The following is a 72,089-nucleotide window of genomic DNA, read 5'->3' on the forward strand; positions in this document are numbered from 1 at the left end:
CATGCCAATGACCGCGTGGATACGTCTAGAGGCTGCACACTTGAGCAGCTCGACTCGTCTTGCTCGGGGATTGAAGAAATCACGAATGAGATTCGTGCAAAGGTACTTCGTTTTAATGGTTTTTGTCGATGCGGTTCCATTCCCAAAAGTCTTCCGTTGCGCATCGTTTTGTTCTGTTCATCCAGATCTAGGCCTTTAGAACCCAACACTCTTTAGCTTTTGGACTGCGATTTTCAAAGGGCAAGGAGAAGGAGGTTTGAAATTAGGGCTCAAAACTGCATATATGGACTTGGGAATCCGAAAGGATATAATGGTAATCTGTTAAAATTACAACAGTCATATTCATTGATTATGATTAAGCAATATAAAATAATAATCATTTTAGTTTTTTTTATATTTACAATTTTGCCATCAATTCAAAATAGCTTTCAAGAGTTAAGAGCAAAAACTAGGCGCCATGCCAAGGACTTGAGATTTATAATAATATTAAACTTTTAGATATGTTTACCACAATATTTATATACGGATATCACCATTGGATAATAGTATCTTGATGTAATTAATTTTCATTAAATCATCAATAAATTCAGCTTTGAATACTCGAAGGTAGTAATTAAGATTTTGAACAAGTTATTCAACAAATCAAATGAAGGCAAATTTACACAAATACCTGAACAGTGGTAAAGAGTATGTTTATCTTCATGTCATAAAATTACAAGTCCTAAATACATGGTTTGACTTGTTCAGTGTGTGGTCAAACTAAGTTTTTAATATATCTAAGGCTCTTATTTTATCTTCACATACAATCAGTCAACTACTTAACTGACGGCCTATTTTGCTTTGATCAAAACCCATATTGAGGCATGCATCACTTTGAACATTCATCAAAACACACATCAAAACATTGTGCTAAAAATACCCTAAAAGCTTAATCTTCAATATCTAAAACATAAGGTCTTTCTCCTATACTAAAACCACTAGCATTAACTGTAGTTCTGATACTAGAAGTATTACATTCACTAAAACATATACTTTCTTTAGAAATAAAATTATAAACATAATTATATATGTAGTTATGGGTCTCAGATGAAATGTGACTCTCAATATTGCTTTATATGACATATAACTATTAATTTAAATATTTAAATGATTATTCCAACTAGATTGAGTATCATGCATATAACCGGATAAGAGTATCGACTAGTATTTATAGATCCATTATTCACAGAACTCGAATTCAGGGAACTAGAAGAATAGTGTTCTAGTTTAGTCAATCTCAAAAATCTGATTTTAACATCTAGATAAATAGGAATTCTCCCCCTTACTATCCCAAAATAAAAAATTGATGTCAGAAATGAAACTTCAAATGTTTACGCTATCCAAAAAATGGTCAACATCACTAAAATAACAACTCTATCTATCATCACTACAGGAAATGTTCTTATCCATAGTATTTTAAACCAGGTCTTCACCAAGCAAGACATTCACTAAAACAATAACTAATTTAAAACACGCTGAGTAGTCCAGACATCATCCCATGGTTGACCTTCAGTTGACAACTAAAATATATTGGTCAAGTACAAACAACGGGTCATCCAATACATTTTTGACTATATGCATTTAGAATATCTATTAAAACAATAAACTACACATTGTGAATAAAATCTATGAGACTCAATCTACACAAATTATTCTCAGAAAAAACTTATTAATCCCATTTAGTCCTGGGTTGACTTTTCAATCCAGGATTTATATTTGAGAGCGTTCTCTTTCTATTCGCCTACATATTGTATCTTCGAGTATTATATTTTCTCTCCTAACGTTTTAGTGGATATAATTTTTTATATTTTTATTGAGATGACCTTCATGCATAGAGTTTAGGTTAAGAAAAAAGTTATTCATTAATTATTTTTATTATCAATATTAATCATCTCTAATTGAGGTCAGTATTATGATAATGAAGTTGAACAATACTACTATATCTCAAATTGAGGTCGGCACTTAGAATACTACTATAATGTAATTGAATAGTTCTGCAACAATATTTTTGAGAATGTCGGAAAATAACTATTTCTGCACTCATAGAATCATGTATTTTAGCCACATTGAGTATTTAATATCATCATCAAGTTTGAATTGCACAGTAGAAAATACAAAAATGTTTTGGAAATGCATATTAAATACTGTATAAATAATTTGACATAACTGTACAACAAAGATAACTAACTTAACTTTAATCGATTAAATAGCTAAGTTGTCGTTTGACATTTTACTCTATGTAAAAGACATGAAGAAAGATGATACTGAATGTTGTGTAAGCTTTATCACTTTGCATTCATGGTAGTTATTGTGCACAGAGACATAATGCCAAGAACTAGATGTTGCTCATCTATATTTACAGTCCTATCCTAAGAAAAAGTATTCACCCATGGAACTAATTAGGTACCAACTGGGAATCAATTTAGATTTGTCAAAGCCAAATCTAAATCTACAACACTCCACACAATTTAACTATTTTTTTAGAGATAATGGATTGATGTTTTAGTTAAATTATGACAGCAGAGTGTGTTTCATGGGTTGGTTCTTTAATTGAATGGTATTTTATCTGTATTCTCTTATGCAGCTTATTAATTATGTATCTTGAGCAGTCGAAGTCATTTTTTACTTATATGGGATTATGCCACTTTCTGTTTTCAATTTTGTTTTCCACATTACAGTATCAGCCCAAATGAGCAGGTAGAATAGCAAGCTTTGCAACTGTTGCCCAATTAAGATATCAGGAAGGACTTGTCCCTTATCATTGTCCAACTGAGGTAGTCAACTAATAAGAAATGGACTAATAACTTTACATCTAAATAATTTCAACAGAAATTCGCCCTCATGGTTCCTTTCATTATCTGACTTTCTTTTGGCAATCTTTTCTCCTCTTCTAAAATTTGATAGGTTTTAAATACAAACTGGATCTTAGTAGCATATTTCTTACATGGCAATAGCATGAATTTCACCTTTATCCACTACATGAATTAATTTACATTGAATATATTTTTGCAAGTATATAAAATATTTTTAAGCAGTCTGAATATTTGAGATACTTTTAGGCAGCTAAAGCCATGTATGAAGCAGTCTAAAAGCTAAACACAGACCAGAATATTTGTGAAATATAAAGCCTCACAATATGGGCGAGATGTTTCAAAATTTTTGCAAGATTTAAAATCATAGAAGAAATATTGGAGGTTGGTCACTTTCTTGAGGTTGACCCCCTACAAGATGAAAAAATAAGTTAAAACAAAGAGGAAAACATGGTATATTAGAGTCAAAAGTTATAGTCATACCCAGCTTTCGAAGATTTAGATTTTAGTTGGTGCATATTTCTGAAGTAGAGAGAGAATGGAGCGCTGCTGTTGCTTTTTTCAAACTGGAAAATAGATAATTACATGAGTCGATGTATAATTTTGTAGAACAAAGAAATGAAGAAAATATATAATTGTAAAATACAAGAGGTCTGTTCATTTCATCCATGAAGGGATAACTTACAATGGGAACCAAAGATTCCAAATATAACAACTGAAAATATCTAACTACATGACGGAATATATAACTGCATAATAGAAGAGCATAAAAGTTCATTTAATCTATCAACAGGTCATAATACATAGCAAACGTGTAATGTCAAGTATAACAAACTGGAAAATAGATAATTACAAAAAAACAATGACATAATATAGCAATAAAAATATTCATTTCATCCATGAAATGACAACTATATATAGGAAACCAATCATTTCAAGTATAAGAAACTGAAAAGCAAATAACCATATAAGGTTCATGATACAATTCCAATATAGAATAACAGGACCTCATTTCATCCAAGAAAGCTCAAGATACATATGAAACCATTTATTCGAAGTTCAAATTTCCCCTCGCCAGAATTCACTCGTTTATTATTTAGTCAAAACATGGAGAGAGAGAGAGAGAGATATGTATAGAGCAGCTGACCTGAAGGAATGACTCAGTAGAAACTTGATCACCTGGAGAAAAGGAGACTTCATTCCTTTTTCTCTCCACAAAGTCCCGATTATTTTCAATCTGCATCCCAGGGTAATTACAAAGCATATTAAATACATAAAATTTTCCAAATGAGGAAACCCAGTCTGCACAAAAATTCAAATGTTTAACATTTATTCCCAGTTCTAAGATATGAAACTTAGCTCCGTCTCTCCTCTCTTCTCCAAGAATATGAAGGGAGATTTTAGTAAACAAGGAGTTGGCCGAATTTTTAGTAAACTGTAATTGCAGATTTTATTCGTCCTCCTAAACAAGAAATTCAAGAAAATAAAAAAGCATACCAAAGACTTTTTTTTTAGTAAAAGAGGAAACCCAGTCAACCCAACGATTGATTTTTTTTCTAGTCTATTCCGATTCCAAGATATAAAGAGTTACGCCAGACAAACACAAAGGAAGATTTTTAGGAAGAATAAAGGATTGTCTGAAGGATTTCAAGCAAGATAGATGCAGGTTTTATTCGTTCTCTGGACAAGAAACAAAAATAATTGCTCGTAATGCAAAAAAAGTGAGAATACCACAATTCATGAAATATGTGAGCACAACTGGGAAATCATTAGCATCCGAACATAAGGTCAAACATGAATTAAAAAGATTAAGGAGGAAATTGTGTATTATTTTGAGAATAACATTTTATTCTGCATCATAATATGCCAGAATAGGGTTTGGCATCATAATATGATGACGATGATGAAAAATCTTCGCCATCATCGTCCAAATGTTAATGACGAATTAGACCAAGTCAAACATGGTTGGCAAAGAAGATGATAAATTCCTGATCTTTTTCTTTAAAAAAGGTGAATTCCTTAACAAACATGAGAAGATAGGAGGTTTCTCAGTGTAGTGTTAGTACGCCACAGATGGCAATGACGAGGATGATGACAAAGTTATCAATGGTATCTTTGTCATTCCACTGGAGTGGAGAATTTATCATTGTCTACCCATAATACATGGACGAGGACAACGATGATGATGATGAATTCATCATTGCCCACCAACCTTATGCCAGAACAGACTAGCAAGAGAGAATCACACAAAAGATGATGCTTCTGGTATACAGAATTTGATGAGGGCAAGTTATATAGTAAACAGGAGAAATTGTGCACCTGGTCAATTAATCGCTTAACTATCCGTCGATGGCTATCAACCGTAGACTCTTGGATGAACTTCTTCATGACAATAAGGGGGATGGCCACCAATTCGGGAAAAGAGATACAGCAGCTCCACTGCGCGAAGTGAATTGAAAGCTGCTCCACAGCAGATAGGATACACTGCTCTTGAAACTGGGAAGACTTCAGTAGTTGCTTCGGTACCTTGGAAGATGATAAAATAATGAACGTAAGTATAAAATTGAAGGACAATCAATTGATTAGAAATGAGATTCAAGAAATAAAACTTTATCCTATGGCACTAACAAAAGATGATGCCTATGCAAATCCTATTGCAGGAGTCAGGCCCAAAAATCACCATAATACAGGGTTGAACGATGATGACGGTTTTGTCACCTTTATTGCATCCATGTTAGGGCTAGGATAAACGATGGTCATGATGATGATTCATAATCAACCGGTGAATGACAATGACAATGATGTTTCTTGGAAACCGGATGACAATGAAAATGAAGATTCGCCATTGTCATCATTGTTGCCATAATTATTGATGGTGCCAAACTAGGGTTGGAGTTTGATAATGAATTCCTCGTCATCATTCTCATCCCCAAATCTGGTCATTATCATCCGTGTTTGGATGAATGACGATCAAGATGACAATTCATCGTCAACTAATGAATGATGATCATGATGATGAAGAATTCCTCATCATGATAGTCATCCCTAAACCTATTTATTGTCATTATCATCTATGTTTGGATGAGTGAAAATCATGATGACAGTTATCATAAACCGATGAATGATGATGATAAGACAACGATGGCTGTTGGGAACAGATCTCTATAGTAGCCAAATCTTCAAGACCATCTAGCTTCTTGTGTGTACTTTATTCCCGATTTATCACAATAAATATAGAATGTTTCTTTCCATTCATTGTGAGCCACTCATTTCTCTGAAACAAGAGATCAAAGTTATTTTCCTCCTTTTTCCCAAGAAGTGAACGGCAATGATGATGACTACTTATCATCATCACCCACAAGCCATCATTATCGTGGGCACCTGACAAGGGTTGGAGGACAAAGACGAATTCTTCAGAGCCATCGTAGCCTCAAAATCATCATCGTCATCCATTTTTGGGCTTAAACGAATGACAATGACTGTGAAGCTTCCCATCAACCCATGGATAGTAATGAAAACGGTGATGATGATTAGTCATTATCTTTATTCACCTCCAACATTACAATAATACAAGGAAAAATGCAGGCTTTATTAAGACATTAGATGGATTTGGTCAGCAAGAAAAAGATGAAATAACGGAATCTAGGTGCTCCAGCATATGACGAGTTCATCATCTATGAGGGATGATGGTGAGTCATCCTCATCATTGTACTCGATCCTGGCCAGACTAATGAGGACGATATCATCATCTTCATGTTCGATGTCATCCAAGACGCAGACGAATGACATGGACGATGACGACTTGCCATTATCCTCATCGTCCTTGTAGTCTTTTTTCCATGAACTATTGATGGATGAGGATGATGACTCATCATGTCCTCTCATCCTCATCCCACAGTGAAGGCAAACCCAAATGGCCTATTTCAGTTCATACTTTAATATCTCTCACAGATTATTTTAATACACCTTTAAGACAGATGAGAAGTCACAAATTTGTTTCAGTCCAGGCTCTGTATTATCATTTCCCCTGCATTCCACCATTTCGAGCAGCAAATAGACAATCGGAATGAAGACACTGCTGGCACTTGACAGCTGGTTTAGCATTTGGACGCATTTAATTCTCAGAGGAAAATAACGCCGGCCAGGAAAAAGATGAGCTATTCCCATGACAATCTGGATGACTGAATGAAGCAACGAATGAAGATCGTGGTTCCTGATGTTCCTTGATATGAAGTTGATCCATAGGTCTAAAGAGCAGATGTACTGCCAGCTGTGTATTAGATGGAGTTCATCCTGCAACCCACGAAGGAAAGATATTGAGATTACCATCCAAAAATTAGTTTTTTTCAACGCACATTCAAGTGGAGTAGCTACACTCACCAAAAAAACACGAACGCATACAACAGCCAACAGAAAACGGGGAAAGTTGTTGCAACTTTTATATTGTGACTGACATGCAAGAAGCAACAGAAGAAAGGGGAGGCAGTTATCTACAACAGGGCCAAAAAAGGATAATTCGGAACTGTCAGCACAGAGCAAAGGCGTGTGCTGAATCAAGAACATAGCTACCTTTCACAGCCATTTTTCTAAGGGGGGAAGTACGGGGGAGATGTGGGTCAGGTTGACTAGAATTTGTGAGATAGGAGTTGTTTCATGAAGCAGTCCAATAAGATCTTGATAGGGATATTGTTGAAACGTACCTTGAGCTGTTGGAACGAGGAACACGACCCTTGATTTGGGATCGATCAAGAGGCAAGTCCCATGTTAAGATTGCCACTGAGACGAGATGGGGAGGATGCCAGAATGATTGTCGGCGGAGGTAGGGGATGCTGAGATGGACTTTGGGTAGACAAAGGGTACATGAAGGATGGACATCGGGCAAGAGAGGAGATGGAGAACCAACACAATTTAACTGGAAGATGCAGAAATGAAATGATGGAAATGCAACCCCCTACGAAATCACAGAAGAAACCCTCATAAGAGGATGCGGATTGTATCACGGTCATAGTATACCGTGATCGCGCTTTGGAGGGCAGCATCTACGGCAGGGAATTGTATCCCTCCCTCCAACCCCACCCCTCTATATCTCTCTCTATTTTTCTCTCCCTCTCTCTTGCGTCAGCAGTCTAACTATTTCCCAATGGAGTTCAAAATAAAGAATTAGCAACAAAGTTCAGATTATTTAGTCCACATTTTGATATGGACCTCTTGAGAACTTACCAAAAGAAGAAAAGAAGACTCGTGGACTCAGCACGTGCAAGATGATCAGCACGTGTGAGGAGCTTTGAAATAAGGCGGGAACGAGACGATTCAAATGAAGGCCGTCATTCTATAAATAAGAGGAGGAGGAGGCGGGGAGAGGAAGGAAAAAGAAGTTATTCGACTAGCGACGACGGAGATTCTCCTCGCAAGGCTGCCTCGACCGATCCGGCGGGCGGAGCTTCCTCTCCAATCTAGGAGGGTTTTCTAACTTCACTCTTCACTCGGATTTTTGTTCAAGTCTGAACGATTCTCTCTTTCTCTTAAACACGATATCAGTATTCTCTAAGTGTGAACGGTTGAATCAAGAAGATATCTGGTATTCGTTGTTGGAATTTCTAGAGTATTCGTTGTTCGAGATTCGGAGTCTTAAAACATTTTTGGAACTGTACACGTAAATAACAAAAGACAGTAAAGAAGCATACACATTTGCCAGAAAAAAATTAAGAAAATCTAGTGGATGAACGAACCTTGTTCTTTGTTTTTAAACTAGACCGCAAAGCTGCCGCCATTTTTTGCAAAGAAGAAACCACTTTAGGGTACGAGGAATGAAGGTCAGTAGAGAAGAGTTCCACCAAGCAGTCATTAAGATATTTTATCTTATCAAAGCTCGCTGGCTCAACAAACTTGCAACGTGCAACAAATGATTGATGGGTCTCAATCAAGCAGATATCCAGCCACTCAGAGCTTAGATTAGTGCAAATGTCGTGCAGAATGCCATAAGAAGATGCAGATAATTGTTTGTCACCAGTAGCCCAAAAGCGCACAGAGACCTGTATTCACATGAAGATCGTAAGTTCAAAGGAACTAGTACCTTATATTTAACCACGATTAACAAACTGTTCGATGACAACCCTTTAAACAAAAAGGAAACTTAAAATTCATAAGAGGTCCAAAAGAAGACCTTGGTGAGAGAGAGAGAGAGAGGGAGGGGAAAGGGACAATGAAAAAATCAAACACCTTGAAATTCACTCGTCTATGTCAATCGTTTCTCACAAGCAGAGTCATATTACTAATGACATTACTGATAGTAACCAAGAATTTTAGCAAAAATTATGCAGGCAAGACCTTCGTAAGGGAAGAGAGAGGGAAGAGATGAAGAGGCTGGGGTAGAGAGAGAGAGAGGAGGAAGAGACGCAGGGAGAGAAGGAGAGAGAGAGGGAGAGAGATGGGGAGAACGGGAGAAGTGGGAGAGAGAGAGAGAGAGAGAAAAAAAATAGCACCTTGAAATTCACCCATCAGTAGTTTCTGACGAGTAGAGCCAAGAAATTACCAATACCAAACAAGAATTTGGCGAACTTTATTTTTCTTTAACGAAATTTTGGCGAAATTTATGGATCCAAGAAACATAAGTACCTTGATGAATCTCTTGAATAGCACAGGAAACGCAGAGAAAAACAGGATTGAGGGTCTGAGTTTTGATAAAGTATACGCCAGCGTCTGGTTCTCTGTAAGTTGCTTCAAAAGGAAAAGAGAGCTCCTAAGATAAGACTTAATGAGAGGCCTCATCGTCAACCAATTTCGGCAACTACTTAAATTTGACACGCTAACTTTGCTGCTGGATAATCCCAAGAACCCCCGGAAAATACCATCCGCTTCACCAAGGACAGAAGTTAATATCTTTGCATAAACTTCCTTCTTTGCCACTCCCACTGTAGTTAAATCACCACTCTCAGAGTGGCATGCTGCACGAAATGCATTCAGAAGATTAGGAAGAGAAAGCATACTTCCTTCCAAGGTAATCCAACACCAGACATCTATTGTATGCATTGTTAAGCTTTTTCTCTTTGCAGAATTCAGTTCTTCTGCTTCTCCAGTATCATCCTTTCCCCCTACTTCCCCTTCGTCAGATGACTACAGCGATGAAAATAGAGAAACTAGTCAGAATGAGCAATGCAACGCTGCAATAGAGATATATCTAAAAGTTTCCTTCACTCTGATGTCCAATAAATCAACAAAAATAAGGTCCTTATATTCCCGTGAGACAAATGCAATAACTCACTTACAGAATCAAAGTGGGGAATCAAAAAGAAGAAAGCAATGAGGAAGGATGCAACTAGGGATTCTCCCATCACCTCATGAGGAGTGGTGTGGTGCGGGTTTCTTGGGGTGTATGAACGTTTGAATAAAAATATAAAAAGAAAATCAGTACTTTCAATATCTTTACATGACCAAGAGGCCGAAACTGAAAAATGTTTCATCGATAGAGCACAAGAAATAATTACAGTAGAAAGTGTTGGAAATCGCCAGAGAAAAATATGGAGATGGGACGATGGGAGGAGCCCACCACCCTGGGAGCCAAGTCAGATAGATACACCTCAAAAAGCCATTTTTATCACACGTTTTATCTTCCCTATTTATAGAGAGAGGAGAACCTCACGCCCAAAAAATAAAGGCCACAAAGGGTAACATAACTACTTGCTACCCACAAAATCCATCACTCTCCCCTCACTTCCAAAAGGCTCAGCCAGATAGAAAGGGAGGGGCGATCACACATGCGGGCATTCTGCACATGTTACCGGCTTAACAGGTTCTTCTTTATGGGCTATGCAACCAGCACCTTTAAAGAACCGATGATTCACGGATTCTAAGTTGAGGCAAACTGACGGACTTGAATGGGATAAATATTTCTATCTTTCCAAAGAAAGAAAGATGACTCCCTTTTCCCACCTCAAGACCAAGCTGTTTGCAAGAAGATATGTATCAAATTATGTCAGGGAATCAGCTAGCAGTCTCACAATTCGACTAGTAGCTAAGAGTATTCGTTAACAGAGAGCTACAAACAGTCTATGGAAGAGACAAAAACGAATAATGCCATCTTAGACTCTGATTTTATCCAATTTCCACAAGAGGGCAAACATAGAAGGGTTGAAGGGATCAGCGATCAACCTTCATGTGAGATTATTTTTTATGATATTTTTCCAAACAAATCTGGATCTATATTTCGAATTGTATTATCTAAATAAATGCGCTCCACATTGTAGACAGGATCTAACGGAGGGCAGTGTGATATGTGAAACATTTCTATTCTCCATAATAACTGATGAATAACCAACTTCTCCAGATCAAACAATTTTTCAGTTAAAACAGACTCTTTGAAATATCTTGAATATGTTTCTCATTATATCCAACGAAAACTGTGAGTTCTGCTCCCCTCCCAGCACTGCTAAAATCTCTCATATTAGGGTTTCTTTTTCAAAAAAAACGTCTACTATTCAGAAAGCCTATTTTAATAACGTAAAGAAATATTAAGCCCAGAAGCAAAAAATTGAAGTATAACAAAGTTTTGGTTTCATTTAATAGATATCACAACTTACTGTATCTTCAAACTGAAGCTCCTTGAGATTACTTGTATGGCGATCCAAAAATTTTGAGAACTCTGGATCCTGAAAAAGAGAAAAAAAGATGACTCGAAAACTGGAGTCAAGAAACTCTTCCACTAAGAGAAGATTAACAGAAAAGTAACAGTGCATCACTTGATGAAATAAGACGCTGAGGTTCACACTAGCAAAAACAGTAAAACTTGTTTAGCATAAGAAAAAAAACATTGAAATGATCCATTGAATTTGCATGCTGCCAATCCAACAAACGACAGTACTGGGTCTTGAACAAAGACGCACCTTTTTCCTCAATCTATCAATCTTTTCCCTTTTCTTGACAATCTCCTGGAACATTTCATTATTATTTCCAACTCCAACGGGTTGCCCTCCATCATCTGCCACGTCATTAAGACATTTCGAATTACCAACAAAGAAAATAAAAGTTTCCCGAGGAGAAAAAAAAAATTTACCTCCAAACTCTAGATCATCATCACTATCTGAAATATATGGGCATTCCGGATCCTGGGTATTGGGAACATTACCATTTCAGCTCATCTTCTGGTGGAAAAAAAATAAATTTTAACATATGATATATGCCAACCTCAACAAGATAGTCATCACTCTCAGACTCATCTTCTATCGAACTGCCCTCATCCTCGCTTGAGAATGCATCAAAAAAATTTCTGACAATCACTCCACTAGCATCAGAGCCTTCCAGTCTGAGGGTAAAATAAGAAAAGAAGATAAAATGCGAAATTAGTTCAAAACCATATCATTATCCCAATTTTTTTGACCAACTATTCTAAAATAGAACTAGTTATTGCTTCATTAGCATAAATTTATCGTAATTTTTTTTTCAAAAAGAAGAACTTTTTTCTGGACATGATTTACGAAATAAGGCATCTTCTCAATTGAAATAAGAATGTCTTCTTGTAGTGCCGAGTTCTACCTATGACAAAAGTAAAGCACCATTAAAACTGCTGCCATTGATGGTCGGTCAGATCACAAGTACCATTCATCAGATAAAGGCTGACCCCACCAATGATGAATGGCTGGACATTCCTTGTGATGAGCAGGGTTTGAATATTCATTCTGATCAATCCGGCCCATAAAACTGATTGAATCATCTCAACTGACTCACATTTGGATTGAATCAGTCCATCTGATAAGGTCCCTCCACAGACTTATTATGGGAAGAAGAGAAAGAAGCGCCATCACAAACGCAATCTGAGCATAAGGCTGGGCACGAAAAAAATATTTTTTTTTATTCCCAGTAGGATTATATAGATTAATTTGACTTAAACATTATACCAGGAAAACTTTGATTGGACATGACATTTATTCTATTTTTCTTCCATACTGCTTGAATAAAAAACCATCCCTAGTAAAAAATCATGCAAAATGTATTGAAAAACTCCAGCCCTCATGGATTATCTCAAAAGGTGTACTTACGCGTTTTTAGGGACATCAACCTTCAAGTTTTCACCACCTTCAGGGTTGGCCGCGCCGTCTGAATGTAGCACAAACAAGATTTACTGACGAGATACAAGAAATACAAGGCAAAAAATGTATTATTTTAAAGAAAATTAGAAACAACATCATATGCCTCACATGAATGTCACAGATTATAATTACGCAGCTGCCAGAGGGATCAGTTGGACAATCCTTTTTTTATCTACCGTAAACCAAACCAATGAGATTATTTACGGAAGAGCAAATTGATATCGTGAGACGCCAAGGATTCCAATTTTGTGATTTCAGATAATATTCGGCAGATGAAGTTTTCAATCGAACATTACCAAGTCGTCGGCGATATTCATATTGTAAACTCTCGGGGCAAAACTTATACCTTGACTGATGAATTCCGGGACTATAAATGAGAGAAAGCCAATACAATCAATGAAGCAACTGAAAATGAACTTGGTTTCCCAAAATATACCCACCAGAGTTTCTTCCCCTTCTCCTCCGCGAATTCTCGCGCATGGCATTGAACTTTCTCTTCTTGCGGCAAACCGACTGAAGATTCTTCCGGCTAAATTTCCTCGCCCTCTTCCCTAGCTTCCCCATCACTCTCACCAAAAATAAAGAATTTCGCCAACACCCAACTCCTCAACCGCGAACCCAGCAAAATTCCCGAAATGGGTGTGAACCAAAACTCTTTTTTTTCTCAAAATCAGTCGAAAAACCCGAGCTCCGACCCAATTCAAGGATCAAAAGAACTTAAACCGATTCTGGAGATCTAGAACTCGTAGGAAAGCTTGAAATCTGGTGAAATCAAGCCGCTGAGGCGGCGGCTTATCGCCGGAGAAGAGATTTGCGCTGCGAGAAGAAGATTTGGTCAGGGTTTTAAGCTTCTCGTTCCCTCTCGGAGAGGTTTTGTTCTTAGACGGTCGAGCGCCGGTTCATCGTTTCCGGTTCGACCGGGTCGAACCGGTCCACCAGAAATCAATCAATTAGCACTTTGCTAGATTTCCATGCATAATTTCTTTGGATCAATATTCTATTGAACCAATCAACATGGGATTAAAGATAATGAGACAAATGATCAAGAAATTCTATTATTAATAGTGTTTGATTGATGTTGATTGATGTTGATGATGACGATGATGAGAGGATGGTGATGAGTTGTCATTGTCCCCCTCATTCGTCCTTGCCTGGATGATGATGATGACGAAATTGCCTTTGTTGTCATCTCTTGTTCTCGGCAAGATGAGAATGGTGATGAAAAGATCATCATTCAACTTGGGCTGAATGGTGATGACTATGATAATGTTCACATCCTAAACTCAATTAGTATACACTGATGGCAATGATGATGATGACATTTGCCATTGTCTAGGATCACTATATTTTAAAAATCAAGAAATGTGATAATGGGCTTTATTGGGCCGACTCATTTATATTTTGCTCATGTTAGCTCAATTATTAGCAAATGTTGATTTATGGGAATAACTAAAGTTTGTGGAAATATACGAGAAATGGAGAAAATCTAGAAAAACATAATATTGTTATCTTGTGTGATGTCATTCAATTAACTAAGAAACACACAAATTAGGAAGACCTGATAGTGTGATGGGGATGTGAAACTTGATAAATATCAAAATGTGTTAACATGTTCATCACATAGGTCTCAGGGATTTAATCAGATCGTCCGTAACTTCAATCCGATCGAGCACTTGATCGACTGAATCCAGTCCACAATCCTCGAAGATCATTACCCAATTTGGATTATGATCCCACCATTGGTGTGGATTTGATTAGACGGATGAGGCCAATGGTCCTATAAAACCACATAAATTTGCGCTAAGCAACTCTAATCAGATCAGATCAGATTAGTAGATCTAAAACTTAAAATAAATATTTATTTTCCTATTTGATAAAATAAGGGGGAAAACCTTCGTCCATGATGATGACAATTGTGTGTTGGCATGTGGTAGGATTTGTCTTAATGGATCTGGTTTCAGTAAGTCCCAAATCATAGGAGAATAATAATTACAATATTTTAACAAAAACATTTATAATTCCATTGATCACCCTGAAAAAGTCTCATCATGTTTTCACCCTGAAAATAGGTGTCATTCATTTTTTCCAGCATGACAATGCCAATTTCAAATTTGTCATTATCATCTGCACTCTTCACATATTAAACTGCAATATTATAATTTTTCTTCCTTTAGTGAATCCTTATTTTTTTAATCTTATCTACCAATGAAATACCTTTGGCCTAATATATAAGAAATTATTGAACCCATTTCAGTGAGAGGCAAACCAGTTTAATAATAAAGGTTCTCTTTTATAAATTATCTGATAGATTTAAATGTTTGACACAACATTACATCTCGTTTCATCTCTCCTCTTTAATTGAGGATATATCAAAATGTAGACCAGCTTCCTCCCTTCTATTTAATTGTTTTTTTTCTTTTTAATGGTTGATTCTGTTATTTTTCAACATCTTTTGGTTTTGTTTCTTGTTTGGTCTTCTACTTTTTTCCTTGATGGTTAGGATTATCAAATTTTAGATATTATCTTTTATTATAATATGGATTAATATCCCTTCTATTGGCGTTATTAGTTGGACTATTTTTTTTATTTCTATAAATTTTTAAGAATTCAATTAGTATAATCTATGGTTTAAGCTTATCTATATCATAAAGTAGTCAAAATTATGGGAAATACTGAGATTCTGGATTTGATATGGGACAATATATCCTTTTTTTATTCATTCCTATCCAATCAAATAATGAGATTATATTTGAACGGTGAATCTTGTAGAACGAATACAAAAAATGGGATGTATGAATAAATTTTTGGACGTTGAAAAAAAAACCACAAAAAATTCCACATTTCGTGAGAATATGTAATTGACCTAAATATTTTAAAATATCCAACTTTTTGGAATGTTTGAATATGTTTAGAAATATTCAAACAGATGAGTGGTCGATTCCTGATTTTTTTATCTACTCGGATGGATCTTCTTGTTAAATATAGAATAAGCCAAGCCTAGGATCCATTAAGTGAATTTGATCACAATAAATTGAAGCACATTTTGATCAATAAACTTGCTGAAACTATAATCAATCATTTTGAATTTGATTTTATGACTGATGTTTATTCATAAGAGAATATGTGCACCTCAAATCTTTCAAGACAAAAATAAAACAGTAAGTTTCCTTTTTAACCCCTTGCAATACAAATATGCATGCAGAAAATAGCACGAAACCTTAATAATCCAGAAATATCAAAGAAAAATAACCACACAAATTTTTGTGATAGTAGTCTAATAAAATTTCAATGAATGAGCCATGCTTGGGAGGAAGAACGAAATCTCTTACTTTGATGTCGCCTAAGGGTTATCCTAGGTCACTAGACATAAACATGGCTCATGCAAAATTGTGAAAGCTCCTGCTCCTCCAGCATTTTCAGGAGAGCCTACAACCCTCCACTTGTGTTTCAGAAGGCCATCAGGTACAAATGCAAGTTCTTCCAACTAAACCACAGTTTGACAATGGAGGTCAGTTATTTGCTCTTAATTGCCATGACTTATCTCCATGGACTTTTTTACCTTTATGTTGAGTTACTAAACAATGTTAGAGCATTAAGAGATGACTAGTATGTTCCCATCTTCGTGGAGAGATAATGTAATGGTACATCATTGAGGTTGTATTGTAAACTAGTGTGTTCATGTTAATCATTACTTATTTATTTCATGGAGGTTTATTCTGTTGATGTGACAATCAAAATGAATATGTAGACACACATGCAAATATATAGTAATTTATTCATTAGCTTTATCATTTTTTCATAAAACATATATCTGTGTTGGTGCCCGAGTGAATAGTTTGATGATTAAATGGTAATATGCTAAATTAACCGATGTTAGATAGATCAGTACCACATGTGTAGCAATTTCGATGATATGTTTTCAAAGTATAGAGCCTTCAAGCATATCGTCATAAAAACATATATCTGTGTCTTCAAGTGATCCTTAGAAATGTTGTCATAAAAACCATTTTAAAACATTTTATTGTGATTTGGAACAATGTCACATCATGTCTATGTAACAATTCACTTTAATGCATTAATTGTAGGCATGCATTTAGCTGATCAAGCTTCAGATGAAACATATTTTTTACACATATTCACACAAAATTTCTAGAAGAATGTAAATGAGACAAAATGAAAAAAAAATGAAGATCCAATATTCTGTCTAATTTGGCCTATTTCCAAATTTTCATCACGAAGAGTATTCTCCTTCAAGATAGAAAGGCACATACTTAACAAAATAAAATTTAATTCCCTCATCCACAATTATTACATCTGACTTCATGCTACATTAAATATGTCAAATCAGAGGTTCATGTCATAAAATGAACAAATAAGTTGATGCTGAGTTCGTATAAAAATTACTGCCAATTGTGTCATAAACCAACATATCGTTACGACTCTTGGTATATGTATAAACAGATAAAAGCCGATGATTTATGATGATCAATTTGTAAATATATATCAACTGTTGAGATCCACAAGTATTTCATTGAAATTTGTATAACGTAGAATTTCCTAGGGATGGAAATAGTGCCGCCTACTTTTAATAACTTAATCTATGTAGCAAGCACACATGACATTATCCTATTAGGCCATGTTTATATTAATATTTCTTTTGTGGTCCAAACAAGAACTCTAAATAGCACTTTTGGTATTTTCCGATGAGATCAACAAGAGACCTCCCTATTATAACTATAATGCACATACGCAAAAAATTGTGCACATACATTAGAGAAGACATAAATTTGTCTGCCATACAAAGGGACGGCCTTTTGTTTTGGGACGTCAAAAGGTATCAAGATGCCAAGGGCAGGCTGGTTTCTCAATGGGGCAATTCTCAGATGGGATGGTTTCCAAACTAGAAGGTTTTGGGACAAGATGGTTTCGGTACATGACGGTTTCAGACGACCCAAAACAGTATGATGCGAGACAACACAAAGACCATCCCAAAACGCCCTACCATCCCGTCTTGGGCCAGTCTATCATGCACCTTAATTACAACTACTCCCGTCATTAGTGACTATTAAATCTTCATACTAATCGTTATTAATGGAAGAATTGAATTCACTGGCAAGACATCATGCGATGTTGCCCATGCTTGGCCATCATTTTTCATCAGTTGCGCGAGGAGAAGCAGACATCATATACCCTTGCCAACTATGTGGTATGCACTCGCACCCCCTCCCTATACATCATTCGGTAGGACCTTCCTTAGGAGGCTCGTGGCTGCCATCGCATTGAGAGCCTTGGCTTGCCCCCTCTCCGCACACATTGCATCATATCGAATGGTGGCCGTCACAAGTGGCGTATTGCATGGAGTACTAGAGGCGGGAGTGCGCGACCTCTCGCGAACTCCACGATGATATCTAATGATGGTGTGAGGACTGCTTATACTCTATACCCGCGGCCTTCTCTGAGAGCTTCACTAGTATCCCATTTGTATCTTTTCCTTTTTTTGCATCATGGGTGTGGGTGAGTATAGTTTGGGTGTAATTGGAACACTTACGCACGCTTCACACATATAAACACTTACAAATACTTTACTTAACATATAAAACCTCCCCAGGTGACGTCATTTGGATCGGTCTACGGGCACAACCCTTGGCTTGGCCGTAACCAGCATCGTAATTTTTGTCGATAAAAAATAAGAAAAATCATCAAAGTGCTCATTGTCTAGATTTGGTTGGTGTCGGGTGGTCTCTGTTACGGATCTCCCACGTTTCTACAAGAAATGCCCAAGAAAGGTAAACAGACAAGCTTAACTTTGGGCGGGAAAATCGTATATATAAATAAATGTCTTCAAGATAGAAGGTCTTTTGGAGAGCGCCTGGCAGGAGATTCTCCACCAGGAGCGGGAGGGAAGCCGATGCGGCTGTAGTCCCACCCTTTCATCTATTCCTTCATTTCGCAGATCTTCTCTATCACCCCGTGAATCTCTACTGTCTTTTGTACTTTTATTGGAGACGCTTGGAATTGGTCATCGATACGATTTCTTCTTGGGTTTTCTTGACGAATTTTCTGAGATCTATATCACTGGTATCAGAGCCGACAATTCTCTGCTATTTTACCGAAGTATGGAGCAAGATATGACGGCAGATCAACCAGATCTGGACTTCCAAAGGATAACCACCAATGTTCTCGAGCATTTGACGGAGCAAATCACATATCTCAACGTACGGAATAACGGTATTCAACAACCTATTACAGCGGCAGTTGAGGAGGAAGCAGTTTCCAGACAACCTCGAAGACAACAAGGAATTCATCACCAGGAAATGAGGTTAGAAAATACTCATTACAAACGAGGAGATCTACCGTTTTTTCAGGGCGAATCATCATTGCCACTACCTACATTCCACAAAATAGTGAACCAATCATTACCACTACCTATTGGTCATTTCTTCTTGGGTTTTCTTGACAAATTTTCTGAGAGTTATATCAGTCTCACAAGTGGATAGAAGCCCATTAGCAGTCTCTGTCAAAGCCTATTAACATGAACTATCAAAACCCATTAGGAGTACATCAAAGCCCATTTACAATCTATTTAAAAAAGTGTAAAAATCCCCCTTCAATTTCTTATTGGGCTCTTTCCTTTTAATTCTTTTGATTAGGGTTTTGCCCTCAAATATTATACGAATTTACTTCACAAAGTGGTTTGGTAGATCGAATACTCGGAAACTTCTTCTGCTCGCGATCTCGGACGGTGAATCTCGGAGCATGATTTCTTCGTAGCCTAGTTCTTGAGGTAATATCTTCTGTTTTATGCCATTGTCTATAAGTTTCTTTTTCCTTTCTGGGATGCAGTACCGGATTGTTTTTCGATTTTAGCTGTTGCCTGAGCAAGGTTTTTTCTGGGTATTTCATCTTTGCTTTTATTTTTGAATCTGTACCCTCTAAGCGAGCATTCTGATTTCCTTTGCTACGAGTAGGGTTTTATGTATACGTATGATGAAAGTGTACGTATTGTGCTATGCAAACAGTTTTGCTTTGATTCGCAGTCTTACCGGTGTTTCTTGCATTTTCTTCGGTTAATACCATATTGCAGATTTGCGCCATTTCTCTTAAGTTTCTGTTATAGATTGATATCTGATCGCTACATTCTCTTATTTGAATGTGGAATTGTTGTGGTTAGCAGCTGATCTAGCATTTTCTCGAAATATGCTATCTTTTTGGAGGAATGTTTGTCGGATTCGGAGCAATGTATCTGGCGGTGGATATCTGCAATGCAGAAATTCCAATTTTTCTTCTACTTCTTGCAAGGAATTATCTACTTCTGAGTGCTCATCTGGCGTCGGAGGAGAAATCATAAGTTTTTCTCAGCGCCTTAGAAGCAACGGAGTAACACGAGTAAATTCTCTATCCCCTTCTATTTTATCTGAGATCTGCGTGGTTCAGGATTTTGTCCTAATTATGTTCATCGTTTATAGAGGAATCTTTGAAACTTCTGGGATCTTGGTAATCAGTTATTCTTTAGGATTCTGGGTTTTTTGGCTTTTTCTTCTTAACTTTGGAAAGATTTACAATAAGTAAAGTTTACCGATGACTGAAGAGGTCTTAGCGAATGAATAAAGGAAGAGCTAAACATGAGTTTACGTACGTGCTATTTTTTAAGTGGAGGATGCTAGAAATTGTTCTCAGATCATATTTTTATGGGTTTTACGATTCTTTTCTGCTGTTCTAGGGGAAGCAAACTACATGTCGAATTATTGAAGGAGTGACACTGTTTTGCTAGCGCTCATTTATTTGAAGGGAGATTAAACTTTGTTTGAACTAGCAGTTTATTATAATTTCCCCTCTTAGGGCTCCTAATCCTTAAATGTTGGTGGGGAAAACGTAGTGTCGATCAAGTATGAGATTTCTTCTCTCTGCCCTGCTTTCTACTCTCTCGCTTCCCTTATTCAAGGGCAGACAAAATTTACTCCTCTTCACTGTTTCAGAATCAAATTACTTTGAGTAAGATAATGGGTTTTAAACTATATTCAGCTTATATTGTCCTGTGAGCTGCTGGCTAAGTTAAGTATCGTCACCCCTGGCTTGTTTTCTGTGACCTATAGAAGGTAGTAAAAAATAAACTGGATTTACCTTTACGTCATTCTCTGTGTTTAAGTATAACATTTTACTCTCTGAAACACTTTTTAAGAGATACTCCATCCTGTGATTATTTTTAACTCATATAAATTCTTTCTGAAAAAACTGCATTTATCCATACACCATCATTCTCTTTTAGTGTTCTATAATATTTCTCCAGTGGTAATCTATCCAGAAAATTGGTTATATGAATTGTATAGAATTCATTGTGGAATTTTTCTCTTTTTTTCTCAGGAAACAGGTTTTTTCTTTCAGAGAGGAATTCAAGGGTTCGTCAAACGCCCTTCATGGATCAGTGTCCCTTCCAGAAACTTGGCTACCAGTGATTATAATCCTCCTAAACTTACCCTGGATGAGGATGGATCTGCTGCCATTAATACAGAAGAGCTGAGGCCCATTAAATTCAAGAGGCTTGATAAAACTGCGAGACACATAATGACTGTGAGGCCTCAGGGATATACTAAAAATGATTTGTATTACCATAGTTAATAAGTCATGACAATAGATTACTAAGCTTCTGTCCTTGTCATTTTATTGTTGTAGATTTTGGACAAAGAGGAAGTGGAGAAAGTGAGAGGATCGAGGGAGATACCTGAGATAAAACCTGGCTATATCGTCCAGCTCAAAGTGGTGGGTCCTCTACTTTACTGACAGAAACTATATATGTGTAAGTATATATTTGAAATTCTTTCAACATCAATTGATCTGAGTATTCATTTTTTAACACAGGAAGTTCCTGAAAACAAGTCACGAGTGTCTGTGCTGAAGGGTATAGTAATTGCTAGACGTAATGCTGGCCTCCACACAACGATCAGACTCAGAAGAACAGTTGCAGGTGTCGGAGTGGAATCCGTTTTTCCTCTGTAAGTTGAATTTTATCAACTTATTTTATTATAGGCTTCGATTTATCTGTTCTGGTTGAGAAATATATTGCGAATTCTTACAAACACTTTTTTGTTGGATTCCTTCCCACAAAAAAACCGAGTAGAAAAAGGAATGTACCAAAGATTCTTATTTGATTGAGCGATAAATGAAGATGATTCAGACTGATGCATACCAGTTTCTGTGCGTCATTTTATCAGCCCTGAAAAGTGAATAACTCAGTTTGTAAATCAGATCGATGTTATCTGATTTCCTGGTCCAATTAATAGATCTTAAGAAAAACAAGAGAGTTTATAATACATTTCTGCTATTCTCTTATGATTTATATATGACGGATGAATAGTGGTTGATGTGTTTCTAGAAACCTTAATTCCTTGATTTATCTGTTCATTTCTGTTTCATGCGAGTACAATGGAAAAAATAAATCAGAGATATTTTGCTGGAATGTTCTGTCAGTTAAAAAAGCTATGAAAAGAATGATGCTCTGTTACTGGTTCTGATGACTAGCGGAGGATAGTTCCTTAATGTCCATATGGCTCTTCTAAATATTAATCAGAAAATTACTGATAAGAGGTGAATGAAATGATAGTCAATGTCGATCTGAGTGTACACTGACTCTCATTGACACCAATTGGGACATGACATGTGATGGAAATTGAACAAAATTGGTAATCCATTACAACCCTATTTATTGAATCATCCGCCGTTGGTTTCTACGGAAATAGGATCATCCGTGGTTTCCAAAATATCAGCCCCCTTGGTGGCGTCATCCTCTGTCTCTGACTAGAATCCCGATAGCTTGCTCCATAGTTCAACCATTCACACGCAATGGTGGGTGAGCCAAGGAATGACAACAACATTAAGAGAAGATAAAACAAGTTATGCATTTTATCTTCCTGTAGAAACCTACGGGAATGGTGGGTCTAGTGTTTGCCTACCAGTGGGAATCATATCGAGAAGGGGGAGGAGGTGACCCTGGCAGAATGGTCAATGCCGAGGGGGATTAGGGTGACTGGTACGTCCACAGCAATGTGATACGTTCTTTTCCAAAACGTATCAGAGGCGTCAACCGAAGCGTCAACGTTAAGCAGTGACATCTGTCAACCGTCAACGGACGAGGGCTTATATATATATAAAACAGATCAAGCGAGTAGGTTAAGCAAGTTTTCATCAGGATCAAGCAGCGCAAGCTGAGGCTGGGCGGGAGACCTCTTCCAACCAGATCAAGGGGAGAGCGGGAGCTACATTCCTCTCTTCATCTATCTTCTTCTTCTTTGTCATTGTTTTCTCCTTCTCTTGGACTACCTCTCACTTTTGGGTCGGTTACGTTGGGAAATACAATACCGTTTTATTCCTCTGGGGATCTATCGTGGATACTACGGTATCACAATGTGACCAGGGTTTCTTTGAGGGTGATAGAGTTGCTTGTTAATGTCGTCCCACATGTCGTCGTCGATAGGGTGCACCGGTCCGCGCTCATGTCAAGGCATGACTGGTGGGAGGTGAGCCCATGGGCGGATCCCCTTGTACTGAGGTTGGTCTCCGATGAAATCACCCCTGCGTGGGGAGAGATGGGTTGCACATGGTCTAATCTGATCTGTCCAACAGAGTGGTGACATGGGTCACGTCATGAGCAGCTCCGTGCATGCGAGGATGTCTGGGGGGGTCGCTATTGTTGGTGTTCTGCTGCCGCTATCAACAAGGCCTCCAGAAGGCCGGGGGATCATGGACGGGCCCCCATGTAGAAGGCAGGAGTCGTCGCGGGGAAGCAGTCTACGAGGGTGGTCAGTGCTGCACATGTAGATTGGCACTTGCCTGGCTTTCTTGGACAGTTGGGGCTGCTGGATGGAGGCCCGTTAAAGGCTTGGACATTGTTGCCCATCTGACCTTGGTGCACAAGAACCCACGAAAAGTGATCTGGTTGAAACTACCCAGCAGGGAAGAACTGCGAGATCAGCCCAGATAGTGGGTTGCCTAGCTGAATCGGACCCGCAAGGGCCCAGATGAGGGCGTCCTCCTGTGGTCGATCTGCAAGGGGCCTGGTTGGGCCTGTCTTAGGAGGGAACTCTTGACTGGCGGGTTTATCGGGTCGCCAACGTGGGTTGGAGCCACGAAGGCCCAAGGCAGACCGGTTGCGAGAAAAATACCCACGTCCGGCCTGTTTTCTGGGCCACCCTATAACAAACCTGTGAGAAAACTGGTTGGGCCAGACGGGTTGGGAGCCCACGTCCTGCTCGCTTCGCCTATGATTGGGCCTGCTGGCATCATGTTGGCAGGCCTTCTCACGGTGGGATGGGCTGGGTTGGCCCTCTGCCTTGGCCCATTTCGCCTTAGTTACCCCAGTTGAGGGCCTCCCAGGGCAACTGATGGTGGCGGTTGGTGGTGCAGTGGCTGTAGCCAGCAACACAACAGCAGGGGCAGGCAGTGTGATGGCAAAGGCTGGTGGTGCGACAAGGGTTATGGGCAGCGTGATGGCAGTGGCGATGATTTCTAAATCAATACCATGGCTACAGGCGTCTCCATTGGTTGCACCTCTACCGAAAACAACTCCCATCACCACCTCTGTTTTCAAGGCAGCCATCAACCCAATCTAGGATCCAGCTTGACCCATTCCTACGTCAACTGGCGGTCCAATAATGGATCCAGGGAATCGTCTTAAACAGCTTGAGGACAAGCTGTCGCCGATGGGGGAAGTATTGTTAGAGTCCTTGAAATCGTAGGGTTACATATACCCCCTTGTAAGGTCATTAGAGGGACTTTTGATGAGTGATGACCCTGTGGCTTCTTGGCATGAGTAGCTGTATCCGGCTTTCGTGAGTGCAAGAACTCCCGATTCGGAGGTTCTTGAGAGTTTGTTTACCTGTCGCTCGCTCTTCTTCTATCTTACGTCTTCCATCTTTCCTATTCTTCTCTCTATCCCTCATCCCATTTCTTGATTTTGGTAGATCTCCATGGGGATCGTAACAGCATCACCGGAGCGAAGGAGACCTGGCAGAGTGGATGTCGTCAAGTGGGATAGTAGCTACCAACGGGAAACACTAAATTGTAACTTCATGTCCTGCCCTCCAATGAGGAGGGCTACATATTTAGAGGGAAATGCATGACGAGAATATAAAGACGAGAATGCCCCTGTTGGGTTTACAAGGAGAAGATCGCAACAGTCCAGTGTCTGCCCTCCAGCGGTGGTGAAATAGGTTTGTTGGGATTCTGCTTGGAGTTAGAAGTCGACCCTGCCAACAGGGACTGCTATATCGGAAATCACGAATGATCCTCTTTCCGTAGAAACCAAAGTGGAGATGATACAATAAATGGGTTATTTATGGATTGGAAATTTTTACAACTTTTATCACTTGTCGTGTCTCAACTCGTGTGAATGAGAGTCAGTGCATATTCAGATTAAAGTTGACTCCAATTTCATTTGCCTCCTTGAGAAATAAATTAGTCAAATATTTTTATTCAAGAGAGGTTCGGTCTTGTAGATACTTGCTTCTGTATTTTATTTTATCTGCTCTAGAAATTGAGTACTTGAGCTTTTTAGATAATAAATTTCCTTACCCGCTGAATATATACTGTGAGAATAAAGAGAATCATATTAAATATTCATTATTGGTTTTTATCTAGCAGGAAAAGGCTGTTTTATGCGAGTACAATTGAAAAATAAATCAGCGAGATTGTTGTTGAATTTCCTGTCCTTTGAAAAAGCTGCGGAAAAAAACGATATAAATTCTAAATTCTCTATTATCTAAATATTTTTCTAGCATAAAAGACTTTCATTTATGTTCTTGATATTGCTCATTCTTCCTCAGAGTCAATAGCTGCAGAAATGACTATTTATAATCTTTTGGATTGCGAAAATCCTCATTAAATGAGATAAATCAGCCTTGGATAAAGCAGAGACAAGATCGAGGATGACTAGTCTTCTTTTCTTGGCTTGCTGTTCGATCCATTTGATTAACTTTTTTTTAGGAAATCGATCCATTTGATTATGATTTCATGAAATTCATTTGTTCAAAAAAATTCATGAAATTCATTATTTATTGTAGGTACTCCCCCAATATCAAGGAGATGAAAGTTCTTGACAAGAAGGATGTTAGAAGGGCGAAGCTCTACTACCTCAGAGACCGAATGAACTCTCTCAAGCGCAACAAGTGATACAGACTGAGATCTAGAGAGAGAGATGGAGAGATGTAGTAAGAGACTGAAGAGAGATTGAGAGAGAGGTAGAGAGATGTAGTGAGAGAGATTGAGAGATGTAGTGAGAGACTGGAGAGAGAATGAGAGATGTAGTGAGAGAGATGGAGAGATGTGGTGAGAGACTGGAGAGAGAATGAGAGAGAGGTAGAGAGATGTAGTGAGAGAGATTGAGAGAGAGATAGCGTGTAGTGAGAGACTAGATAGATAGATGGAGAGAGAAATGAGAGATTTAATGAGGGCTAGACAGAGAGATTGAGAGAGAGAAAGAGGAGAGATGTAGTGAGAGGCTAGTCTGAGAGATGAAGAGAGGGAGAGGAGAGATGTAGTGTAAGGCTAGTCAGAGAGATTAAGAGAGAGAGAGAGAGGAGAGATGTAGTGAGAAGATAGTCAGAGAGATGAAGAGAGAGAGTAGAGATGTAGTGAGAGGCTAGACAGAAAAATGGAGAGAGATTGAGAGAGAGGAGAGATGTAGTGAGAGACTAGAGAGATAAAGATGGAGGGGAGATGGAGAGAGAGACCCGAATAAAAAATTGAATGTTGTTATGATTTTGTATCTTTTTATGGGAAAGAACAATCAGTGGACTTATATAATGATCTATTCACAGCTTGTATGCCAGATCGATGGGGAAGGCATGACCCATGATGCCACGTGGCATGCTATGATGGGTGGTGAACTATCAAGCTCATGACTTGGTCTCGGATAGAATCTGGGTGGTTGGATGCTGATTGATTTTGATCGATCAAAGATTATTATATAGATCTATGGAATTGTCGCGGGGGACACAGTAGATTAGCATGGGGGCCTGCCCAATGGATGATGGGCACAATTCCATAAATGGTCCATATGAGGCAGACAATGGACATGCCATCTCTCTCTCTAGAATTATGAGGGAGAAAGAGAGACTTCATGCCGACGTTGATATGTCAGTGGCGACTTCTGGGTCCTCGGATTTAAATGTTATCATCTTCCTCTCTCTAAACGTAGAGAGCGGGAGAGAGAGAGGGAAGAGAGGGTGAGAAAGAGAGAGAATGAGAAAGAGAGAGAGGATAAAGAAAGTGAGAAAGAGAGAGAATGAGAAAGAGAGAGAATGAGAGAGGGGGAAGAGAGGGTGAGAAAGAGAGAGAATGAGAGAGGGGGAAGAGAGGGTGAGAAAGAGAGAGAATGAGAGAGAGTGAGAAAGAGAGAGAATGAGATAGATTGAGAAAGAGAGAGAGTGAGAAAGAGAGAGAGTGAGAAAGAGAGAGAGTGAGAAAGAGAGACAAAGAGAGAGTGAGAAAGATAGAGAGAGAGTGTGTGAGATATATATATATATATATATATATATATATATAGAGAGAGAGAGAGAGAGAGAGAGAGAGAGAGGGAGAGAGAGAGAGAGAGAGAGGGAGAGAGGGAGAGAGAGAGAGAGAGAGAGAGAGAGAGAGAGAGAGAGAGAGAGAGAGAGAGAGAGAGAGAGAGAGAGAGAGAGAGAGAGAACATGTATTCTTTAACAGCTGGAGATGGCTTTAAAAAGTGCTTGTTCATTTAAGAATTGTTCGTATAGGGACCAAACGGGGGAGATGATAAATGTTGATAATTTCTATATTTGAATAGATCTAGATGAGTCAAACCGATAGATCTTCCCTATTTAAGAATATTATGTATAGGGAGGAGATTATCGAATATTTGGACATCCTGATTATCATCGCTCATCAACTTCTTAGGCGGCAGAGAACCAAGAAAAGACCTAGTTGGAGATGGAGAGGGAGCGCGAGAGGGGAGAGAAAGAAAGGGGAGAGAGAGAGAGAGAGGGGAGAGAGAGAGGGAGAGAGAGAGAGAGAGAGCAAGAGAAAAAAACGCAGAGAGAAAGCGAGAGGGCAGACATAGAGTGAGAAATAGAAGGAAAGAGAGCGAGGGGCATAAAGAGAGATCACGAGAGAGAGAAATGGTGGCATAGAGAGCGTGATCAAGAGAGAGGGGCATAGAGAGAGAGAGAACAAGAGAGAAAGAGATGGGGGCATCGAGAGAGTGATCAAGAGAGAGGGGGCATAGAGAGAGAACAAGAGAGAGAGGCGGCCATAGAGAGTGATCAAGAGAGAGAAATGGTGGCATAGAGAGAGTGATCAAGAGAGAGGGGGCATAGAGAGAGAGAGAGAGAGAGAAGAGAGAGAGAAGAGAGAGTGATCAAGAGAGAGAGGGCATAGAGAGAGAGAGAGAGAGAACAAGAGAGACAGAGATGGGGCCATCGAGTGAGTGATCAAGAGAGAGGGGGCATAGAGAGATAGAACAAGAGAGAAAGAGACGGGGGGCATCGAGTGAGTGATCAAGAGAGAGGGGGCATAGAGAGAGAGAGAACAAGAGAGAGAGAGCAAGATGGAGAGAGAGGGGGCCATAGAGAGAGGGAGAGCAAGATGGAGAGAGAGGGGGCCATAGAGAGAGGGAGAGCAAGATGGAGAGAGAGGGGCATAGAGAGAGAGCAAGATGGAGAGAGACGGTGGCATAAAGAGAGAGAGAGAGCAAGATAGAGAGAGAGGGAGCCATTCCTCCAGTTTCTGTGGCCCCCATATAGAAAGAGAAAGGGAGAGCAAGAGAGAGAGAGAGAGCAAGAGAGGGAGGGAGAACAAGGGAGAGAACAAGAGAGAGAGAGAGCAAGAGAGGGAGGAAGAACAAGGGAGAGAACAAGAGAGAGAGAGCAAGAGAGGGAGAGAGAGCAAGAGAGGGAGGGAGAACAAGGGAGAGAACAAGAGAGAAAGAGCAAGAGAGGGAGAGAGAGCAAGAGAGGGAAGGAGAACAAGGGAGAGAACAAGAGAGAAAGAGCAAGAGAGGGAGAGCCCAAGAGAGAGGGACACCAAGAGATAGAGAGAGAGCAAGAGTGGGAGAGAGAACAAGAGAGATACCAAGAGAGAGAGAGAGACCGAGAGAGAGAGCCAAGAGCAAGAGATGGAGAGAGAGAGAGAGAGAGAGAGAGAGAGAGAGAGAGAGAGAGAGAGAGAGAGAGAGAGAGAGAGAGCTACTTTAAGAAACTGGAGTTGGCGAAGGGCGGAGAGCTCTCAAGCTGGATCATTCAATGGCCGCAAACGGCTGACCTCATTTAAAAGGCTTCTGCACTGGAGGTATCAAGTTGTCGCTCACATTATTGAAGAGAATCTCTCTTCAATTCCGTGGCGGCTTTCGGTGATGGCGAGCGGGCAAAATCTATTTATTTCAGCCCCAAAAGATAAACTAAAAAAAACCTCCCATTATACAAACCCTTCTGTTGCATTCACTTCACTCTTGCACAGATGCCAACTTAAAATAATGTCTCAACTTGAAGCTTCTGCCAAATATGTGACATTTTTACCTACGAATGATGCAAAAATAGTCCAGATTCAATGCATGCTAAATGGGCAATACAATCAAGATTCAACTTTTCTGAGCAACCTGACCTATTGGAGAAACTCTCTCTTCTTGGCCTTTTCTGGCTCATCAAGTTCTTATTTTCTGTAGTAAGTGGCAGAATTCCCCGGGCAAATACCCGTGTTAAAATCAACAGTAATCCATATCCTGTTTGTCTAATTTTTATAATTTTGGTCCAAGGACAAAATATGTTTCAAACATTTGCCTTGTATTATTTTTTTCTGGCTGTAGTAATCTGAAAAGACAAGAACACATCCATTTCTCAATGAAACAACCCTAACCTACTTTTTAATTTCTTTTAATTTGGACTTATATGTTCACGACTGAAGCACAAATAATTCTTTAGGAGTCAGGATATTTTATTTAATTTTCCTTGGATACCTCGAATTAACATGTTCCTAAACCTTTTCTTTGATTTTAATTTGGATCTTATGTGTTCATAACAGGAAGTGATCTTTCGGATCTCTATTTTCTTTCATACGTCCATGTTCATAATTTTATGATATAATTCATGGATTGGATTTGTTCAGAAGGGATGTTCAATTTTAAGATATTATGCATGCATGTTCATAATACCTTAAAATTGATACTGTCCTAGCCTTTTTCTTTCATTTATGCTTATAATAACTGATGAGAAAAACTATGCATATATGTTCATAACGCATGCTTATCAGTTTAGAGTTTTGTTCAGCCCTTCAACTAAGAATACAGTTTTTTTCAGGAACTGAACTTATTTCTAGTTACAAACTGTCTATTTGACGATATGATGTAAACATATATGCCTGAAAACAAGATTTCATACTTTTCTTGAAGTTGTTACTTTGATAATATCTCATTAGAATACAGAATCATTTCATCCAAGTAACTTCTAATTTCCGAATCAGCATGCACGCATGTTTAAAGTATCCATAATACACGCTAGTCTTCTAATGTTTATCACGTTTCTTCAAAGACTAAACATGTTTCTAATGATAGAATAAACCATCAATATAATTAGCCAAGAACATTGAACTTTTTTGAAGAGATAATCCTTAAGACATTTTTGGTTTCTCTACACGTGGTATATATAATAGAAAAAAGACTATTTATGCTCTGGAGCACTGATTATCATAGAATTCTGTAATTTTTTTTCCGTCTATTTTTTATTTATCAAATCTTGAGTGATTCAACCGAAAGAAATCTTTCCGTTATTGAAATTAATCCTATAAGAACTTTCCTACCAACCCACACAATATATACATAAATTTATTGTATACGTATCTGTCACCATGCATAGACCAATACCTTGTCGGGATTCAAGAAAATTCTTGGAAAATAATCGCTGCGTAATGCCTCTTAAATGCCGCGGGAATAAATTGATCCGTTGTGACTTGGAAAAGATATAGATTCATAGAATATATCTTTAGAGTGGTGGAAACTGGAGAGAGAAATAAATAGATAGACAGATAGATAGATGGATATATGGGTAGATAGATAGATGGATGGATCGATAGAGAGATAAAGAGATAGAGAGACATAGATAGATACAGAGAGATATAGATTGATAGATAGAGATAGATAGGTAGATAGATAGAGAGAAATATATAGAGAGATAGATAGATAAATAGATATATAGATAGAGATATAGAGATATATAGATATATCGAGATCGATAATTAGATAGAGAGAGATAGATGGAGGGGGAGAGAGATAGATAGTGAGAGAAAGAGAGAAGGAGAGAGGGTGAGCAAGAGCGAGAGAGAGAGGGAGAGAGAGGGAGAGAGGAAGAGAGAGAGGGAGAGAGAGGGAGAGAGGAAGAGAGAGAGGGAGAGAGAGAGCAAGAGCGAGAGAGGGAGAGAGAGAGGGAGAGAGAAAGAGGGAGAGACAGAGCGGGAGAGAGAGCGGGAGAGATAGACCGAGGGAGCGAGAGAGAGAGAGAGAGAGAGAGAGAGAGAGAGAGAGAGAAAAAGAGAGAGAGAGAGAGAGAGAGAGAGAGAGAGAGAGAGAGAGAGAGAGAGAGAGAGAGAGAGAGAGAGAGAGAGAGAGAGAGGGAGCGAGAGAGAGAGAGGAGGAGAGAGAGAGAGAGAAAGGGAGAGAGAGAGAGGGAGAGAGAGAGAGAGAGAGGGAGAGAGAGAGAGAGAGAGAGAGAGAGAGAGAGAGAGAGAGAGAGAGAGAGAGAGAGAGAGAGAGAGAGAGAGAGAGAGAGAGAGAGAGAGAGAGAGAGAGAGAGAGATCTTCATCATACTTCTTGAATCCAGGGTTGTTTGATTGCGATAGATAAATAAATGAATCAAATAGTTTAAATGAGTAAATAAACGAGTAGTCATCTAAGATATGGATGCAAAAATGTATGAAAAAAGAGACAGGTGAAAACTAGAGAGAGAGAGCTCTAGGAAATGAGACGTGGGCCATGATTCTTAAATGCAGGGGTGATGTATTGACGATAGAGATGTAAATAACTAAATAAAAATACACGCCGATCGTTGGTTGACGCAATGAAGATATAGAAGAAAAAATGTATGGGCAAAGAGACAGGTGAAACTACATACATATATATATACATGGACGACGAGAGAGAAAGAAAGAGAGAGATAGAGAATGAAAGAGAGAGAGAGATAGAGAGAAAGAAAGAAAGAGAGAGAGATAAAGAGAAAGAGATACATTTCAAGAATAGAAGTATATTTTAAGAATATTTTGGTTTCTGAAGTATCGTTTTCCCTATTAGTGGAGAACTTCTTGCTGCCATTGGAGGATTGATTTTCATATCAACACGAGGTGATTGGATTTGCACCAATAGAAAACGTTCAATTTATGCACTATCAATAGAGGGATATGAGAATATTTTGAGAAAGAGAAAGAGATAGAAAGAGAAAGAGAGGGAGATAAAGAAAAAAGAGAGATAAATAGACAGAGAGAGAAAAGAGGGAGATAAAGAAAAAAGAGAGATAAATAGATACAGAGAGAGAAATAAAGAGATAGAGAGAGAAAAAGAGGGAAATAAAGAAAAAAGAGAGAGACATAGATAGAGAAGTAAAGAGATAGAGAGAGAGAAAGAGAGGGAGATGAAGAAAAAAAGCGAGAATAGATAGAGAAGTAAAGAGATAGAGAGAGAAAGAGAGGGAGATGAAGAAAAAAGAGAGAGATAAATAGATAGAGAGAGAAGTAAGGAGATAGAGAGGGAAAGAGAGGGAGATGAAGAAAAAAGAGAGAGATAAATAGATAGAGAAAGAAATAAAGAGATAGAGAGAGAAAGAGAGAAAGATAAAGAAAAAAAAGAGAGAGGTAAGTAGATAGAAGGAGATAAATAGATAGAGAGAGAAATAAAGAGATAGAGAAAAAGAGAGCTAAAGAGATAGAGAGAAAAAAAGATGCAGAGAGAGAAAGAGAGAGCTAAAGAGATAGAGAGAGAAAGAGATACAGAGAGAGAAAGAGAGAGCTAAAGAGATAGAGAGATAAAGATGAGAGAGAGAGGGAAAGATTGGCACACAAATTCTTTAAGGACTGAGGTAAACTTGTGTAAATGACGCCCACTAGTTGAAAGGGGAATACTTGAAGGGTTTAACATCAAACCCTAACCTAAAATCAGACGGCCAGAGTCTTCTTGCGTGCGGAGATTGGTAAATGGAGTCGCATATGCTTCTGCTACGTCTTGCCTTCATGTGGAATATTCCCACATCTTGCTCAAGTACTGACCCCTCAATCCTCATTCAACGTCCCTGCAGCAACTCAGATTGGAAAAAGTGGCCACAAATGCCACGTCAGCCCTCATGCCTCAGTTTCTCTCTCCTCTTATCTTATTGTATTTATATCTCTCTCTCTTCATCACTCTGTGCTTCCACTCCTCTCTCTCTCATCGCCATGACTTCATCTCCTCAGTCTCTTCATCTCTCTTCCAGACGTGTTTAATATAGAATGCAAAGCCAAGAGCTGGATCTTTGGAATGGTTCCCTCTTCTCTATCTTGATTTATTTATCTCTCTCTCTTCATCACTATCTCCTTCCATTTCTCTCTCTCATCGCCATGACTTTATCTCCTCAGTCTCTTCATCTCTCTTCCAGACGTGTTTAATATAAAATGCAAAGCCAAGAGCTGGATCTTTGGAATGGTTCCCTCTCTTCTATCTTGATTTATTTATATCTCTCTCTTCATCAGTCTTTATCTCCATATCTATCTATCTATCTATCTCCATCTCCGAAGTAATATCCCCTGCCTCTTCATCTCTGTTCTAGACATGCTTCGTAGAAAACGCAAGTGCTAGATCCTTTGAAGGGCTCTTCCTCCTCAATCTTGATTTACTTATATCTCTCTCTCTTCATCAGTCTTTATATCCATCTCTGTCTCCTAAGTTATCTCCCCCAGACTCTTCATTTCTCTTCTAGACATGCTTAGTATAAAATGCACAGCCAAGAGCTGTATCCTTTGAAGGGTTCCTTCTCTATCTTGATTTATTTATGTCTCTCTCTTCATCAGTCTTTATCTCCATCTCTATCTTTCTATCTCTATCTCCAAAGTTATCTCCCTAGACTCTTCATTTCTCTTTTAGACGTGCGCAGTAGAAAAACGCAAAGCCAAGAGCTAGATCCTTTGAAGAATTCCTCCTCCTCCTCAATCTTGATTTATTTATGTCTCTCTCTTCATCAGTCTTTATCTCCGTCTTTATCTTTCTATCTCTATCTCCAAAGTTATCTCCCTAGACTCTTCATTTCTCTTTTAGACGTGCGTAGTAGAAAAACGCAAAGCCAAGGGCTAGATCCTTTGAATCGTACTCTTTTTGAGAACAACGTTAGTCAATTCAAATTTGATGATGTGAGTCGATGATTTTTCTCTTACTTCATCTCCGTATCTCACTATTTAAGTAAGCTTAAGATAGAATCCTTACGTCCTCTTGGCTTATTAGCCACCACGTAAACCTCAATGATGCTGGCAGAGTCGATCGAAAGCAAACAAAGACGCGCTCTTTAGAGCTTAGAGAGAGGAAGTTACATAAACAGCAAAATATAGATTGAGAGAGATGGTTTCATACACAGAAAAATCTAGATAGAGAGAGAAAGTTATATAAACATAAAATATAGATAGAGAGAGAAAGTTATATGAACAGAAAAATATAAATGGAGAGAGAAAGTTTTGTAAACCTAAAAATGTATGTAGAGAGAGAAAGTTATATGAACATAAAAATGTAGATGGAGAGAGAAAGTTATGTAAACAGAAAAATGTATGTAGAGAGAGACGGTGATATAAACCGAAAATTATAGATAGATAGAGAGAGAAGAATGGGACACCTGTCAGTATTAAATACGATCATGTTGCATCCTCTGTCCAGTTAACGTCGTAGAGTTAGGAGCCTTCTGATTCACATCCTGAAGGCAGCTTGGCTTCTCCTCTCTTCTGTGTTCAGGAGAGGAAACAAGAGAATAGAGAGAGAATCAAAACTATCTTTTTCTTCTTCGTCTTCTTCTTCCTTTGTTCTTACAATTCAGACTCGTTAAGCCAGAAGGAAACAAGGAGAGAAAGAGATAGAGAGAGAGAGAGCTGAGATCCATGGAGGGTAACATCTCCAAGCCTGAGAGAAGATTCTCCCCGGCCAGGAGTTTCTCTCTTTAGACTAGTTTGAAGAAATGGGCAGCTACTTTGGAGAGTTTTCAAGGGCCCTTCAGGGAGATCTCCGGGCAAATCCAGCCGTTCAGCAGCCGCGAGCTGGGTCTTCATCAGACGATCACGTCCGTTCAGTTTTCAAGCATCCGATGTTGCACGAATTGGTGGGCACGGCTTTGTTCAGTAGCGGCGATCTCGGAGACGGCGACGGCGCCGCCGTCGCCGCTGCCGTCGCCCAAGCACGTAGCCAAATATCTTCTCCTCGAGACGCCGGCGTTAAGAAGAGGTCAGTCTGTTTTACTTCTTCATGTAGCGTGATCTGTTCATCTTTTCTTGTTTTCATTCATCGATAATTCAGAAAAAAGCTTAATCCTGGTAGAATTCTGTTTTTTGTTATCGTTATTGCATGCGCGGCTTTCATGGTTCGATGATCGGAAAATGTTTTTAGTTTTTCGAGGCGAGATGGTGGGGATTTAGAAAAAAATTTACGAGATTAAGTGAAACATTGATCCTCCGAGAATTCTCTGTTTTCTTTCTTCATGGTTCGATAATTCTGAAAATTTGAGGTAGGCGGCGAGAAAGTTGTTTCTGCATGGATAATTCTCTTTGTTATCATTGTTCCGCGTATTTATTTTTCTCTTTCTCTATAACGTTTCTCTTCGTTGGTTGATTTTTACGTATCTAATGCCGTGAATTTGGGTTCCTCTATCGGCAGATTATCCAGCGTGTTTTTTATCCAATTCATGGGCTAAACAGGACAAAGATAATTGAACGTATCTTCTTCTTTGGATTTAGCCATGTGTCCAACTTTTTCCTCGGACTATCTTCTGCATCCACATTTTATCGGTTCAACTCTCTCTTTCTCCTCTCTATCTATTTCTTTCTCTTGTCTTTTTCTATCTATCACTTTCCCTCCCTCTCTCTATCTATGTCTTTCTCCTTCTCTCTCTCTCCTCTCGCGATCTATCTCTTTCTCTCTTTCCCTCTCTATCTATCTCTTTCTATCTTCTCTCTCGATCTGTCTCTTTTTCTCTCTTCTCTCTCGATCTATCTCTTTCTCTCTTTCCCTCTCTCTCTCTATCTATCTCTTTCTCTCTTTCCCTCTCTCCCTATCTATCTCATTCTCTCTCTCCCTTCTCTGTCTATCAATCTATCTTTCTATCTTTCTCTTTCTTCCTCTCCTCTATCTAAATCTCTCTGTCGTCTCAATCTGTCCTCTCTGTCTCTCATCTCTCATATATATATCTCTCTCTCTCTCTCGCTCTTCTCAATCTGTTTTTTTTTTCTGTGTCTCATATTTCTCTCTATCCTGGTAAAAAATTCTCCATCTAGCTGGATAATGCATACGAAGAGGTGGTCCAAGAATTTCTCTGTCTTTCTTTCAATCAAGGCAGCTCTGTAATAACTCTCGCTGTTCACTCGCTTTTCTTCATTTTTTTATTCATGTCTACGACGATCTATCATCCTTTCTATCTTTCACATTTATATATCTTCTTTAGTATAACGTGTGCATGCATTATTAATTTTAAATTAGGTCCTAGGTCCCTTCTATCGGCAACATCGCAACAGCTCTCATGTCCACTTATTTATTTTATGTGTATTTATCTGTATCTTGCTGTAGTTTTTTTTCATTCAAAAATCATAAAATGTGTGTAAATGGAAGCATAAGTATCCTATTTACTGGATAAAGCATCAAGGGTTGGTTCATGGATTTTTTCCGTTTTTCTTAAAGTTTTGATTTTCTAAATGAACAAGAATAGGTATTACTGTAGATAAGGAGCTACCATAAAAATCTCAATGAATTGATTCAATTAACATAGCCAAGATTGTTTTCTCCCATTCACAGAAAAAACCAGACAAAGAAGATGGTGGTCTGTCTGCCAGCAGCAGATGCTGGGAGTGCAAAGCCTGGAACAGATGGAGTTCCTCCTGATTCCTGGTCTTGGAGAAAATACGGACAAAAACCCATCAAGGGCACTCCTTACCCAAGGTTAGAACTTCATTATTTTTATAGCAAATCTCCTTAAAAACCATAGTCTTTACGAATAATTGACCACATAATACTACAAGTTGGTGACACATCTTTACACACTTACCTCAAACCATAGTCTCTATCATATAGTTGAAAACTTTTAAGTAAACTCCAATCCCATTGTTCAGTTTTTAGATCTAGTATCCTCTGTGAGTTTAATATCGTCAAATCATGTCCTTTTGAAGACACCATTTGTTCTGTGGTTTGAACACCAAATACTATGTTTTATTACGTAAAAGGTTAGATCATTTGCGTCTTTAGGGAGCATTAGCATCAAGAAATATTCAAGGGTTCATGGTTCTTTTTCAATAATGCAGCACATACAAATAACAACCTACCTTTTGATATTCTTAGCTCTTGATTACGAGTAATGGTTACCATTATTATTTTATTGTGGATTACCTGTGGTGGATTGAACTTAGTTAATGTAGTGGATCCAACTTTAGCACATTTCTCACGAGTTGATTTATACTCCATGCATGTGGGTCAATAGACTAGTCACTGAAAATACCAACTAGTATTTGATCCCTTCAACCAGAATTTCATGTAATTAGGGATTCATAATGTTCAAGATTTTTTCCAGTGAACAATCATGGTCAACTTATTTTATTAATTTTCAAGCATGAATTCAAACGTTTTGTCTCTTTTCTCCATGCAGGGGTTATTACAGGTGCAGCAGCTCCAAAGGATGTTCTGCCAGAAAACAAGTGGAAAGAAGCAAGACAGACCCAAACATGATGGTTGTGACGTACACAAGCGAGCACAATCACCCTTTACCAACGCAGAAGACTAACTCTACACCTAGCAAAGGCCCTTCACAAGGCCCAGCGAGCGCCCCCGTGGCTAAATCTGAGCCGTCGATTGCCACAGAAGCTCTCCATCGGAGCAGCCACGTTGCACCACCAGACTTAGATTGGTCAGAGGACTTCTTTGCCGAGCTGGGTGAGCTTGAAGATGACAACATGAAACTGGTTTTCTCGAAAGAATTGGAGGAGAAGGTGTTAGATGGAGCAGACGACGACTTGGACATTTTTAAAAGGTTTGATTGGAACAGGCATTCATTTGGGGAAAACAAATGATATTCAACTTTAAACTTGAGGATGTACTTCTAAGTTCCCTGATTCTCTCTCATTCAGTAAATTTGTAATGGAGTTCCTCCTACTTGTGTTGCTGATTGGCGAGAGATTTCTTTTAATTATCTTTTTACAAAATTCCTGCTTCCTTTGAATATTTTCAGCTGAATGTTGGACAGGAAATAGGGAATATAACTTCTCTTCATGTATACATATGACAAGATGTCTTGCTGTATGATGATATTATAGGGAAAGCTTCAAAAAACATTACTTGAATGTATACATTCGATTCAAGAGATTATTAGTCAGTGTATCTTTTTCATCATAAGAAACATAATGATTAGTTTCGACACAAAATAAAATCCGTTTAGCCTTGTTCTTCTTGCTCTCTATGTCTCTATCTTTCATTGTTACGATACGGTTTTTAGCTTCAGCATATCAAATTATTTTAACCGTCTGGAAACGGTGTTAGCTCACTTTTTCTCTTCCTTAAACATCTAGTAGAAAAATAAAAGAGTGTATTTTTTTGAACCAAGACACAATTTTATTATGATTCCCTTCACCATTTCTTGGCTCCTCCAAGGTTTCTTTTGAGGGCAAGAACCTATAGAAGAGAAGCAAATGAGTCTCATTGATTTGGACTTAATAATGATGTATACTTAAGTAATTTGCATCCGTTTAAATCCAAAACTTGTGTCTTTGTAACCATTTTCATCACCAACCTGCCTAATTATTCATTTCTAGATGCTACAGAAACCTAAGGGGGGTTGATTAGGTATTTGACATCTATAGGACGAAATAATAATATACATACTAATTAGTTATATAATGAGTCCAGCTAGGTCTATATAATAAATATACTTAGATGAATGGATACTGACACAAGGATTCATATAGATTGGGCTAATCTGTAATCTGGTACTTGGTACTGTCCTTTCCATAAACCCTCACTCTTGCTATGCTCTTTCAATAGTCTAGGCCACAAAAGTATTAGCCATGTAAGGGCTGTATACACCAAAGAAAACAAACCAAACTTTGTTTCCCTTGGAGAGTCCATTTTGCAACCTCAGTCACTAAGGCCTCCGTGATTGGACTTTTTTGTCGTCCTTCTGGAGATACCAAACCATGGAAATGCTTAATTCAATATATTTTTCAGTGTCTGGTTTCGTGAACCTTTTCTTCTGAGCATCATTTTTTTCTTGAAAAAATGTACTAATAGTAAGGTTTTTTCACTTAACTCTCTGTCATTGTGAAACTTTTATCGTTCTCTACCTAAAATAAAATCAAACTATCAAAGAGTCTATGTTTTTTTATCTATATCATTTAATATTTTTTACTTTAAATTTCTCTATGTAAGTATAACATTATATATTTGACCTCACCTCAAATCCCTCAACATACATTCAATTCTGTATCACTTTTGCTATATCAATGTATGTAACAAGAAAGATATCTTAATTTCACTGTAAAAACTATAACAAATAATTATATCTTAATTTCACTTCGTGAAAACTGTTCATTACCCATTCTTTCTCGTTCACACATTCAACTAGTTTTCCTCAAACCCAATATAAATTTTAATTACTCTCCTTTTCCTTCAATTCCCAAACTCTCATGTTTACATTTAACCACCTCCAATATCCATAATTTAAAGGTGTTATTTTGAAGTATTTTTTATTTTATTATTAAATTATCAAATGTATATCAGCACTTAAATTCATGTAATATTTCTAAATTTATTCTGAAATGTAAAATTAAGCCACTATAAAATAAAACTATACAGTCCTAGCAAAAAACCTTTTGACTATCCAACTTATTTTCTCATGATTTTGATCGTTGTTTCTCTTTCATACTTTATTTTCCATATATTGGTCTTTATCCATCTCTTTCCACGTAGATAAAATATTAAACATGTAAGCTAAAAACTAATAATAGTAAAACTCAATCTGACATTTGACTGAGTCAGATACTCAAATTTTCTGATCTTATTTTGTGTACTTATTTTCCTGTTATTTTTAGTAACTTGAGAATGACATTGGAAGATAAGAAATTAAAAATCTGGTCAATTGGAAAATTGAGAAGATAACAGAATTGTTTCAAATTTCCCCTAAAATAAAATATTTTATTAGGATAATAATTTTGTGATCCAGATGATCATCCTTTCTCTTGTATCTCCACCACTCCTATGCCAAATATTTTATGATAAAGTTCTATAGGGTTTGAATCAGGTTAGCGCTAATTTTTTTCTTCTTATACAATGATGATTATCTCTATATTAAATTGTTTTAATAAAAAACTCACGGAGTTTCTCTATAGCTCATATATAGGAAGAGAATATGATAAATAGATATTTCTGTTTATTTTATCTCTACTAAATCATTACACGACTTGCAGTATATTGGCAAATTGGTCTAAGACTTTTGGGCGTCAGATGAATGAACGATATCTATGTACCAGTATTTTGAGGAATGCTCATTAGGTAAAAGTAAAAAATTAAGTTCAGGAAATACTTATATAAATGAAAAACAGCACTGTAACACCATACAGGACAATTACCAATGGACTTGGGGAACCAATACGGTTGATAGGTGAATGAATGAAGGAGAACCACAATTCATTATATAAAATCACATATGTGAATTAACTTAAAGGAAAAATAATATTAGACAAGATGTGGTAGGCCCAAATGATAATATCAAGTAAGTTGAGGATATATTTGTCTCGACTAAAAATGAGTTTTCTTATAACTAAAGAAAGTTTATATTTCAAATAATAAAAATAAATGTAACATGTATTTTATGATAAAGCTAAAATACTTTTCAAGATAAATATATTTAAGTTCCAAACAAAGCCAGTGAGTACACCAGTCACAAGGACCACCACAAACAAAAGAAAAAAGAGACTGAGGGGAGGGGATTGTCAGGAAACACCAATATACAATTAAAAAATGTTTTCACCTGAAGAATAAAAAATCAATATTAATTCTAAAAAACACAATTCCTGATCATAAATGCGCCTAAGAAAGAAGAATATACACAAAACTGTTTTGGTTTCAATTCAAAATTTTAGCGTATTGATGCTGAAAAAATGTTTCAGGATAATGAATGTGTGCAGGAAAGAACAAAATATCTTAATTGTTTTATCCGTTGAACTCTATCAACAAAGTATGAAGATATTATATCAAGAACATATAAATAAAAAAATTAAATAATTCATTGGACTTGACCTCATAAATTTCCGAAAAAAATTATATAAGATAAATATCGATTCCTTAATTATTTTTTTATAAAATCAAATTCATTTTGATATTTTAAGTTAAATGAATAACATATATTTTAAATAAATAATCGTGTAATTTCTTAATCTTGACATTTTATATGTAACATTGTATGTAAGAAATATAGGTCTCCTAAACATTTATGATTAAAAACATGTAGAACGAAAAACCTGAGTATGACGAATATGTGTTAATCTTCTTGCACAATTTTTCTAGTAATGTAAAATTATAATTCTAATTAAATTTTTGTGGTGTTCAAGATGTATTATTTACCTAAATCATATATAAGTACGTGTTATCAATGTATAAGGGAGATAATCTTGCCTCAACATTGATGTTTTATTCAACTAGAGAAATTTATTCTGATAATAACATCAAATATGAATTTATAAAAATAAGTATCCAACTGATTGAGGGAGCTAAAATTATTTATTATGAGTCTAAAAAATAAGCAGGGAGATGAATATTTATATAAAAAGAGGGGTATATCACATTAACCCTTAATATAGAGCATATATTTCAATCATACCAAGCTTCTATACAAAAGGATCATGACTTTACAATAGATTACCTGGTGAATATTCTTGGAAATTGAAAACTCAAATTTGATTGTGCAGCAGGATACTGAATAAAAAATTTATCTAAAACAAAAACATAAATGATCATATCACCTAGCAGAAAACAACTTATGAAGTCATTCAGTTACTCTAATGAGGTGATGTGAAGGTATTAGGTTATTGGAAGCTGGTCTAGTGACCTCATTTTTGTCACACGTTCATTGGGGTTAAAATAAATATTTAATTTAGTGGGGTGGGGGGTACAAGTTAGAAAAATTATTTAACTTTTGAGTTTCTAATTTAAATAGACCTTTTGAGAAATAAAATTCAACTCAATAATATAATACCATAATACAAGTGCATGGGTTCTAGCCCCATGATTGAGACAAAACTTAAATGACTCATACATCAGAAGAGTGAAACCAAATGCTTACTGGCGACATATATTTCCATAAAAAAAAATCAGCGATTTGAGGTCTGATCCATGAAGAATATCTAAATATTTAGACAACTCCTGCATATTGGAGGAAGAGATAATTAAATGAAAGGACATTTTCAAAAATTCCAAGATCATCTGAATATGATGTTAAATAAAGAATAAATCACATAAATAAGTTAAAGAAAGTATCATGAAAAGAAAGAGAAAATGAATAATGTATGTTCCTAACAATGAAAAACAATGATCTAAAAATTAAGCAGTCATTCTAGAGGTAGAAACCTTCCTGAACTCTTAGTTGTTGATGGATTGATCCCATTTGCAATGGATTGAGGCTTTTTCTTCACTATAAAGCAATGACTGGAGCAAAGGAGTACCAATGATGATACTAGTGTTCGCCGTCCCGATATCCGTCCGATATCCGGTATCGGACAACCGATATCCGATATCCGGGAAAAAGTGGGACGGTTCGGGATATCGGATATCGGATATCGGGCGATATCCGTCCATCAGGGGTTGGACGGATATCGGCACCGGATATCAGAGGGGGACGGACGAGGCACATCTCGGATGCTGGATATCAGTTTCTGATATCCGGATATCAAAAATCAATATCCAGCAATTTTTTTTCAGTTATTTGCAATCCCATATTGGAACATTCAAATTTCCGTAAGACTATATATTCTATCCAGCGATTTTTCAGTTGAATCTCATCTTAGCCGCCCCGCGGCCCATAATTATCTAAGTTAAAAAATTTTAAACCTCATCATAATGAGGGTACAGTTACCTAATATGGCTATTAAAAATAACAACAATTTTAATGTTATTGAAGAAAATGTATGGCGTTTAATAGTTAGTGAACAAAATTATAATGTTAATATGACCCAACAACTAATACTACTAGGTAATTAATATGTAGTGATTTTGGAGTAAATAAATTTACTAATATAGTGAATAAAATTAACAATAGATTCAATCTGACATAACAACCAGGGGTATTAAGAAATAAATATATTGTTATTTTAGGAAAACAAAATTGCATTTTATAGTTTGTGGATTAAGTAATAAAGTTAATATGTCCTAACAACTAATACTACTTGGTAATTAATGTGTAGTGATTTTGGAGTAATTAAAGTTCCTAATATGGTGAATAAAATTAACAATAGATTTAATCTGACATAACAACCAGGGGTATTAAGAAATAAATATAATATCATTTTAGGAAAAAAAAATTACATTTTATAGTTAGTGAATTAAACGATAATGTTAATATGACCTAACAACAAATACTACTAGGTAATTAATATGTAGTGATTTCGGAGTAAATAAAGTTACTAATATAGTGAATAAAATTAACAATAGATTCAATCTGACATAACAAGCAGGGGTATTAAGAGACAAATATATTGTTATTTTAGAAAAAACAAAATTGCGTTCTATAGTTAGTGGATTAAGTCATAATGTTAATATGACCTAACAACTAATACTACTAGGTAATTAATATGTAGTGATTTTGGAGTAAATAAAGTTGCTAATATAGTGAATATAAATAACAATAGATTTATTAAGAAATAAATATAATGTCATTTTAGGAAAACAAAATTGCCTTTTATAGTTTGTGAATTAAATAATAATGTTAATATGACCTAAAGTTACTAATTCATTGAATAAGATTAATTATAGATTTAATAACAATAGGTCCCTCATGACGGTTGCAAGCAAGGGGAAACGCTTCGCCCCCATCATGGCCCACCAAGATAATAGAGTGAACACACCCTCATTTGGCACAGTCTCCGCAAGGATTTGGTTGAACTCATTCCAGGCCGACCGCGTTGTCACCGGTGCTGGTTCCACTTGCTGCATAGTGGTGCTAAGCCACTCGTGCAACTCTTCACCTCCTCGCTGCCCCTCCTCAACGGCCTGTGTCGAAACACGGTTTGACTTGTCACCAGGCAACAACGACCGTACGTATGCGATGGTCGCCTCTCGGACCCCCGGGCGGAGCATTGCCCCTTTGTGGATTGGATCCATCAATGCTGCGGCTGTGATCGCCTCATTCGCCCACAATATCTCTGCGTACAGTGCAAGCTTGGAAAGCATCGCTCTGCACGCCTGTGCCATGTTCGAACAGATGTAAACAATGTGCCGTCTTCGATTTGCTAGACCACTTCCTCCATGTGAACCTTGAGGCCGTTTACGAGATATAGGACATCGCAGATCGCCGGCGTCACTGTCTTGCAAACATGATTAGTCGATACGGCAAAACGGCCAAGGATGCGGCAGAACTGTTTGACCAATTCCCACTCGTCCTTCGACAGCTTGGACGACGTCGCCTTCCGGCCAAAAGCCGTCAAGACTTTATCAAGTACATCACGCTTCTTCACGGCGGCCGCCAACATAGTGTACGTGCTGTTCCATCGAGTTGGACAGTCTAAGACAACCATGTTGGAGTCCCCGACTTCAGGGTCGTCTTCACAGGCTTGGGTGTAGAGTTCTCTTCGTTGCGTAGAGCTCTGAATACTCCGCACTAGGGTGCGTACCTTTGCAATTGCATCACCCAGACATAATGGCTTGCGTGGTCCGTCACTGTCATCAGACACTGAGTATACATCACCGAGATCATTGTCGTGGTCGCTGTCGTACTGATCTGCGGTCCTCGTCACATCGCCTTCTTCGGGTTCCATAGCCTGGGCCGAAGGAATATTGAAGCTTTTTAACACCGCTTGCACGACAATATGATTAGAGAAGAAGATGATTAGAGAAAAAACATAATAAGAAGGAGAATATGGAGAAGAAGGAAAGAAGAGGGCAGATGAAGAGAGTAAAGAAGAAGAAGAAGAGACAAAAGCAGAGAAGAAGTAAAAAACCAGATAAGAGAAAAACGAGGAAGGGAAAGAGGGGGAGAAAAAAACAGCAGAGTAGGAAATTAAAGAAGAAGAGGGGTAAAGATGAGTAGAGAAGAAGAAATAATGAGAGGAAAAGAGACAGAGAAGAGAAGAAGATGATTAGAGAAAAAAAAAAAAGGAGATATGGGAGAAGGGGAAGAAGAGGGAAGATGAAGAGAGTGAAGAAGAAGAAGAAGAGACAAAAGCAGAGAAGAAGTAAAAAACCAGATAAGAGAAAAACGAGGAAGGGAAAGAGGGGGAGAAAAAAACAGCAGAGTAGGAAATTAAAGAAGAAGAGGGTTAAAGATGAGTAGAGAAGGAAGAAGGCTAAAAAAACAAACAAGGGAAGAAATAATGAGAGGAAAAAGTGGGGAATTATACTGGAGAGACAGAGAAGAGAAGAAGATGATTAGAGAAAAAACAAAAAAAGAAGGAGAATATGGAGGAGAAGGGAAGAAGAGGGAAGATGAAGAGAGTGAAGAAGAAGAAGAAGAGAAAACAGCAGAAAACAAGTAAAAAACCAGATAAGAGAAAAACGAGGAAGAGAAAGAGGGGGAGAAAAAAACAGCAGAGTAGGAAATTAAAGAAGAAGAGGGGAAAAGATGGGTAGAGGAGGAAGAAGGCTAAAAGAACAAAGAAGGGAAGAAAGAGTGAGAGGAGAAAGTAGGGAATTAAACTGGAGAATAGGAAAACGAAGAAGATGATTAGAGAAAAACAAAAGAAGAAGGAGAATATGGAGAAGCACTGAAGAAAAGGGTAGATGGTGTGGACTATGTGCTAGTGGAGAGACGGTTCGCCCAGAACCTGGTATGAGATATCATGGCAAGTAATTAAAATTTTCAGTTTTTTTAAGGGAATTGATTGATTTTGATGATTTTGAGCTGACCCAGATTGAACTGTTGAGGAAAACGGTGTCAACCGTGTATGAAGATTCGCGTAATCTTGCGAGAGTGGTCAATCAGGAGCATTACATTAGACTGAAAAGCCGTTTGAAAGACCCTGCCGTCTACTCCTCTGTGGTTTTTGGTGGTGGCGTTGATAATGATGCCATGTGAGTTATTGAAAAATTATTTTTGAAGGTAACAAATAACATCATAATTGTCCTAAAAAAGTCATCATGGTCTGTAGCATCTTGAAGATGAGGCTAAATTGTCATCATCATTCTCGTGGAGACAAAAGACAAAGAAAATGACAACTTCGTCACCCATACAATTAAGGCCTTCTTCACCCATAGAAAGACAGATGAGTGACAGACTGGGGATGAGGATGGGGATTCTCAACGATGCTGAATTGCTGACAATCATCCCACGACAAGGTAAGAAAAGTTTCTAATGCGAGGATGATGACCACTGATGATGCAGACGACAACAGTAGAAGATGGGACCAACTAGCATGATGATTGAGACGAGGAACACATAAGGATGGATTGAATTGAATACCGAATTGAATACATGATGATTGAGACGAGCATGATGATTGAGACGACAGAGAAGAGAAGAATTGGAGACTACGGTCGAGAGAGAAGAGAGGGGCGAAGGAGAATTGGAGAGTGGAAAATGGAGACCGAAACCGCCGTCCGCCGACACCGCCGTCCACTCCCCGCCGTCCGCTTACTCCGTTGGCCGCTCGTCGTTGCCCACTCGCCGTTGCCCGCCGTTGCCCCCTCCCGTTTGATTCAAAGCTTCGAAAAAAAACGAGGGAGATTTCATGACTTAAGAAATTTGATGCGGATATCGAAAACCGATATCCGCATCGATATCCGATACCGGCATCCGTCTCCCATCTCTATCCGGTACCGTCATCTCTATCTGTCCCCCTGAGAAGGGAGACGGATGCCGGTATCGGACGGATACCAGTATCGGATATCGGCACTGTAGCAACCGATATCCGATACGGATATCCGGTATCCGGATATCGGAAAAACGGATACCGGAAATTTCATTTCCGGTATCCGGTTCAGCATCCGTCCCGATACCGGTATCCGATACCGGCATCGGGATGGGCGAACACTAGATAATACCTTGCACATTGAGATGCTCTATAGGTTTTAGTTGACACCTTCTCAAGGGAAACAAATAAAAGGGTGTTGTTGATCACTGCACCACAAAATTATGAGAATACAACTCAGTAGAAGATATTTTGGCCCTCCAAAAGGAGGACCTTTTAAGGATGAACATATCATTTTCTGGTCATCTGCTCATTCTTTTAGAAGGACAGATGACAAAGATTATGCCACATTGTCATTAAAATAAAGAAGAGAGAGGAAAAAGTAAATAAAATGCCTTGATTAATATTGGGTCTTAGATTGGCTTGAATCTCAATCGGGTGGCCTCGCAATGTGACATGTGGCCCACCATACTAGAAGCAAAATAGGATGGGACATAATTTTTAAATTTAGGCCATGCGAGGCAGAAATAATAATGAAGTGGCTAGCTAGCGAATCACACTTTCTACACTTCTTTCATTGTTTGTATTGCATGTTTGATGCTAATAATGAAGTTCGTGAATACATGTTCTGACTTCGTGAATTATGATGAGATCATTAAATGGAGATCACTAGTCTTTAAGGATGTTTTATAAATATTTATATTCTAAGGATATTTGATGAGGATATCAAATTATATGGAGAGAACATCACTATTTACTCCCACCCATGAGATGCGTATAATTGATCCCATAGCCATTTTTTTGGAGACATAATGGGTGCTTCATTGGAAAGGATTCACTGAATTTATACGTAAAAATACCTGAATGGTATTATACCAAACTGTTAATTAGGTTGATTCATATCATAGTTCTGTAAATGGTCCTTAGATCTAAGACACCAAAGGCATCTCACTAGCGGAAAGCATTATTTTGACAATTATAAACCATCTGCTTTTGGATTCGGCAAGAAATTCATGAAGATGATTGAGTGGTTGATAACACCAACTATTAATTGGTTAATATGATGATATTTACATATTTATTCACATTAAATTAATTATATACGTGTTATCAAGGCTAAAGTGGTTAAATCCACTTTTGAAATTAAGTTTTGAACTTTGCACATTCTTACATATTTTTAGGGATTTTTCTAATTACATATTCTAAAATAAAATTATTTTATAACTCAATATATAATTTTTAAATATTTTTTTTGACAGTATATTGGTAAAGAATTAATTCTTACTAAAGTCAAAATACATATTTATTTAGATTTTTTGGGTTTATATTTAATTTTATCTGTATTTTGGGCCTTTATTATTTCCATGTGTACACATGGCATGATTAGTGTCTCTCTTTATTGGGTTCTATGGAAAGCGAGCTCATGTGGCATAGGAAGAGTGTAAGGCCTTATTAGTATATCAAATAATAATAAAGAATTGATCCTTTCCTTTTTCTCAAAATGTGAAACATGGCACAATGAGAGCCGTTAATCAAGAATGATAAGGATGAATCTGGGCTAATCATTATATTAAATGTCAGAATTTACGTATAAAACCCTAGATGAGGCATGGTGTTGGCAAAACTGATGAGGGGAGAGAAATATGTACATTAAATCAGCGGTTGAGAATCATCTGACTTCCATGCTTAATATTTAATGATCCATAACTCTTATTGAGTTCTCTTCAAAAAAAAATAACTCTTATTGAGTTCAAATGTTAAGGGTAGCTTTGTATTTATGTTGTCTATCCATCCATCCATTCATGTGTTTGGCTCTATAAATTGATCTCCCAATCTTTGTAAAAAGTATCTTCAAGCTCACTTCCTTGGATAGAGGTAGATTGAAATAAAGTGGAGCTTTAAAGGTCCATAAAGAGTGTTCTTGGTGTCTTGAGTGCTTGGAGAGGATCAATAGAGAAGTGTGGAAGTTGGTCTTTGCCAGAGAGGATCAATAAGGTTAGTCTTTTGACATGTATTGATCATTCTTCAATACATTCATTTAGGTAGATCATACTTATCATCAATATCCACCATCATTCATCATCCATCACTATCTGTCATCATATACCAATCACATCACATATCACCTGCACCATCATTATCTCATTACAAATTCCCCTCTCTATAGTGTGTGGAAAACTAGACCACCATCTTCATTTCAATCATCACTCAACTCCTACTTCTTTCACCTTCATTACCATGCTTCATCTAGTCATTTGTATCATGTCTGGCCTTTAAACCCCCCTACATATTATTAAAACCTAAATAATTAAATCCTGCATCACATACTTCTTATAATTAGTTCTCATCTCGTCTCAACGTTACCTTTTCATGTCTTCCTTCATTCTACTCATCTCACTCTTCTTAAATAAGAGTTATCCCAATCTATGATTAGTACCTACATCCTACAGTTTCCTCTTACATTACACATATCCCTTCTCATCATCTAAAATTCACCATATTGAGAGAACTATTTCCCTAAGACCCGTTCCCTGTGGAGTTGACTCTGCTCGTCATGATCTAATTAAATTATTCATGAGTAAATATTTAAATTTATGACTAAACTCAAACTCACAACGACATAATTTTATCCTAACTAAGAGACTATAAGAAGTCAAAATGGATTTTCTATCCTTAGCATAAGATGATACAGCCAAAGGAAGATGATGCGATGTAGTCCTTGGCCACAGTTGTGGAATATTAGAGAAGCCTTCTCCAATGATTTCCTATTGCATCAATACTAACTCAGATGACCAAATACCCCCAACTTAACCATTGCTAGTCCTTTAGAAATGTCCATAATGTTCTCCTTAGGTTGTCCATTCACCCTAAAACAAATGAAAACACGTGCATGAAGTGTTAACCATGTCAATCTGATATTTACCATGAACACTCACTATGAAAATCTAAAACCTTCCAGGACTGCATGGAAAATTTACGTATTTCAATGAATTGTCTTTGTAAATTAAAATTTCCTACATCAAATAAATTTTATAAAAATGAAATTCACTCAGATGTATAGTAAGAGAAAGTTTGTCTCCACATTGACTGGCCTTTAGAGGTGAATGTAGTAATTGCATTATAACTAAGGATGATATTACTGGAGGTAGTGGATGAAGTAGAGAATACTGATTTGATAGATAAAATATAAAAATACTATGAATATGAGCTTGGAGGTTATTTTATTAATTAATAGTAAGCTATATGGAAAATAGAAAGTGGGTATAATGATAATGTATATTAAGATTTTAGTTATTAAGTGAATAAGGTGTTATGGTAAGAAGAAGTAAGTAGTTAGTTGATAGAAGTATTTAGATTAGTAAGAGCCAAGAAGAATGAAAGAGAGAAGAAGTATTATAAATATAGGAAAGTAAGGAATTATATATTTACTAAGATGTAGATTAATGGGATTGAGATATACTTATTTATCCTGAGAGTTTAGAGAGTCATAGATTAATAGAAGATGGAGAGACTAGTACAAGTAATTAAGAATGAGTATACACTTCATGGAAATGTCACCGTTGCTTAGGAGACAAGCACATATAAACTCCACCATTATCATCATAATTCTCTACTCCTTTCTAGAAAGGATCACTTCATGGAAATGTTCACCACACACCCATGAAATATCCAGAAAAATTGTCCAAAAAATTATGTCTTCTTGATGTTTCTGAGCATACAGATTACAACTCTTTATGTGAATCTTCTCATGAAATTTTAGACTCTTCAATTGTTGATATGTATGTATGCTCTCTTGATGTAAATATTGATTTGAAACATTTGCCATCATGTTTAAAGTATGCATTTCTAGGAGTAAACAATGATTTTCCAGTTATCATTTCATCATCTTTATCTTCGAATCAAGAGAAAGAACTACTCGACATGCTTAGAAAATAAAAATCTGCCATTGCATGGTCTATTTGTGATATCAAGGGCATTAGTGCATCTACATGTGTTTATATAGTTTTTATAGAGGAACGTTTTACTAGATAATGGAAAAGAAAATTAAATCACATCATGAAAGATATAGTTAGGAAAAGGATATTAAAATGGTTAGAAGCTGGATTTATTTACTCCATTTATGTATAGTAAGTCCCGTCCATGTAGTCCCTAAGAAACAGGATCACCGTAACTCAACATGATCAAGAGGAAGAAATCCAAACTAGACTACCAGCTAGTTGGAGGATATGCATTGATTATAGGAAGCTTAATACAGTCACAAAAAAGATCACAAAATTGATTTCTTTCATCCTCTTCTTTAGTCGTGTTTTGTGTTTTTCTGACTCGTCGAGTCGCCTTTGTTGAGTCGCGATGCATCCGTCATTTTGTCTGTTGCTTTGTGTGTCTTTGTCTTTATTTTGGGAGGGGTCCTTAGTTATTTGGACCCCCTCCCTTTTCCCTTTTATGTCTTCTTTTTTCTCTTATTTTGTTGTAATGAGGGCCCATCATATAAGGCCCCCCCCCCTAATGGACCAGTCCCCTCCCCTTTCCCACCCACCCCCTCCACTCTTGCCCTATGGATCCTCCTAGGGCCCATTAATTCCCCCTTATAAGGGAAGAGGGGCGCCCTAGGAGAAGGTTAGACCAGGTTTATTTTGAAGATGGATTTCTCATTCAAATCTGGTCTCACCGTGAGAAAAGGAGGGAGGAGGAAGCCTAGGAGAAGGAACGAAGAGGGGAGGGTCAAGCATGGGGCCGATCCGGTCATAGGGCATGGCTGTGGTCGAGACTTGATCTCTCCCACCTCGTCTACAATGCTATCTGCCCTGAGGACTCTCCTATGGCAGTGCTTTGAACACCATATCTTTCCACAACCATGAGGGAATTTATCATTTGGTTTCTAGCAATGCATGGAAATATTCTTACTTAGAAGTGCACTTTATATCATAAACAGTTCAAGTCCATGTATCTAGGATCACAATGTGAGTAGCAAACCAAGGTATCTTCAAAGCCATTTCTAAGTGACTAGAAATGATTTAAGTTGGGGGGGTCTGATATCATGCATATTTAGTACTTAAATACGATCATATTTACATGTCTATTTGCATTAAATCACTCCTATTTGCATGCTATCAAGGTTAAAATGATTAAATCTATTTTTATAATGATTTTCTGAATTTTCTACATTTGTGTGTATTTTTAGGAATTTTCTAACAATTAGTTGTAAAAGAATATAATTTTTGGGACAGAATATGATTTTTATGGACTTTTTTGACGTAAAATTTGGATAGATATGATTTTTCTGAGTCAAAATATATATTTATATGTATTTTTGGGCTTCTATTTTAATTAATATGAATTTTCAATAATATTTTTAGCCCTTTTATTTGTGCCATCATGTTTGATTCGTTGAACGACGATGAATCATAGCAGTTAATGATGATTGGCAATAGCCATTCATCAGCTAGGCAATCACCACTTTGCGATTTGCCAAGCGATGATTGCATTTGTTGCTGGGCACATCAAAATTTGAAATTCTCTGACGCAAGCGACATGGACGAATAAAAGGGCACTATTTTTTCACAATAAATGCGCACTGACCGATGCACAAAATGACAAGAAATGACTTTTTGCTTTTTGTCTCTTGATTCCATTGAAGGGTGACATGGGCGCATGATGGGATGCCACGTGTACCCGTTCGCTACGCGTGTACACGTGGTGTGCTCATACTGCTACTGCGAAAATAAAAAAAGAGGAGAGAGAAAAAGGTTGGCGACGTGATGTGCATTGATGCGCTGCCATGTCAGCCTCGAGAAAGAAGCTTTATTTCTCATTTTTATTTCTTTGTTTTCTTTCTTTCTTTTTATTTTTTTCAGGTACACGTGGACTCCAAAAAGTGCAAGCGTGGAAGACAAGGAAAGGAGGAATATTAAGCGACGCAATGTTTTAACGGAAATAGAAAACGTGGAAGCGTCAATGACGCTGACGAGGAGAGAGAAGTAAATCAAGGGCTAGTGATGTCGAACGTCGTCAATGACGTCGGCTGACGTGCATTTTGCTTATGGAAAATGTAATTACGTGAGTGCAAGGTCCTAAGTGGTGTATATGTACAGCTTCGATGAGTGGGAATTCCTGAGTTTCGAGCTCTAGAGCAGGCGACCGTTGATGATGACAGTGACCTCTGACCCTTGTCGGAGTGACTATGGCGACAACGACGCCGAACGTAATAATTCCATAGGGGCTCGCACGTAATGGATGGGCTCGACCCATACTTAAGAAGACGGTCAAATTGTAGTTTTCTCGATAATTTTCTCTCACCTAATCTAACCTGAATGTGGAGGAGAGCAGCCAAAAATATACTGTACGACGTAATATAACTGACGAGCAAGGGGAACGGCGTACCCATCAGTGGTGCCGCTAGTTGTCGGCGTCTTCTTTGGTGCAGGGGCTAGTGTGAACAGGCGATGCGAAGGCGTGCCGGAGATGACCATTGTGTCCCTCAACAGGTCAGTAGGTTCAAGCAACCATGCTAGCTCAGTAGGCTTCTACGCGAGCAAAAGCACACAACAGATGCGAGCAGTGGCAGGCAATTGTTAGTAGTTTGTAGTTAGAGCAGCAATTGAGGGCGCAACTGAGCCAGACAACGATGTTGAACGGCTTGCGCACAGCAGTAGGAGGCGTGAAGGAGGTTGACGGAATAGTCAAGGACTGGCGATTAGAACATGCAGCATTGGCGAAGACGCAGACGGTTGGCACAATAGATCATTGACGCATAATCATAGGGAGTCAAAACCATAAGAGGACGTGACACGGAACAATGTGGTGTTCCGTATGTGCCCAACAACGGCGTGAAGGTCGGGAAGCAGTGTTGTACTGATGTCCTGAATCATTGGCAGGTTGGCTGAGCGATGCAAATGATCCACCCACAACACAGCTGACCCGTGTAAGAATCAGGCGGCAATGCGCAAGCATATCAGCCGGTCGATGCACACGTCTAGATGTAGGATGAACGACGACAGCTACGGAGCGCTGCATTCTGTAGCTAGGAGGCCACGTGAGTACACGAGTGACAACCCTTCTGCGAGATCGACATCATGGAATGTGATATTTCACTGGAGGTTAACGGTTGAAAAAAACCAATGGAAGTCGTCAACACTTGGGACTGTGCCTTGCATGTGTGAGAAGGACTCGCTGACCTTGACGGCACAGATGGGGTAGGATGAGGGAACTCCTCTTCTCTGCTTATCACCCTCCCTCTTCTTCCCCTCCTTCTCTTCCTCCCCTTCTTCTCCCACTTCTTCTCCTCTCCTCCCCTTCTCCTTCTTCCTTCATCCTCTTCTTATCACAGTGAGATCTGATAACTGAACAATAACTTCCACAATAAAACTAAATCTGAAACTGAATGTGGTTCCATCATGGACTTATATAGGGCCATGATGGGCCCCTTACAAGGAGTCCAACAAGGGGGAGTCCAATAAGAGACTCCCCCATTTACAACATAAAGAATGAAGTTACGAAATCAAAAGACGCGAAAATAAACCGTTACGGACGGGTACAAAAATGCGATGACATGGACACGTCACGACATGTAGGGTGCACTCATCATGACGAACACAACACATAATTTAAAATGACTGAAAACAGATAATTAAAAGGCGAGCACATGCGCGGACGTGCTCTACATGAAGTATTTAAACCTGGGCATCTTCACAGATGCTTTGGCATGCCAGTCGGGCTGGACATAGACCGACGGTGATGATGCTCACGGCGAAGATGGCTTTGATGATGATTCGTCGATGTCGTTTGGGCGCAGTCATTACATTTTACCTAAAACTCCGATTGAGCTGAAATTTTTAGCATTGATTCGTTTTCCCCTCATATTTCCATTCATACCCATTTGATTTATAAATAGAGGCCTGGATCATTCTCAAATTCATCTTGAACTTGCTTTCTACTTGTGTGGGCAGATTGAAAGATAGTGAGTTTCGAGATACATCAAGTGTGTTCTTGGTGTCCTGGGTGTGAGGTGAGAAGCATCGGAGAAGAGGGGGAACTTACTGACAGTCGTAAATTTTCATGGTCGTGTCGGAATGTAAGGATCTACGGTCAGTGTCTTTGTCTTACGTTGTTTCTTTTTTGACATCATAATTCGCTTAATTAGTGTTCTTCGTCATACTTTACTCCTTTATATCCTCCTATCTCGTCTCTCTATCCTCTCCATCACACTATTCTACATTTAACCACTACCATCATTCACTCACTCTTTGTTAAATCAACATATAACTTACATACTTTTGCTCCATATCTCTAGCTCCTATACTCTACTCTCATCTTCATCTCTCCTCGCGTTGATCATCACTATTAAAACAAATTATATCCTTAATCATCATTTCCTGTGGAGATGATCCGTACTCATCGCTAACTAAGTATTCTTAAGTAAGGTTAAAAATATTTTTTATTGAATAATCTCAATTACCAACGAGGAAATTAAAACCTGTAAAATTTGAGATTATCATATATACAATTAGTAGGTTGATAATCATAGTAGAATATGACCTCTCTTAGTATAGCTATATACATTTTGTATTAACTTGTATGGCAAAAAATTGAAGGGTAATGAGGTGTTTATGTCGACACCTACATGTGTTCTACAGAATGCCTCAATGAAGCCGAAAGACATAGAGGAAGTCACTATGTATTTTTTTTTTGTTTTTGTAAATGAAAAAATAGGAAGGAACTTAGATAAACCTATTAGTATTCTCTAATGTGCAATAGGTGCTTCATGCATTGTCGCAACAAAACTGATTCATGAAAATGTGATGAAATCAAGCTTCTCTTCTACTCAAATAGAAGTCAATAAAATCAGTGATGTTCATCAACAAGTTTTCTACCTGATTAAATAGAGGTCCTACCAGATTTGGTGTGATTCAAAGAGCAAAGGGTACGTGCGCCGATCACCTCTGCATAACCGCGTTGTACGCTCTCCCTAGCTCTTCCCCTCTATTTTGGCATTAATCTTCATCTTTGTGGACTCTTTCTAGCACCGTCCTGGGTGATTGGAGTCGTCGGAGAAGTGTCACTCGCCTCCTGTTGCTTGCTTCATTGCTGAAGGGTCTCTTGCTGTTCTTCTTCTCCTATAGTAAGATGGGTCTTAGAACCTCAAATTTTCTCTTTTAAGGGTCTAGAGAGGTTCTCTGGAGCCTCTAATGTGTCAGGATTGATCCAATGACTCTAGATAAGCAGTTGGATTGCTCTACACTACCCTCGTCACTAACCCTCGCCGTCCAGCCAACAAGGATGTCATCCAAGGGTGGAGAAGGATGGGACTACCCCTCAGCTCTCTGATCCCCCTTTGAATGATTTCAATGGCTGTTATTAAAGCACATTCGTGGACCCATTCTTAATGGTATATCATCTTCGCCACATTAGCGGCTCCTTCGACTGTCCCATCAACTGCCCCGTCATCATTCACCCTTGTGATTCATCCATTTATGGGTCTCTTCATCCTCATCATTTTCCAAAAGCTATTTGGAAGCCTAAAAAGAAGGAAAAATGATTAATTACAACAAAACAAGTCTCACCGTCTGATCATGTTTAAGAAGATCAGATGGCTTAGATCATGTATGTTTACTTAAAATGACCATGATGACATGGGCTTTGGGCCGGGGTGCTCAAAGCCCAGCCATAGTTTCTTCTTTTATTTCTCAAGATCACAGCCCATTGGGCTATGGTTGCTTTGTTGCTTCATGGTCCAGCTTGATGCAGAGGTGAAACTTAAAAAGGGTGTCATATATCCCATTTCAGAGAAATCAAAAATAAAAATGACTAAATAATCGCCTTGTTTCTTTAACCCTTGAAATAACTTACCATCTTCCACGTGCGTGTACGAACCTCTCTATGGGCCTCTTTGTGGGGCCTTTGTGGCCCTATGTGGGCCTTTGTGTGCTAGCAATTGGAGGCTCCTTGTGTGGTAGTGCTTGCCGACTACTGGCCAGCTTGAGTGTTATGCGCTCAATAGCTGTTGGCTTGAGTGCTACTGTGCTCCCTCCTTCAGCTGGTCTCTAAAAAACGTTTGCTGTTTGTTCTTTTTTTCTTTCCTTTTTTAATCCACTTTAAGCTTAATGCCATTAGAAATAATCATTCCAAAACATTTTCTAAATGAGACAAAAAGTGGTCTTCAAGCACCAAATAGAATTTTAGTGAGAAGAAATGGTCATGTTTTTAGTATTCAAAGTCACTGTATCAAATACATTCATTACTCGGAAGTTCAATGAGTGGCCTGAACCAATGTCTTGACCTTTGTCCCCGCCTCACCCAAAGAACCATTTTGTCGACATGATGAGTATTCATTGTTTGGTCCATCCTCTTACTCAAAATCTCTACCATACAGTTAAAGGTGTCATTGTCACATCGATCTCAATTTCACTATGGGTGCCATAGAAGGGATATCAAGAATAAATGATGAGGTTCAATATGTGTGCGAAGCATAAAATATGTGTTCTGATAAAGAAACTGATGTTTCTATCTCATAGTTTCCATCGAATTATTGCCATTCATTGCTGTACAAAGCTGTGATCAGAAATATTAGACATAAAATTGTGTTCCACTAACTTTTAATGGGATAGAGGCGGACACAATTTAGTTTTTAATTTTTTGTCCAAGTCAAATTCATCCAATACCTTTAGGAGGATCACAGTCATAGACTCCCCATCATGCTTTTCACTTATCTTTGATAACGAGAGGAAAGGCTCATAATATTGCTAATGAACGTCAATCTAGTGAACAGTTATACCTAATAAGCCCCAATCATTTTCTATTGTACACCCATCAGCTATGATTGATATCCGGTCAACATCAGATAACATCTACTTGATCTGCACCTTCCTCTTGTCAAATAGTTTCATTGTCCACGACTTGATAAAGCATGCATTTGTAGGCTCTACTTCATTTTGTGTCTCATATCACCATGTATCCTTCCACAGGTTGGAGTCCACCTAACACAATGGCAACACAGTGTAATAAATGTGACGACTACTGACATCCTTTGTCTCCTCAATTGTTTGACCCTGAAATGGTCGCCTATTTGATACAAGAAAATTATGATGTTCCTTTTACTGTCATTGTAACTTTAGTTTGCCGAAATGAAATAATATTTTTAAATATAAAACTGACTCATATTTGTGTAATGGGAGTGAGGTCATCTCGAAAAGGACTGGCCTTTAGAAGTTGACCTAATAGTTGAGTTAGGGTGATCGAGATTTTAATATGATAATAATGGAAGTTAAAGATATTTGTTATAGTTGAGTAGTAGAAGTAATAATAATAAAGATAGTGAAAATAATAGAAGATAAGTAATTTTTAAGTGGGAGGAAGTATTTAATGAATGTGAGAATTGAGATAATATGTAATAGTAAGGAATAGTAAATTGTGTGAGGGAGAACTAGAGAAAGAGAGAGTTAACATAAGATATTATATACACATGTATATATATATATGTATTAGATATAATAAATAAGAATGATAGTGAAATGAATTAATGGTATTATAATTAAGGATGATGTCAATGTAGGTATTTTTTTGGAAGAAGTGTATAAATACTATTAATAGTAGATAGGAAGGTTATTTAATTAATAGTAAGTTATATGTAAGTTACGAGATGGATATAATAATGCTAAAGATTAACATTTAGTTAGATATTGAATAATATTGTCTTTAATAAGATGTAGGAAGTTAATTAATAAAAGTACTTGTTTCAGTAAGAAGAAGAAGGATTATGAAGAAAGGGAACAGAATTATGATAGGTATGGAGAAGAAGGGATGATATATTGATACATGGATTAATGGAGGAGAGATATATGTGTGTACATATATCGATATGCTTAGCATTTAAGAGTAAGAGAGATAGAGTAGGAATTAAGAAGATAAGGTCAAAATATTTTTGTTATGAAATTTAGAAGAGTTTGAGAATTTTGGTCAAAAGGGAGAAAGGAAAACAATATAGGACTAAAAAGAGTAATTAAGAGTGAATATTTATAATAGTATAAGGTTAATAAATATGCTATACTAACAGAATACGGTTTATATGTATAATATTTACGAAATATTTTTATGAGAGGAAAAAGAGAAAAAAATAGTTAAAATCGGATAAAATTGTAGGTGCTCAAAACATGTTATTGAAAATGTCTCAATGAATGTGCAGTCCAAATCGATCAAAAAACTCTTGGTTCATCCTGCAATCAACGGTGAGCTATGATAGACTTATGAAGATGACACTACTTTGAGAATGATTAATGGAATTCTGAACTCATAGAAAGTCTTGTTTCAAAGAACAGCAATGTGGGCATCATCTGTCATCCCCTGAACTTTAGTGTGCATAGCTTGCTCTTCTCCTCCACCCTAGCGTGATTCTATGATTTTATGAGTCCGTGATCAACCTGAAGGCCTTCAAGTAGTAAAGGCATGTCACGACCCCTCTTCCAGCTCTTATGTTCTATTTGAAGAGTCCTCACTATCCCTTCGGTTCATGCGACAAAGATGCTAAATTTACCCAAAAAATAACATTTTAGTAGCTGTTGGATCAATCTGCAGTCCCCTATTGCCATCCTCCATCGGCCAGCTAAGGAGAATGACTACGGGGGGTGGATAAGGACAAGTTTACCCCTGACATTTGATCGACTTTGGATGGATTCAACGACCGTGATTAAATCACAGCCGTGGGCCAATTCACTACTGGTGTACCCACTTGTTGCCACATCATCAATCGCATTGTGATGGATAACCATCACACCAGCCAAGACACATGATGACAACAACTACGCCGTTCAGCTCGAGCTGACAACCGCGACCCTGGCTTCAAGTACTTGGCATAGTCAGCAACTGTGAGCTATGCATTTATTTTCTTGTATTTTGATTTTTCCTGAATGATTCGGATTAGGTCACCATGTTTGGGCTCGTTCGTTGTTATTTTCTTCATGTTGTTTGATTTACCTTTTAGGGGAAAACCTCTTCACAAGACGGTTTTCCCCTATCTTCGGCCCACTTAGACATCCTCCCTCCCATATATAAAGCGACGACATGTCCAAGGAAGCCTTGGATTTTAATTGGAATTTGAAGTTCTACAAATCCACTATCCAATTCAGGTTCTACTGTTTCCCCTATCCTATCAGTATTATTACTTTTTACAGTGTCGTCTTCTGCTATTTGCTCGTTTGTTGGTTTAAAAAAATGATTTATAGGATTAGCCACCCTCGATGAGAGATATGGTTTATTGTGGTTACAAACTAACTTGATTGACAGAGGAAGTCGTGGACACGACCGAGCCGCCACGCCCCTCGCGTCGTAGGTGTCTAGTGATCTCTCCAGGCCATTGAGAGTTTGGCCGTAACCATCCAGTCTTCAAATTTTGATTGGTCGCCTATTATTCAGAAATTGTTCCTCATAGTTCCCATTGGATATTCTAAAATTGTGCATTCATCTATCATTTCTTACATTTACAGTTACCCTTGTGTTGTAACACAAGCCATCCAATCCCTTCGCTCATAGTGTCACATCAAATTGTCATCCACATCTTTGTGCCATGCTCAAATGTTTTTCATGTGGTCGTGCCATCCACATCAGAAACTTGAGCCTTTGAGGAAAAAACATTTCATAGAATGAAAATACTCTTGGCGTCCGACATCTCTACAGAAGATCAGATTGTCGAGATTATGTCTAGATATTTAAGAAAGCTCGTAATCACATGAGCTTCATGTAGACCCAACCTGAAGCTCGATCATGGATTCTTAAGAACACAGCCTGTTGGTCAGCAAACTATTTTTCTTATTGTTGGTCCAACTAGTGCAAAGCTGCATAGGACTGATGTTGACCATCCTATATCGAAAGAACTGGAAATACAGGTTGTTATTTATATGCCATTCTTACCTCTTCTGCGTGTGTGCATGGATGGTCTTGATTATCGTGGGCCTCCATGGGCTCCTTGGTGGGCTCCTTATGGGACTGATGGGGCTTGCGTTGGCGCTACCGCTTGCCGCACGTTGGTGTGAGCACCCTGTCCATGCCCGCCTATGGCTGGCTTGGGTGCTATTGTTCCCTAGCTCAGCCCTCACTGCAAACTTAAAACCCGAATTATATATATATTCTGCTATCTCTATTTTTATTTATTTATACAACATTACTTCCTCCCTACAAAACCATAAACTGGCATACTAGTGGCAATATTAAACTGTGGAATGTGTAATTACTATTTTTTTAACCAAGGTTTATGTTTAATGATCCAAATAAAGATGAAGACAATCCATTTAAAGATGAAGATAATACACATCAAATGATCCCAAAATGGCCTTAAAACATGTATAATTTCATGCCTCATTTATTGTTCACCATGACCCTCAAAGAGTCCTGATATCCCATCATCCAAGATCTCCTCAAAACAACATTGTGTGGTAGCAACACACTTCAGCACATCATGTTGTTTAGGGTGGACAAATTTGAAGGGTCGCCAAAAGACACCTGTACTACCATCCGATGGATGCTTCACTTAGACAACAATATTTAGAATTTCCTTACAAAAATAGAGTGAGTACGGATCAAATCCACAGCGAGCAAGTATTGAATAAGAAAATTTTAACTTTACTTTCTATTTTCTGGAGTTTTATATTTATTTAAAGAACTAAATTTAATTAAAGAAATCAAACTAGGAAAAAGTAATAAGAAGTTTGGAAAATATTAATCCTATTTAACCTAGTTTATTTGGATTTAATAGATTAAGTTTGAGGATTTTAATATAGTTTATTAAATAAAATAGTAATTAATCTAATTTAAAATACTTTAGCCCATGCTATCGGAGCACCAGGTTTTTTGGTAGAATGAGATGGACATGATTGGAGTGGATAAAAGAGTTAGTGTCCTAATTGCGATGGAGACAACAGTGGACACTCCCCAACGAGTCACTAAAGGGGCCTAACGATAACAATTGTACCATTGCAGGAGCAACGAAGATGGAGGTGGATTCGTGTCGACTAGTGGCAGAGTTGAAGATGATGTGCGTGATAATGGAAACCTAGATTACATTGATGATAACCTATGAAAAAACCAAATAAGTGAGTTTAAAAAAGAAAAATGTCACATCCATCTAGTCGCTACACGCTCAAGGGGTGGTGCATTTTCCATGTGTGTCTTGATCTGAACGTCACTCCAATCCTTCGTTTGGAGTAAAAGAATAGACCCAAACAAAATTTTGAATGAGAAAATCACTCCACATACAGTAATTAGAACAAAGTCCAAGGGTTTATTTTTTACACAGATAAAGGATCTTATTTGTAGATCCAAGATGGTGGATGCACAAATGAGAATAATGTGGAAGTACCCTAAAACATTCTGCCCAAAAATCCTTCAAGAGCAATATGAGCCATCCTATTTACTCTCGTGTTGATTTTCTCTCTCCTTCGATTTCTATGATGTATTGACAGCATGGCACACAATTCTTGGAGTTGAAGAAGTCAACAGATGCATTTAAAGTATTTTGATAAATTCAAAATGAAAAAACACACTTTTAAAATTATGTTCTTTATAAATTTAAAGTCACAAAAATCTGTAAAAATATGAAAAAATTGAGAAAAATGAAAATATCAATCTAAAAATATTATAAAACCTTAAGTAAATTTCAAGTAAATCCGAATTTTGTATTTTTGACTTATAAAAATATTTTATTTATGAAATATATTGAGAAACTTAGGTTAAATACCATAGAATATATAAAACTGGAACATTATTAAAAATTTATTAAATCATTTTAATCCTGAATAAAATGGATTCACAATAATCTTAATGACAATAAATGCATAAAAAACATGTTATTAGCCGTCAAGATGGGAGTTTCTGACCTCCGTATAAGAGGAGACAACCCAAGGAAGGTTATCCGATGGAGTCATTGGCCAAGGTTGTGGAATATCAAAGAAGCATTATTGGATGATTTCCTAACACATCAATGCTAACTTAGATGACCAATTCGGATTTGATATTTGATCACATCCTAAGCCATGAAAGGATCATCAAGCAGATTCGGGAGTATATGCATATGTTAGCCGATGATTGGCAAGTTCCATGAGAGAGGTAATACACACTTGCATCTGCTAGAGCACGAGGTATAGGTTGGCACATATACCAATCCATCATTAATTAATCCATATGATTATAAGTACATATGATTAAAGTTAAGGATAATAAAAGGTTATTATGCCAATAGAATTGTTAACTAGACTCATACATCAGTCTATTATTTTCCTTCATAATTAATTATATGTATATATATAATCAAATTATATGCATATATATAATAGGGATAATAAAAATTTACCATGCCACTAGAGTCATTAACTTAACTCATACATCAGCCTACATTTTCACACACAAATAGTCTTTTTTGGATGCGTGAATATATACTTCAAGTTTAGGGGTTTAATGAAAATTCCTAGTTACTCTAAATTGGGAAAGTCCCTGAACAAGATTCAAGAAGGAGAATATTGGTTTGACCCTTCCCTTCTTCTCCCTTCTTCCCTTGGCTCCTCTCCATTTCCAATCCCTTTGCATTTTTTATAGAGGCCGCAAAATTTATCAGCTCTACATGTCTCACTCAAGGATACAAGAAATCACAAATTCAATCTGTGCACATATTATTTGATCAATAGGTTTTTGATTGTTGTGCTTTTTCCATCCCAAGTCTTCTGTTGCATGAAATACTTCTCTTTTGCCCAAATTGAGGCCAAATCGAGGCCATGACACCCTAAATTCGGTCTTTATTTCATGCCATTAACACAATTTTATGCATTTAAAGAGTTTAAAATGCAGTTGTTATCATCTATTTACATGAAAATACTGTTTTAAAGTGATTTCTGATTTTTCCCTAATTTTCGGTTTATTCTATGAATTTTAAGGGATTTATTTGAGCTTGAAATAATTAATTTTGAATGATAATGGCAAGTTTAATATTTAATTTCGAGATTTATTAGTACTGGGATGAATCAGTGAATTTTCTAGGATTTGTTAGGATTTTCTAGGATTTTCTGAAATTTATTTGAGAAAGAAATGCATTTTTTTAAGAAAAAAAGATATATTTATAAGGAAAAAATGAGTACTAAGATTATTTTCGATCTTTGAAGGGCTTTTTGTAAATTTTCATTGCAATGATGCCCTCAAAAACAGCTCTCGATCGTGGTTGCAGGCATAAAGATATCATTTAAATTATTCTAGGGTTTTATTGCAAATGATTTAATATTTGTTTTAATGTTTTTAGGAAAAACCGGGGGAGAGAGAGTGTGCAAAGGGCATATACAGAATTGTTTTTGGGCGGCGTCTGGTGGCAATTGGGGGTACGTGGCGCAACGCGAAGAAACCCACCTGGAGGAGTTGAAAAGTCACCGGCCAGTAGGAGGGCGACACATCAGCACGCAGTTTAAAAAGAAATTTGAAAATAAATGGATTTAAATCCAATGGCTAATATTGGTTTAAATTCATTTATTCATAACTTTTGATCCAAAAGTCCGATTGAGATGATTTCTTTAAGGAATTGCTCGTCTTGATCCCCTCTTTCTATCTATATAGTTGGATCATTAAGACAAGCCTATATTGATAGATAAAAATTAATTACTAATTTTGGGTAAAATGGTATTTTTTACCATTTAACCTAAGTATAAAAACCAAATTTCGAGAGGAGGGGTTCATTCTTGATGGTTCTCTATCACAGCTGCAAGACAAAGAGAAGCCCCATCCTGGATCAACCTGTTTGGTACCTTTCCCTTCATTGTATTTGAATTTTTGGTGCATTTTGGATAAAATTAGTTTAATTTCTTGATTGTTCTTCTTGAATCTAGTCTGAAGCTCTAAATCGCTTGGCTTGAGGGGCATGTACAAGCCCTGATTAGGATTGAGAGGAGTAATTTAGAGATTTAACTAGGTATTCAAGTGCATTTCAAAAGAAAACTATAAAAAAAACTTTAAATTCTAGGGTATTAAAATTTCTCTTTCATTATTATCTAATAGTGTAGTTAGTTCTGAACTATCAAACCTACAAAAACCAACCAACCCAATCAAAATTTTATTCTTAATCCCTACAATTGAATTCTTTGATTCTTTCATTGGGATCAACTAATTCAACTTAGAGCCCCCTTACTTCTTCTATTCATCTCATCTCTTATACCCCCCTTTCCAAATTTCTCATCTAATGAGGTTGATTTGATCTTCATTGAAGATAAAATTAAATCTAACTAGGCTCAAATTATTCGTGAAGAACATCAATTGAATTCCTTACTAGCTTCCCTTGGACGACACTCGTACTTATCACTACACATCTTAAGTAGAGTTTTTATAAATTTTATTGTATAAGCTAAAATTGACAACGACAAGGGTTTAAAATTGCATAAAATGTACCCCTATTTTTGGCTTATCAATAGACATATCAGGTTCTTTATGCGTGGCATGAACTTAAATAGTGTGAAGTGTTGCAAGGTGATTGGGTGTGTCTTCTCTAGGGGTAAACTCAAAGCTAGGATGATCTGCCCCATCTAATGTGCATGGCTTTAGTGTGCATGGCTTCCAATCTATACACATGTTTTTCTATGACAGGATTGATCCTCCACGTAAGTCCTATACAGCTGGATCAATCGTTGAGAATTTGAGCATGTGAATCAATGGACTCGGTCCACAAGATCTAATACTCCAGATTACATAGATTTAATCTGATGCTTCCTGTGCCACCACATTTCTTGAAAAAAGGTAAAGGGATTATTCCCACATCATAATACTATGGGAGGTCATATTATTTAGTCATCAGGTTCACAGGTTCTCAAGTTTACATGTTAACGCTATGCTCCAGGTAGGTGCTCTTGACACATTATGCTCCCTTTTTACGCAAGTTTTTAATCATTATAACAAAAAAATCTTAAAAATAAGGAAAATCTGAAATAAATCCATAAAATCCATAGATAGACAGACAGACAGACAGACAGACAGACAGATAGATAGATAGATAGATAGATAGATAGATAGATAGATAAATAGATAAAATGTTGTGGGGACTGTCTTAACTATCATTTGTCAATTTAAATTTACTATTTCTTAGGGGTATTTTCGGCATCTTTCCCTTTTGCCTAAATTATGATAGTACTGACGTCCAAATTTTCGACCAGTAAATCACTGTTTTACTCTCTGCAGTTTGATCGATTCCCGACGACAAATTCGCTCAATAAAAAAGGTCTTGATCTAAACTAAATGTATAGACATCTGAAATGAAGTACAGAGAGAGAGAGAGAGAGAGAGAGAGAGAGAGAGAGAGAGAGAGAGAGAGAGAGAGAGAAGATAGAGAGAGCGTTGGCACAAAAATAGTCTTAACTATCGCTTATCGGATCTTAAATATTATTTCTTGGAGAATAACTCCAACATTTTTCCACTTTGTCTCAAATAATGATTATAACGACGTCCACACTTTCGGGTTGGAGAGAAAATCTCGCAGCATTCAGACATTGTTTATCTCTCTGTCGTTCTCATCGACCGCTCTATAAAGTAGCCTCCTAGATCTTCCAAAAGGAAGTGGAGAGACGGATATATATATATATATATATATATATATATATATATATAGAGAGAGAGAGAGAGAGAGAGAGAGAGAGAGAGAGAGAGAGTTAGAGAGAAAGAAAGAGAGATGGGTGGGAGAGAGAAGACGCTGGTCTTGGAGAATAACTCCAACATTTTTCCACTTTGTCTCAAATAATGATTATAACGACGTCCACACTTTCGGGTTGGAGAGAAAATCTCGCAGCATTCAGACATTGTTTTACTCTCTGTAGTTTTCATCGACTGCTCTATAAAGTAGCCTCCTAGATCTTCCCAAAAGGAAGTGGAGAGACGGATAGAGAGAGAGAGAGAGAGGGAGAGAGAGAGAGAGAGGGAGAGAGAGAGAGAGAGAGAGAGAGAGAGAGAGAGAGAGAGAGAGAGAGAGAGAGTTAGAGAGAAAGAAAGAGAGATGGGTGCGAGAGAGAGGACGCTGGTCTTTGCGCTGATTATGGTGGGAGTGCTGGCAGCCGCGGAGGTGGGCAGCACGCGCGTGGAGATCGACGTTTCTCTCGCTGCCGGGCGCTGCAACGGGTCGATCGGGGACTGCCTCGGAGAGGCCGAGTTCGAGGCCGATTCCGAGTCTACTCGCAGAATTCTACTGCAGAGCGGCTATATCAGCTACAGCGCCACGAGAAACAGCGGCCGCCCCGCGCCTTCTCCTGCGCGCACAAATGCACCCTACGTCCAAGGATGCGTCCCTTACCAAAAATGCAGGGGCTAACCTTTATTTTAAGAACACCCCACTTTCCCAGGAGCGTTTTTTACGTTTGGCCTTTTATCGCAGAAATCGAGGCCGTGTTATCCTTGCATGAACGCATGTCTATTCTGAGTGTGTTTTCATAATTCCGGTTTTCTTAGAGATGATGGGTATTTGATGGTCCAGAGTCTATTGTTGAGATTGATTTATCTTTCTCATTTCATGTGTGATGGAAGAACACATCTTTATTGGTGGAGGGCATTTTGCCGACGAGTTTGAATAGATTCGGACCCAAAAAATAAAATAAAAAAATTGGACCCAAAAGGGCATGTGAGGAGTTTTAGAGTGGAATGAAGATCTTGGGAGGAGTTGACTGGGTTGTCCTAATTTTCTTCCAAAGACTACGAGGAGTTGATAGCTGGAATACTTGTTACCAAAGGTGAAACAACTAACCTTTACTTTAAGAACAACCCTCTTTCCCAAGAGCCTTTTTTACGTTTGGCCTTAAATCACTGAAATCGAGGCCATGTTATTCTATCTGTACCTGTGTTTTAAGAATTCCGGTTTTCTAGGAGATGATGGGTATTTGATGGTCCAGAGTCTATCGTTGAGATTGATTTATCCTTCTCTTTTCATGTGTGATGGAAGAACACATCTTTATTGGTGGAGGGCATTTTGCCGACGAGTTTGAATAGATTCGGACCCAAAAAATTTTCAAAAATTCGGATCCGAAAGGGTGTGCGAGGATTTGGACAGCTTTCCAATTAGGAAAGCTTCGATTTTTCTGCGGGTAGGAGTCGAAAGGCTTTTCTTGAGTTTTGTGATTTTCTTACGAAGACTAGATTTCGGACGATCAAAGGAGACGAGTCGTTTTCTGATGAGCTGGAATACTTCTTAGCAAATTCTAGCCTATACAGTGAATAAATATAGTACTGTTACAGTCGCGTCTTCGCCAGAGCTATCGATCTCTCCTTTGTGGGGGATTTTGAATAGACATTTGATTTTGGTAAATGGACGTGAATAGATTCGGGTCCAACAGGATAATTGAAGCTAGAAAAACGATGAGTTTTGGGGCCTAATTTGGAATACTTAAATAAAGATCTTTAAAACATGGTTTGATCCTTTTTTCTTTACAAAATAATTCTGAACACAGACTTGCTTTCAACCGCTCAAATGATTAGCGTCGTTTTACGATGAGCAGGAAGAATTAATGCAAATTTTGTTTTTGAAGTGAGTAAAATTATATAGCTATTATAATTGCGGTGTTGACAGAGCAATTGAACTCCGATTTAAGGGGGGTGGGATTTTGTTAATGTCTAGAACAGATTCAAACCCAATAGGGAATCTGAAAGTTTTGATTTTTCTTGGAGAGAACTGAAAAACTGAGAGCAGGAGTCGATTGGCTTTCCTCCTGACCTGTAAATTTCTCTGACAGATTTGGTTTCTTCTACAGGTCACTCTCTTGTCAGCCAATCAGCCTCACTCTCTTATCTGTGTACCACAGCGTGGAGTGAATGGACATCAGCTGGCTCGAGTCCCCCACCGCATCCCCCCACCTGTTGTGAGGCTCAGCCCTTCCACACACACAGATAGAGAGAGAGAGAGAGAGAATAATGAAAAAGTCAACGACGCGAGCCAGAGATGTTCACTTACTCGTAGTGGGTCTCCTCATCGACGATAATGTTCCAGTTCTCCCCCGTCGTGTTCTTCCTGTATTTATGAAAATTCTGCAAATGGAGAAGCCCCGTGACTAACTAAAAACGTAATCAAGGATAGCGACCCAAGGAGCTACCCATTTCCGAGGTAGCAGAAACAGGTCTAACCCATTTGATTCCTTAAAGTGGGTCTCCGGACACATTCCTTGTCAGCCAATCAGCGTACACTAATTCCTATTAGCAGTAGTAGAGATGGGAGCACTAAAGAGTTAGGTGCATGTTTAGGGTGAGCGGTTAAATTTTAGGGTTTAGAGATGAAAGCGATTAGTCAATACTAAAAACATTGAAGAAAAGATTGGGTAATAGTATGAAGGGGTAGTTACGTAAATGGAGAAAAGAGACGGATAGAGAGAGGTAGGGTGACAGAGTTAGAGAGAGAAGAAAATGGATGGGTCAGGAGAGATCGATAGCAAATGCGCAAGGAAAATAAGGAGGGATAAAAACAGGGAAAATCATGGACGCAAGAGAGAGAGACGGAGAAAGAGAGAGAGAGAGATAGACTCAGAGAAAAGAGGAAGAGGGAGAGATGATATGGACAATCAGGGGAAGAGAGAGAATATGACTCGGAGAAAAGAGCAAGAGGGAGAGAGGATATGGACAATAAGGGCGGAGAGAGAGAGAGAGAGAATATGACTCAGAGAAAAGAGCAAGAGGAAGAGAGGATATGGACAATCTGCGGGAAGATAGAGGGAGAGAGAGAGAGAGGATTCGACTCAGGGAAAAGAGCAAGAGGGAGATCAGCAGGAAAAGAGAGAGAGAGAGAATATGACTTGGAGAAAAGAGCATGAGGGCAAGATGATATAGACAATAAGGGGGAAGAGAGAGAGAGAGAGAGAGAGAGAGAGAGAGAATATGATTCAGAGAAAAGAGCAAGAGGGAAAGCGGATGTGAAAAAAAGCTTTGAAGATCCATTAAAAGTCTGGAGAGAAATAGAATGAAAGTGAGAGAGAGATATAAGAGATCAATAGCCTGGAAGGAGTAAAATAGTCGGACGACATTGGGGAAAAATCATAAAAGCCTCTTAGATGATAAATAAGAAGAAACTAAATTTCAAAGACCAAAGAAAAATCTAGAGGTCGGCATATATAAAGAGATCAATTTTGAGATGTACAAAAATATGAGGAAAAAAATTAAATCAGAGCATGAAATTCTTGAGAGAAAGACATAATTGACTCAATTAGGGAAGGGAAGAAATTGACTAATAGAGGGCGTTATACTAGTGGATGTCTTTTTTTCTGAGCGAGGAGGCATTTGAGGATGCACTCCTTGTGGAAGACGTGTCCCTTGGGGCAGTAGATACGGGAGACAAAGGGCTTCAGGCAGAGGCCGCACACATCGAAGAGCTTGATCGAGTCTTTGCCGAGTCATCCTTCTGCGTGCCATACCCGGGCTTCCTCTTCTTGTCGTACGTGAAGAATGTGAGGTCATTGTTGTTCTTCGAGTGCCTCTACGGCATCTTAGAAGAAGATTGAGAAACCCTAAACTGGCGCAAAATTGAGGATTGGAGAGCGGGAAGGATCTCCCTCTCTCTCTTCTCTTTTACTCTCTTGTCAGCCAATCAGTGTCCAGAAGGGTACACTAATTCCTATTAGTAGTAGAGAGTTCTCTCTCTCTCCTATTTTTTTCTCTATCTCACCCTCCATCTCTCTTTTTTTTCTCTTCCGTCGACTGCAAACTCTCTCTTCTCTTTCTCTACCTCTTTCTCTTCCGTCGACCACCGTCTCTATTTCTCTCCCTCTTTCTCTTCTCCTCTCTCTCTCTCTCTCTATTTTTCTTCTGTCAATCACACTCTATCTCATCTTTCTATCCCCTCTCTAACTCTCCATCTTTCTTTTTTTCTCTCGCTCATCCTCTCTCTCTCTGCGCTCAATCAGATCCATCTGGAACTTCTCTCTGGGATGGTCATCCGCCGAGACTCTGAAGATAATGGAACGGGGATGGTCATCAAGAGGGAGAGATCGAGAGAGGGAGAAAAGATAACGGGGCTTATGGGTTGGCATCGAATCTGAGAGAAGCGGGTTTTGGAGTGAACGGAAGCGTCCAACTCCATCACCGGTTGATTCCAAGTTGAAGGCCACGGAAGTGTCCTCCGCCGCCATGCTCGGTAGAGCACCGGCGTTCTCCGCTGGAGACGACGCCGTCCTCTTCAATTAAGGCGAAGGGAGGTTCGCCTTCGTTCGATCGTCTTCCGTGGTGGTCTTACTGGCCGAGGAAACAGAGGCGCTCATCAGGCTCTCCTCCTCGCATTTGATCTGCCACGTTTTCTTCCTCTTCGGGACGACGGGCAAGATCGAAGACTGAGAAGGCACATGAGGAGGAGAGTGAAAATGGAGGAAGCTCGCCATCGGAATAATAGGAAACTTAACAAAGATTAGATAGTAATGATTCACGTATTCTATACATGTTAGAGATTAGATAAAATAGGAAACATATAAGTTTAAACAAAGATTAGGATCCAAGATAGATAGGATTAGAGATAGATAGGATAAAACATAGAAGGAATTTTAATGGCTAGGATTAGATCTGGACATAGCCGTTATACCAGTCATAACGGCTAGGATTTAAACAGATCAAACGGTCTAGACCGTTCGATCCATAGCCGTTATACTAGTTATAATGGCTATGATTAAAACAGATTGAACAGACTAGACCGTTCGATCCACAAGCCGTTATACTAGCTATAACGACTACATAAACAACCTTTCTATATTTTTGTACAATACATTCTATATAAATACCAACCAATGTTATGATCAAACTATGAGGGAATAAAAAGAGATCTTAATCATCTTGTGTCTCGTGTTCTCTCTTCTCACCTTCTCTCTTCTTGTCCCCCTTCTTACTCTCCTCTCAACCTCTTCATCT

The 72,089-nt window shown here is 38.0% G+C and overlaps 3 protein-coding genes across 4 annotated transcripts; 2 read left to right on the forward strand and 1 right to left on the reverse strand.

Moving 5' to 3' along the window:
- Positions 1-3,138: 3,138 nt before the first annotated feature.
- LOC144704543 (Noc2p family) lies at positions 3,139-13,761 on the reverse strand. Its single transcript, XM_078576996.1, has 13 exons — positions 13,372-13,761; positions 12,881-12,938; positions 12,030-12,147; positions 11,899-11,950; positions 11,729-11,823; positions 11,426-11,494; positions 9,465-9,962; positions 8,579-8,881; positions 6,816-7,142; positions 5,169-5,375; positions 3,997-4,086; positions 3,333-3,415; positions 3,139-3,260 (listed from the first exon to the last, which is right to left on the reverse strand). Exons 1-13 carry the CDS (start codon positions 13,493-13,495, stop codon positions 3,239-3,241), a joined length of 2,046 nt encoding a protein of 681 aa, XP_078433122.1. The 5' UTR covers positions 13,496-13,761; the 3' UTR covers positions 3,139-3,238.
- A 5,808-nt stretch (positions 13,762-19,569) lies between these two features.
- LOC144704369 (large ribosomal subunit protein bL19c-like) lies at positions 19,570-26,738 on the forward strand. 2 transcript variants are annotated; one of them, XM_078576779.1, is made up of 6 exons: positions 19,570-19,715; positions 20,106-20,317; positions 21,293-21,499; positions 21,602-21,688; positions 21,788-21,921; positions 25,984-26,738. In XM_078576779.1, exons 2-6 carry the CDS (start codon positions 20,129-20,131, stop codon positions 26,090-26,092), a joined length of 726 nt encoding a protein of 241 aa, XP_078432905.1. In that variant the 5' UTR covers positions 19,570-19,715; positions 20,106-20,128; the 3' UTR covers positions 26,093-26,738. The 2 variants fall into 2 exon arrangements, with proteins under 2 accessions (XP_078432905.1, XP_078432906.1); XM_078576780.1 differs by having other exon boundaries at positions 19,575-19,715; positions 20,103-20,317.
- An 8,090-nt stretch (positions 26,739-34,828) lies between these two features.
- LOC144704843 (uncharacterized) lies at positions 34,829-38,324 on the forward strand. Its single transcript, XM_078577399.1, has 3 exons — positions 34,829-35,367; positions 36,928-37,071; positions 37,772-38,324. The coding sequence occupies exons 1-3, from the start codon at positions 35,105-35,107 to the stop codon at positions 38,190-38,192; spliced, it is 828 nt and encodes a 275-aa protein (XP_078433525.1). The 5' UTR covers positions 34,829-35,104; the 3' UTR covers positions 38,193-38,324.
- Positions 38,325-72,089: the final 33,765 nt, after the last annotated feature.

Source organism: Wolffia australiana, chromosome 6, assembly GCF_029677425.1.
Source record: "Wolffia australiana isolate 7733 chromosome 6, ASM2967742v1".
In the NCBI taxonomy this organism is placed as follows: domain Eukaryota; kingdom Viridiplantae; phylum Streptophyta; class Magnoliopsida; order Alismatales; family Araceae; genus Wolffia; species Wolffia australiana.

Excerpts from the sequence above, each read along its gene's own strand:
- LOC144704369 (XM_078576779.1), top strand. The coding sequence starts at position 20,129 with ATGCTATCTTTTTGGAGGAATGTTTGTCGGATTCGGAGCAATGTATCT. Across the intron at positions 21,500-21,601 it reads CTGCGAGACACATAATGACT|ATTTTGGACAAAGAGGAAGT; the intron begins GTGAGGCCTCAG and ends TTATTGTTGTAG. Across the intron at positions 21,922-25,983 it reads GTGGAATCCGTTTTTCCTCT|GTACTCCCCCAATATCAAGG; the intron begins GTAAGTTGAATT and ends TATTTATTGTAG.
- LOC144704543 (XM_078576996.1), bottom strand. The coding sequence starts at position 13,495 with ATGGGGAAGCTAGGGAAGAGGGCGAGGAAATTTAGCCGGAAGAATCTT. Across the intron at positions 12,148-12,880 it reads GTTGATGTCCCTAAAAACGC|ACTGGAAGGCTCTGATGCTA; the intron begins GTAAGTACACCT and ends TTTTACCCTCAG. Across the intron at positions 8,882-9,464 it reads TATTCAAGAGATTCATCAAG|GTCTCTGTGCGCTTTTGGGC; the intron begins GTACTTATGTTT and ends ATGTGAATACAG.
- LOC144704843 (XM_078577399.1), top strand. The coding sequence starts at position 35,105 with ATGGGCAGCTACTTTGGAGAGTTTTCAAGGGCCCTTCAGGGAGATCTC. Across the intron at positions 35,368-36,927 it reads GACGCCGGCGTTAAGAAGAG|AAAAAACCAGACAAAGAAGA; the intron begins GTCAGTCTGTTT and ends TCCCATTCACAG. Across the intron at positions 37,072-37,771 it reads AAGGGCACTCCTTACCCAAG|GGGTTATTACAGGTGCAGCA; the intron begins GTTAGAACTTCA and ends TTCTCCATGCAG.